Source organism: Garra rufa, chromosome 1 (genome assembly GCF_049309525.1).
Source record: "Garra rufa chromosome 1, GarRuf1.0, whole genome shotgun sequence".
NCBI classification, from domain to species: Eukaryota; Metazoa; Chordata; class Actinopteri; order Cypriniformes; family Cyprinidae; genus Garra; species Garra rufa.
In genome coordinates this window covers 11,131,388-11,203,476 of record NC_133361.1, presented here as the reverse complement: position 1 = coordinate 11,203,476, position 72,089 = coordinate 11,131,388, and the positions used below count along the sequence as shown (strand labels likewise).

The window sequence follows — 72,089 nt, the reverse complement described above, 5'->3', positions numbered from 1 at the left end:
AGTATAATATATAAGATATAAGTAAAGAAAATCCATGAAAGAATCCTGAAAAAGTATCACAGGTTATTAAAAATATTAAACAGCACAATTGCTTCTAACATTGATAATAAATCAGCATATACAATAATTTCTAAAGGATCATGTAACACTGTAGAATTTCGAATACTAGAGTATTGATGCTGAAAATTCTGAAATAAATTACATTTTTAAGTATATTAAAAAGGATAAACATTTTAATAATATTTCACAACATTATAGTTTTTTCTGTAGTTTTTATCAATTAAATGCATCCTTTATGAGCAGAAAATACTTATTTCAAAACATAAAACCTACTGATCACAAACTTTTGAACGCTAGTGTAGATAAAGGATAAAAGAACATACTAAAAGGAAAAAGATCTTGGTGTATTTGTACTTACATGTCAGTAATTCCGGTGAAAATCCTTCGCATTGCAAAGAAGACTGGTAAGTTAACTTGGGTTCACTTGAACTGGTTTCTTCTGTGCCCTGTCGTTTAGATGGGTCTTTGCCTTTTAACTTTGTTTCTCTCTCAGGATAAATATCTACAAAACAGTCAGGAAGCAGACAATATGTTATTCACATTAATTTTAGCTTTTGTACATCTGAATTATTCTCCCTAAAAAAAAATCTCTCTACTTGAGTTGAGAAACATATTCTATAACGTTACATGTAAAATGCAGGTACTCAGATTGTTAGAATGCAACCATTACCTCTGAGTGAACTCCAAAGCTCCAAGCTCCGTCCGTCTCCTCTTGATAACGTTAGTCAAGAATATGTAATATGCTGCAAACAGGCCAGACAGGAAGATAGGCTGGATTAACTCATTCTTCAAATCAAAGTTAGCAAAAAGCATTAACGTTACATTCAAACAATAAGCGAATAAGCAAGTTATCAAAGGGCCTAGTAGCCTACATCTCACTGCTTACGTTAACCACTTTAACAGCACCGTTCAGAGTTTACGTGACACACACATCCTCCGTGAGCGGCTGACCGCGAATCGCGAGCCCTAAATACGCGTTTTATTTCGGTGTCTGTGTTAACAGATGCCTGCCTGTGCAAATTTGTTGTACATCATAAAATAATCATGAGAAAGTGTGCTGATCAGCACGACGTCGCCGTGAATCACATCTTTTGCCAATGAATCACATCTTTTGCCAATGAATCTTGTAATTCTTAACGTAGTAACCCAGAGATGTTAAGCCTATAGCCGATATAAGGCCGGGGAATGTGCTGCCGGATCCCCGCACGAGTCTCTCTCGTGCTCCACGGACGGAGGATTCGTTAATCTGCGGTTACCGCCTGCGGTCACCGTGGCCTGTATGCTCGATCCCCGGTTCAAACATCTTCACTTCATCCCAGAGAGTCAAAGAGATGCCACCTACAGCCACCTGAATGGCCTGAACAGAAGGTAGGTTCGCTGAATGAAACTGTCCTCGCATTATAGAATGTTAACACTAGAAATTAATGCAAATGTTATTATTCTTATGTCAGCGTCAACGATTCTTTTGAAATTTTAGGGAACTTTGAATCGTCACGCAGGTCTCAATCGCGTTCACGCAATACTGGAAAAAGTAATGTGATTGGCGTGTTCTCTGCGAACATTGACGCATTTTGTAAATAAAACGTATCGCGCGAGTGCAAAGTTTATAACGTGTGTATATATCATCCTAGGTGAACTTGAAGATGTACGCAGTGAGGAAACCGCTGATAACCAAGATGTGCCAGTAACCGGGAAAAAGGCCCGGCTTGAGCTAGATTTTGAGCAACTTTTTGGGCCGCACTATCATAGCGGGAGGAGAACGGGATACAACACAGCAGCTGAGGAAATACGTGAATATTTGTCAACACCACATATTCCCACCATGGAGAACCCCTTGGAATGGTGGGCCAGCAACCAGGACAATTTCCCTCGTTTGGCAAATCTTAGCAAAAGCTACTTAGCTGTTCCAGCTACCAGCACCCCAAGCGAGAGAATCTTTTCACTCGCTGGGAATACAATTACCCGACAGCGTGCGAGTCTGCATCCAGCCCATGTCAACACCCTCATTTTCTTGCACGCAAACCAGGATAAAAAAGTAAATTATGTGACTGAGCAGGACTCTGACAGTGAGTAGGCTTATAGCCTTTCTCGTTCGAGAGTTATGAAATCACTTAATATGAATTAGTGTTCTGTTCTGACGACGGTATGCATTACTTTTGCATAAACTATTTGTCGTTTTTATATTTTTAGAAAGTGCAGTGTTCATTGTGTCAACTGTGCATTTGTTGGCACTAAAATTAGCCAGTGCTGTTGCATTGTTTTTGCAATGTGTTATGAGCTGTCTAACAGCATTTGCATATTTTGTTCCTGTCAATAAATTACAAATTGCGGCATGTTGCAAAACTTTTGCATCTTGTTTTAATGATGACGTCCCCAGTGACTAGTCGACGTCGACTGGACTTCAATCACATAAAAGTCGACTTTAAAAAATCTAAAGTCGTTCAATCACTACTTCACACTCTCATATTACGCTAACACTTTACAAAATTAGGACAATTAGAAATTTATTTTAACATTTCCTAATTTTTTTGGGTCAATTATCATTTCGTGTTAATTCTTGTATGATGCCACAGAAAAACCTTTTTTTGTCTAAATATTCCATAAAGAACCTTTAACATCTGAAGAACCTTTTTGTTTCCCAAAAGGTTCTTTGTGGTGAAAGAAGGTTCTTCAGATTATAAAAAGATAAGAAAGAGATGGTTCTTTGTGCAAACAAAAATGGTTCTTCTATGGCATCGGTGTGAAGAACCTTTTGAAGCACCTTTATTCTTAAGAGTGTAGTGTAGGAGAGTTTACAGTTAAAACTCAAGGACCAGATATGATGAACAAAGACCAGAGATGCAGAGATGCAATCAATAGAAAAATTTAATGAAGAAAATAGTTCCATCAGCAGAAGTCAGCTTCAACACTACACACAATACAACAGTACTCATACTCGAACAGAGGTCACCAACCATGGCAATACTTGGGTAAAAAAGTTTCTGGTTGGTCGAAGCATAGATAAAGTTAGGAAATCTCCAGACATGGACATATATCTTCAGTGATTTTTTTTAGGTGGCAAGCAATCAGAGGTCAGCCGAAATGGCTCTGGGATTCCATTCCTTCACTAGTTTGTTGTGCTGTAATTCTGCCACTAAAATGGAGATAATGACTTTGAGTATGTGCATAAACCTTGAGCTCTGTATACAAACCCAACTCAACAAGAAAAGCTAGTAAATTTAGCAACGTTTATGGGTTCAGTAGCTTCTGCTGCACGAACACAAGTCTGTAGTCCACCATTGTTGTTGTTGCTGTTACGTAACAAAGCGGTATCTGACTAGGGATTGAGATGCAGGCTAATGACATTGTCATTTCACCAAATATATGGATTGGCAATACACATTTCAGATTTATCCGCTCTAGAACCTAGGTTATTATCCAGTGTGGATCCTCTCATGTCTTTTCAGATTTGATAAATTACTTAATCTCTTGTCACAGTGTGAACACTTATAAGGTTTCTCTCCAGTGTGTATCATCTCATGTGTTTTCAAATCTGCTAACCGACTGCATCTCTTATCACAGTGTGAACACTTATAAGGAGGATCTCTATTGTGGATCAGATTGTGACTGTTCAGATGTACTGACTGACTGAATCTCTTGTCACAGTGTGAACACTCAAAAGGTTTTATTCCAGTGTGGATCATTTCATGTCTTTGCAGATTTGATGAATTACTTAATATCTTGTCACAATGTGAACATTTATAAGGCTTTCCTGTGTGGATCCTCTCATGTGTTTTCACACCAGTTGTCTTGTCACAGTGTGAATGCTTAGAAGTTTTCAGACTGGTGTGGATCCTGTTGTGACTTTTCAGATGTGCTGACTGACTGAATCTCTTTTCACAGTGTAAACACTTATAAGGTTTCACTCCAGTGTGGATCCTCTCATGTCTAGTAAGGTCTACTAAATCAAAGAATCTCTTGTTGCAGTGTGAACACATATACGGTTTCTCTCCGGTGTGGATCCTATTGTGTCTTTTCAGATTCGTTGACAGAGTGAATCTCTTGTTACAGTGTGAACACTTATATGGTTTCACTCCAGTGTGGATCATCTTATGTCTATTTAGGTCTTCTAAATTACTGAATCTATTGCTGCAGTGTGAACAAGGATAAGGTTTCTCTCCATTGTGGATCATATTGTGAATGTTCAGATGTACTGACTGACTGAATCTCTTGTCACAGTGTGAACACTTAAAAGGTTTTATTCCAGTGTGGATCATTTCATGTCTTTTCAGATTTGATGAATTACTTAATATCTTGTCACAGTGTGAACATTTATAAGGCCTTCCTGTGTGGATCCTCTCATGTGTTTTCACACCATTTCTTTTGTCAGAGTGTGAATGCTTAGAAGGTTTCACTCTGGTGTGGATCCTATTGTGACTTTTCAGATGTACTGACTTACTAGGGCTGGGCAATTTGGCTTAGAATCAAAATCTCGATTAATTGAACATTTTAACCCGATTACGATTAATGAACGATTATTTTATTTATTAATAAAATTATATTTAATTATATTTATATAATAATTATTTTTTTGCCCTCATAGTTCACTGACAAGTTTTGTACAGTAAATATGCTCACATATTACAAGCGAGAGATTTTTGGATGAAGGGTGCATTACTTGATTTTAAAATAATTGAAGGAAACACACTATCTACGATCTATGATTATTAATTGAACATCAGTGTTGAACAACTGAAATTAAAGCAAGCATTGCTTAAAACGAAAAGTCACATTTTTCTTAAATTAGTGAAAATAAATAACTTGCACTATTGGAAACAAAATAAATAATTTCAATGTTTTTCATATTAAAAGTAGAAAATAAGCAGTATCTCCTCTAAATAAAATTACCCTTGTATATCCTGTAAAAATACTTTTTACTGTATAAATACTGTTTAAGCTCTCCATCGACATGTCGGTGGAATAACGGAACGGAGCGCTTGTGTTTTTTAAAGGGAAAGTAATTGAAATAATCTTCCTGGAAAAATTTTAACGATTATAGGTTCTGAATGTCGATTTCGATTATTTTTCGATTAATCGCCCAGCCCTACTTACTGAAACTCTTTTCACAGTGTGAACACTTATAAGGTTTCACTCCAGTGTGGATCATCTCATGTCTATTTAGGTCTTCTAAATCACTGAATCTATTGCTGCAGTGTGAACAAGGATAAGGTTTCACTCCAGTGTGGATTATCTCATGTCTATTTAGGTCTTCTAAATTACTGAATCTATTGCTGCAGTGTGAACAAGGATAAGGTTTCTCTCCAGTGTGGATTCTCTCATGCTGGTTTGTACAGGTTGCTGATGTAAAAGTCTTTTCACACTCAAAGCACATCACCACACCAGTAAGTATTTGCTGACGCATTTGTAGACGCAAAAAATGGTTACCACACAAATGGCATGATTGTGTCTTCTCCTTTGAATGAACTTTTAGGTGTTTCTTCAGATCTGAAGCCCATAAAAACATTTTGCCACATTGATCGCATGTGTGTATATTCTCTCCAGTATGAATTCTCATGTGATTCTTTAGATTGGTTTTGCATGTGAAACTCTTTCCACATTGAGTGCAGGTGAAAGATCTCCTGGCTCTTCTTTTGTTTAAAATTTTCTGTTTGGTTTGAGAGCCACTTAAAGGTTTTTCTCCTGTGTTGACAAGTTTTTTCTCCTCAGCTTCACTTGATTCTTCATTCTTCTCTTTTTCTCCAATCAACACTGAAATAAAAGTAAAAATAGTGAAATGTGAACACAAAAGTGAACATTGGTGTAAAAGTGCTGGGCTCCAGCCTAACATTTGAGAGCAGCACCACTAACTTGAACGCGATAAAGCGTAGCTTGTCAGTGATCTACAGCGCTGTGTACTAAATGCTGATAAATCTGAAAGCTGATGCTGGATATTTATGACTAACCACAGAACCTTTTCACTGACAAAATGTGCATGATAATCGCCTTCGATTAATCGTATAGCACTACTCTGATCATATAGAATATTTTCTAGAACCAAATGTGAGGACAACCATTCAACAGCTTAAGTTGGGCCAAAACTGTGTCATGCAACAGGACAATGATCCCAAGCACACCAATAAATCTACAACAGAATGGCTGAAAGTAAAGGAATCAAGTGGTTGCAACAACCGAGTCAAAGTCCAGAACTCATCCTAAATTAAATGCTGTGGTAAGAGCTGTGTATAAACAAATGCACACAAACCTCAATAAACTAAAGCAAAACAGTAAAAAGGAATGGCCAAAATTCCTTCATAACAACATGACACTAATAAAGTTTAAAATAAATTCAATAGGGTGTCCTAACTTTTTCCAAATGACTGTATAAATATATAATAGATCAGTGGTTAGTTAACACCATGTTGAACTTACTGTTTGAATGCGTTTGCTTACTTGATCTTTCCACACTTTCTAGGAGTTTACTGGTTTAAAATTATGTGATTGCAAAGCCTTACTTCTTTTAATTTTTAGGTATCATTTTTATTATAATGTAGTAAACCGAGGGCCCGGTTTCTTGACAATTAGTCATCAGTAGCAAGATTTTATGTTTGTATTTAGTGTGCTATTCACACACTGAAATTGACTTAGCATGTTTGACAAAATATAAAGCAAAAATTCTGCTGCCATCTACTGGTTATAATCGTAATTTAATATATGTTTTAATTTGACATTAGTGTTAATTTACCACAAATCCATATTTTCGATATACATGTTTTGTCCCTTAAAAATAATATTTAAACTGGATATTTTTTACAGCTTTGAAGTGCTGGAAACAGTTGTGTGTAATACTCGAAAATCATTGAAATTCTCTCTCAAAAGGTTGTTCAAACCCTTAAATTAATGATGTAATAATAAAAGTCTATTTCTACCACAACACCATGGTTATTGTTAGCATTACTGTTGCTGGTTTTCTGTATTAGCATTGTTTGAACTGTTCATAATAGAATTCTGTGTGGAATTTGAATGCTTGGTAAGGCTAACATTCCATAAACAGTCATTAAATATTAATGAAGTATAAACACCAACCTCCTTGTTCCTCCTGTTTTATTCTCAAAGATTCCAGTTCCTCGTGTTTTGTTCTCCAGTGTTCTATTTTTAAGGGTTCTGGTTGCTCTTGTTTTATTCTCCAGGGTTCTTGTTCACTCGTGTCCTCCTCACTCTCCTCTTTAACAAACACCATCTTCACAGCAGCAGATCTTAGTTCAGCTGAAACTCCTCCAGATATTCCTGCTTACTTCAAAACTGAGTCACGACTGTGAGGATGAGAATATTACATGTATTTATTGGCCTGATTCAAAAACTGTATTTACTAAAACTAAATTTCTAACAGTTTGTATCAAAACAGCATCGCGAAAAAACAACAGATAGCGCTATTAAACTAAACTTCTTTTTCTTCTTGGTTTTTAACGGCGGCTGCCAACCAAAAGTAAACTTCTTCCTCTGAGGTTTAATGGTGTTTTGTCAAACAAACGTATGTGTTTCAGCGCCATCCGCTGGACTGGAGTGTGAAGTAGAGGCTGACACGGGAGGGAATTTTCACGGATGTTGATCACAGTATAACTTTCTTAAACTGTGCCCTTAATATTTATCTTGTGGCCCCAATAGTAAAAACATTAGAAGAATATGAGAAGAATTTTGCGTAAAACAAGTTGTTTCTGAAAATGCATGATATGCAGGTTATTTTTAGGTTTTATTTTTATAACCTACAGATAACGTTTCCAGAGCATTCCCTGCAGGTTTATATATATATATATATATATATATATATATATATATATATATATATATATTTTTTTTAACCGATAGAGAACGTTACCTAGGTTAGGTTATTTTTAGTAGGCACAACCCAGCCAACATTTGTATGTGGGGCCCATGTGGGTTTGAAATGGGCTGAAAAATGGGCCCCATGTAGGATTGTCCGCGGGTTCCATAATGGCCCTATGTTAATTGCCCACATGGATATCATATAGGATTGCACTCGCCACTAGGTGGGACCTAACTGGGCAACATGCACAAGACCCACATGGGTCCCAGCTTTAACCCAGCTAAGTTTTATATGTGGGGCCAATGTGGGTCTTAAATGGGCTGAAAAATGGGCTCTATATGGGATTGTCCGCGGGTTCCATAATGGCCCCATGTTAACTGCCCACATGGATTTCATATAGGACTACAATTGCCGCTAGGTGGGACCTAACTGGGCAACATGCTTAAGACCCACATGGGTCCCAGCTTTAAACCAGCTAAGTTTTATATGTGGGGCCAATGTGGGTTTTAAATGGGCTGAAAAATGGGCTCTATATGGGATTGTCCGCGGGTTCCATAATGGCCCCATGTTAACTGCCCACATGGATTTCATATAGGACTACACTTGCCGCTAGGTGGGACCTAACTGGGCAACATGCTTAAGACCCACATGGGTCCCAGCTTTAAACCAGCTAAGTTTTATATGTGGGGCCAATGTGGGTTTTAAATGGGCTGAAAAATGGGCTCTATATGGGATTGTCCGCGGGTTCCATAATGGCCCCATGTTAACTGCCCACATGGATTTCATATAGGACTACACTTGCCGCTAGGTGGGACCTAACTGGGCAACATGCTTAAGACCCACATGGGTCCCAGCTTTAAACCAGCTAAGTTTTATATGTGGGGCCAATGTGGGTTTTAAATGGGCTGAAAAATGGGCTCTATATGGGATTGTCCGCGGGTTCCATAATGGCCCCATGTTAACTGCCCACATGGATTTCATATAGGACTACACTTGCCACTAGGTGGGACCTAACTGGGCAACATGCACAAGACCCACATCGGTCCCAGCTTTAACCCAGCTAAGTTTTGTATGTAGGGCCAATGTGGGTCTTAAATGGGCTGAAAAATGGGCTCTATATGGGATTGTCCGCGGGTTCCATAATGGCCCCATGTTAACTGCCCACATGGATTTCATATAGGACTACACTTGCCACTAGGTGGGACCTAACTGGGCAACATGCACAAGACCCACATCGGTCCCAGCTTTAACCCAGCTAAGTTTTGTATGTAGGGCCAATGTGGGTCTTAAATGGGCTGAAAAATGGGCTCTATATGGGATTGTCCGCGGGTTCCATAATGGCCCCATGTTAACTGCCCACATGGATTTCATATAGGACTACACTTGCCACTAGGTGGGACCTAACTGGGCAACATGCACAAGACCCACATCGGTCCCAGCTTTAACCCAGCTAAGTTTTGTATGTGGGGCCAATGTGGGTTTTAAATGGGCTGAAAAATGGGCTCTATATGGGATTGTCCGCGGGTTCCATAACGGCCCCATGTTAACGGCCCACATGGATTTCAAATTAGATTGCACTTGCCACTAGGTGGGACCCAACTGGGCAACATGCGCAAGACCCATCTTGTTCCCAGATTTGGGTACTACAAGGTTACGACATGGGCTGAAATACGGGCTGTAACTGGGATTGTCCATGGGTTCCATGCTGGCCCCAGCAATTTATGCATGGGGCCAAGCTAGCAATCATCTGGGTTCCATCTAAAATAATATCAACACCACACAAATAAATTTTTAAGGATTAAAGCACACAGTGAGATTAAAATATTTTCAAATTTAAATTTTATTGAAGACACACAAGGACAGCATTTAAATAAGCAGATTAATGTCAGATTAAAGGAATAGTTCACTAAAAAAAAATGAAAATTTGATGTTCATTTGCTTACTCTGAGGGGATCCAAGATGTAGGTGACTTTGTTTCTTAGTAAAACACAAACAAAGATTTTTAACTGAAACCATTGCAGTCTGTCAGTCATATAATGGCAGTCAATAGTTACCAAATCATTAAGAGTCAAAAAAAAAACATGCACAGACAAAACCAAATTAAACACTGTGGCTTGAGACGATGCATTGAGGTCTTGAGACACATAACGATGGGTCTGTACATGTAACTGAACAGCATTTATATCATTATTAAACTCTGATCCACCGGAACATTCAGGTGTATGGAGCATAGGGGTGGGCGATATGACCTAAAATTAATATCACGGTATTTTTCATCTTTTGAACGGTGACGGTATAATATCACGGTATTACTTTTTTTGGTACATTTTGGGAGGAGTAGCCTGTCCTGTCCCTTTAGTATGTGAATACAGTTAATATTTTTTATAATATAATAAGTAAATGGTATGTATCCTTATCAAAAAGAGACATGGGAGAGTATTATCCATTCTCAACATATTTATTTTGCAAAAAACCTAAAGATCTTACTTAGTGTACAACAAAACACAAATTATTTTTTATTGAAATTTAATTTCTGCAATATATAAAACCTTTAAATAACTGGGGGAAATCAACCCATAGCAACAGTTTAAAAGTAGACCAATTCTGTGGGGAAAAACGCGGACTTGGCAACCCTGCATCCAACACCAGCTGCTGGAGTTAATGTCATTGTACACATGAGTACGAAATTTTCGTCCGAGATTTTTGCACGTTAAAAAAAATACAGGTTATGTTAATCGAGTTTACACACTGCCTCTGAAACTTTCGTCCGTCATAAAAAAATTCGGATCGTGTTTGATTTTCTGCATGTTCGCATCCATAATAAGCATTTTGATAAGGATGGCGAATATGAGAAAACAAAAAAAAAAAAAAAAAAACGCATACGAAAATCGGACTCAGTGTACAATGACCTTTAGATTTGAATGATCACGGGTCGAAAGTAAAGAGAGATGACAAAAACAGACTGGAGAATTTGCTGTAATCTTGTACTCACTGACAAATATCTATTATAAGATGTGCTGCCCCCTTTACACAGAGTGTGCGTTATCGCAAAATCGTAAGTAAAAGTAAAAACAGCGCGAGCACTCAGTTAAAAGCGATTTCTATACCCTGCATATTGAAAGTGCGAAAATTATATACAATATTAGTTCGCCTCGCGCCCGCTCAATTTGTGATCCGCTGTGTAAATCCTTCGGCTGGCCGACCTGGAAAAGTCCGCCTCTGGTATAGGCTACAGGCCCGACCTTTCTCTTCCACGATGTTTCACCAGTCGTTTAATGGCCACTCCCCTTTTACCTACCACCTGCAAAGCTGATACGAATATGTTTTACTTTTTTATTTACAACAAGATATATAGTATAAGGTCAGGTATTCAGACCACAACTGAACGTTTGAAGAAAATGTAATGCCTTATTATTTAGAATTAGCTATTATTGATGTAAATGCAGCCGTTCGAGGCACATAATTGATTTATTACGGTATTGACGGTATTAGAAAATCCATGTCGTTGCGCAATGTCACACCAGTGCTGACTATGACACCGGTGTACCGCCCACCCCTAATGGAGCATGTTCACAGTAGCTGACGTGTGGTGCATCAACATGCTCTGGCAATGTAGTCAAAAGTTTGTCTTTGTAGGTGAAAAGTCAATACTCCCAGATGAGTTCACACAAGGAAATGTAATCTTTTAGTTTTTAATCGGTTACCAGAATTTGTATAAGCACAAGTAATTACCATTTTGATAAGCCAATATGCTCATGTAAACAATGAGTGACGTATACGCGTGATAGATCACACACGGACTGGGTGAACATTCTCAGGACAGTAGAACGTTCCGGTGGATCAGAGGTAAATAATAATATAAATACTGTTCAGTTTTTTGCACAGACCGATCGTTTTATGTCTTAAAGGGATAGTTCACCCAAAAATGAAAATGTGATGTTTATCAGCTTACCCCCAGGGCATCCAAGATGTAGGTGACTTTGTTTGTAGTCTGTCAGCCATATGATGGCAGTGGATGGGCACGAACCTTTAAAAGTGAAAAAAAAAAAAAAAAACATGCACAGACAAATCCAAATTACACCCTGCGGCTCGTGACGATACATTGATGTCCTAAGACACGAAACGATCGTTTTTTTATGAGAAACTGAACAGTATTTATATAATTTTTTACCTTTGATACACAGCCACGTCTAACTGTCCTGAGCACGAACTCATCATCCGGCTCGTTACATGTGTACGCGTTCTGGCGTAGTATACGTAAATGCCGGAAGTCATCTATCCCATGTGTACGACACTCATTGTTTACACAGTGCACAGAGATTTTGTGTATAGCGGCTATTCAAAATGGTAATTACTTGCACTTATCCTGATTGTTCAAACCGATTGAAAGCTAAAAATTACGTTTGCGCAAACTCATCCAGGACTGCTGACTGTTCACCGATTTCCCCTTACGACGTTTGCGTATACTACGCCAGTGAGCGTACACATGAAATGAGCCGGAGGTTGAGCTCACACTCAGGACAGATGGACGTGGCTGTGTATCAAAGGTAAAAAATTATATAAATACTGTTCAGTTTCTCACAAAAAAAAACACTATTGTTTTGTGTCTTAGGACATCAATGTATCGTCATGAGACGCAGGGTGTAATTTGGATTTGTCTGTGCATGTTTTTTTTTTTTACTTTTAAAGGTAAAACCAAGCACTAAGCCCATCCACTGTTATTATGTGGCTGACAGACTGCAAGGGTTTGAGTTAAATATCTGAAGAAACAAAGTCACCTACATCTTGGATGCCCTGTGTGTTTAGTTTTTTTTTGTTTTTGGTAAAAAGATTTGGTAACCACTGACTGTCCTTTAAAGAGCATTTCTTCAAAGTTATAAACCTACTTGTTCAAAATAATGTAAAAGTTAATACTTTTTTTAACCTGTATTTGACCTAATATTTACTGAAACCTTCAAACATTTGAACAGGAAATAAATGGGAAACAATTAGAAGCATCAGCAACGATACATTTGTGCTTACAGTGCAGACAGTCACTTGTGCATTCTAGACATCCTCTGTACTCCTCCGTCTCTTGTTCCAATTTTGAGAGATCCCCATCAGCTTCTTGCCAATCATTTCAGCTTTCTTAAGAACCTCTGCAAAACAAATTTGTTTAAATATACTGAATATGCAAGATCAAATTACAAATAGCATTTTTGTGCTTGACTGAATTAGGCTAATGCTTAAAATGAAAATAATTTTGTCAAAAAGATGACATAAAATAAGGAAACTGCCCTCACCTACAGAAAGGAAAACAACAGAGTAAAAAACAAGCTGTACAGATTCTATTCCAATAGACAGGTATGTGTTTAGTAAATTGTTAAAAAAAAATGTAACTTACATGTTAAAACAACATATTAAAGAAAAACAACTATTACTCAGGATAATACTAAAAATAATAATAATTATAAAAATAATTCTAAATTGTCATAGAATTGGAGTGTCATTGGAGGGGCATTAGGGAAATCAATAGAGAATTACTGTTCATTCATTCAAACTAATCTAATTAAATTTTTTATTGATAAAATCAGTTTATGAAGCATAAATATGCAATGTGTTTTAAAGGACCACTTCAATTATTGTTATGAGTTAACCATTTAGAAAATAATAATAATAATAACAACAAAAATGATAATACATTTTTTTATCAAGACTTTGTCATTTTACTATTAGGCAGATTCTCGCATTTATATTCTATGTCCATGGATGGAATCGACCAACAAAATAATGCTTAAAGGGATAGTTCACCCAAAAATGAAAATTTGTTTATCTGCTTACCCCCAATGCATCCAAGATGTAGGTGACTTTGTTTCCTAAGAAAAACACAAACAGAGATTTTTAACGAAAACCAGTGCAGTCTGCCAGCCTTATCATGGACGTGGATGGGCACCAAACCTTTAAAAGTAAACAAAAACATGCACAGACAAATCCAAATTACACCCTGCGGCTCGTGACGATACATTGATGTCTTAAGACACGAAAAGATCGTTTTTTGCGAGAAACTGAACAGTATTTATATCATTTTTTACCTTTGATACACAGCCACGTCCATCTGTCCTGAGCACGAGTTTGGCATCAGTTACGTTACATGTGCTTGCGCTCAGGCGAAGAATACGCAAACGCCGTAAGGGGAAATCAGTACAAGTCCCGGATGAGTTTTAAATCGGTTTGAACAATCAGGATACGCGCAAGTAATTACCATTTTGAATAGCCGCTATAGCCACAATCTCTGAGCACTGTGGAAACAATGAGTGTTGTATTCATGCGACAGATCGCTTCCGGTGTTTGTGTATACTATGCCAGAGCGCTACACGAATAACGATCCGGATGATGAGCCCGTGCTCAGGACAGATGGACGTGGCTGTGTATCAAAGGTAAAAAATGATATAAAAACTGTTCAGTTTCTAACAAAAACCGATCGTTTCGTGTCTTAGGACATCAATGTATCCTCACGAGTCGCAGGGTATAATTTGGATTTGTCTGTGCATGTTTTTGTTTACTTTTAAAGGTTTGGTGCCCATCCACATCCATGATAAGGCTGGCAGACCGCACCAGTTTTCGTTAAAAATCTTCGTTTGTGTTTTTCTGAGGAAACAAAGTCACCTACATCTTGGATGCATTTGGGGTAAGCAGATAAACATCAAATTTTCATTTTTGGGTGAACTATCCCTTTTAAGTATTTTTTATTATTATTAATATTATTAATGCTGATGATTTATGAGTGATTTAAAATAGAAATTTTAAAATATTCTTCTTTGTGCCATTGGAAAACAACTGAGTTGATCACAAATTTGGACCATTCTTAAATTTCCAGGATGGATCGACTTAAGGGTTACAGTTTTAATAACATAAGTTAGAGCTCTTAGATAAACTAAATTACTAAAACTTTTTTTTTTTTTTTACTACCTGAAGATTTAACAAAAAAATATATAATAATAAAATAAAAAATAAAATAACACGTAATTGTAGGTTCTGGCAAATTAATTTTTAGAGTCAATTTAGAATTTAAATCATTACACATAATTCAGAATCCTAACTGCACACTGTATTAAGTAAATTATGTAAAAACAAATTTAAATAGGACATAAAAGTAAATTAAAAAGTACATTTTATTAAATTACATCAAATCAAAACTTTGCAAATAGTTAATAAATCCATACCAGAAGTTCTAGTGGAGTGTAGCAGATAAAGAAGAGCCCTCCACTATATTGCCAGTAATCAGCTGAATCCTCAGTCGGTCTGGGGTGGGCTGATAAGTCCTTAAAAATAAAGATTTCACTTTTAAAATTCTTTTGAACTCTTATACAAAATGTTTTTCAATCGTACCAACATTTGCCACTATAAATCATTCAGAAAACATGAACAGTCAGCTTTGAGACTGTTAGTTATTATATAATTAAAAATGTAAGAATATGCCTAACTCATGGCAATCCAAAAAGAAAAAATGTGAATCCCCAAAAAGACACTGGATTCACAACAATAGACTCTTTTTATAAATGTATCAAAACAAGGTAAACACAATTGTAGCTTAAAAATTTGTGCACCCAAATCAAACCAAAACTTAACATAATTTTACCTGCAGCTGCATTTATCCAGACCCATTTAAGGCTCATGAAGGACTCATAATATTTTTTGTAGTGAAACAACTAAAGGACTGATGATGGTAGCATGTTCTCCGTATTTGTTATCTCAGATGAAGAAAGACAAAAGAATAAAAAAGTTAGTCATATTGATAATCAGTGGGGCAAATGTCTTACAAATGTATTTTTGATTATGAGAAGAACCATACTTTTATATTTTAATCCCATGAAAGATTTAGAATCAAAGATTAAAAATAATGTTATTGGTAGCAGTTTGTGTTTTATAGTTAGATTCCTGTGTTTCCGAGCTTTAATAGCACTTTCATCACTGTACTCATTGCTCCTTCTCATGCATTGCGTTTAAATTAGCTGACAACATTCGTAGCCTATCTATAACACATAGCAATATCAGGGGCTACAAATACGTGCTAATATGCTAATCGCGATTAGCATCTGGTGTAACATCTTTGATGAAGCACAGATGCAAGTCATAGTGCGTCTGTTACCTCATGTGGAATTTACACAGAAAGAACATAAAGCTAGAAAGACTGAAATATGTTCCCTTACCTGATATCAGCAATCTGCTTGCAGGACCTCACAGATCCAGTCCGGTCTTCCTCTGTGTTCACATTCCAGCTTTTGTTCTCCACATGTCACAACGCGAGTTAATTTAAAATAAAAATGTAACAAACTAACGTATTTTCAAACTTGACCAGTAAAGGCGCGCACAGTTGTCATTGGCCAGTTACTTGTCAGATGGCAGTCAGCTTAACCAATCATGATCCCTCCAGCAAGGTTATACAACCAGCGTGGTAATGGCAAGATAAAGATTTTTTTAAAGAAATATGTGTGTTTAGTGTTATTTGTAGGCTGTATTATTTTAATAGTTGTTCAAAAATTGTTTTCAGTGTATGAAATAAAAATGCAGTTGTAGCCATTCACAAAATTGTAGGTCCACAAAATCAAAACAAAGATATTGATTCAAAATACATACACTATATAGCCAAAAGTACCCTTCTAATGAACAGGTTTGACTACTTTAGTAATTTCCATGAGTACAAATCTTAATGTTTAAGCATAAAATTATATTCTAGGGAATTAATTTTAATAGCAACAGTTTTAACATAACAATGCCTTTGACTGAATCAATCATTTCAATTTGAACCTTGCCTTATACACAGTGTGGAAGAACTTGACTGGTCTGCATAAAGCCAAGTCTTAATCCCAGTTGAACACCTCGGTGTGACTTTAAATGCAGACATTGAGCCAAAAAGTTATCACCAAACACCAATGACTTGTACATATCGGTACAGTCATTTTGGACAAATCCAAAACTTTTTCAACAGAGATGGAAATACAATTTTTAAATAGGCTACATTAATTATGTTCCCATTTTTGTTGCCACAGTTTTAGAAGTGCCTATTTCTGTTTTAAAGAAGGGGTGTCCTAATACTTTTGTCCATGTGGTGTTTGTACAAGTCATTGGTGTTTGGCGATGAGTTTTTGGCTCAAGGTCATTTAAAAATCAGTCCAGAGGTGTTCAACTGGGATTAGGACTTGGCTTTATGCAGACCAGTCAAGTTCTTCCACACTGACTGAATCAGTCATTTCGGTTTGAACCTTGCCTTATACACAAAGGCATTGTCATCTTACAATTGAAGAGGCTCCTGTCCAAACTGTTGCTATAAAATTAGAAGCACACAATTCCCTATAATATCATTTTATGCTTAAACATTAAGTTTGTTCTAATGGAAATTACTAAAGTAGTCAAACCTGTTCATTAGAAGGGAGAAAATACTGGCAATAGTGTATCATGTAAAAAAAAAATCAACTTTGATTTACAAGTATTTTTGTTAACCCTTTTCAATCATTTAGCAAACCATTTTATAACTTTGATGGTTTGTCATGTGCTGGGACATAAAATAAAAAAAAGCTAATGATACATTTCAGAAACATAAAATTCCATAATATCTTTCTTTACTTGGGCTATTTTATTATATGAACTGATGACCTTACAAAATTTAAAAGAATATCTCTAGAAATGCATTTGTCACTCCGACTGACCATAAAACTGGGGGAGTTTCACTAAATCAGGGCACATGACAAGCTGCTAGAGGGTTTGATTTCTTCTACCCGTCTCAAAGCGATTACAATCCAAATATGTTATCCCATTATTTAGAGATAATTAGTAATCTCTAACCTTTTCATTAAAGTGCACAGTTTTCCTTATTTTTTTCTTATATAAAAACATCTATTGTGATAAGCATTGTGCTGTAACTCACAAAATCAGACCACTAAAAACTGACACTTTGAATATGTAATGTCCTATGAGTGTACAGGTCATTTGCCCAATTTCAGATATCAAAAGACATGTGCTATGCAGGACATTTTTGACCACACCCAGGTTTGACCTGGTTTGCCTGTACCAGCTGGGTTCTTCAGCTCCAAAATTCTGCTATCATTACCTCACCTTAAGTTGTACTAAACCTGTATTAATTTTTTCTGTGTAATAAAAACAATATACACAAATATTTTGGGAAATTATCTTAACAAAAAGTTTCTGGCCCCCAATGACTTCCATAGCCTTTTTATTTATTAATTTTTATTTCCCAAGATGTGTCCAGCAACTGGCTTCCAACATTCTTTAAAATAACTATTTCAAAAATAATTTAGATAATGTTCAACAGAAGAAAGACTTCATGCAGGTTTTGAACAGAGAATGAGCAAATGACGACAGAATTGTGACGATTGTCTTGCTGAGTTTAGTTCTAACTCTAACCAAACACGGCTCTAACCAAAAGCTAATCATAATGCTCCAAACTATTTGTAAATTAGACACAGTCATGTTTGATTAGGGTTAGAATCATATTTGGTTTGGCCAAGAGGACCCCATGTCCCTTATGAAAATTTATAATGGTTTTACAATGAAAAAAAAATATAAGTATTGTAGTTATTTTTTGGTAACTATCAATTAACTATGTGGGTACCAATTTGGCCCCATGTGGGCTCCCTATATGGGACTGATTGTGTTTGCCCATGCCAAACCCATATGGTTTATGAAACCGGGCCCCATATGTGTTTCCCAGTTTTGAACCCATATAGACGTTAACTATGTGGGTACTACCTTGGCCCCATGTAGGCAGACTGTATGGGATTGATTGAGTTTGCCCATGCCAAACCCTTTTGGTTTATCAAACCGGGCCCCATATGTGTTTCCCCATTCTGAACCCATATAGACATTAACTATCTGGGTACTACATTGGCCCCATGTAGGCAGACTGTATGGAATTGATTGAGTTTGCCCATGCCAAACCCATATGGTTTATCAAAGTGGGACCCATATGTGTTTCCCCATTCTGAACCCATATAGACGTTAACTATCTGAGTACTACATTGGCCCCATGTAGGCAGCCTGTATGGGATTGATTGAGTTTGCCCATGCCAAACCCATATGGTTTATCAAACCGGGCCCCATATGTGTTTCCCCATTCTGAACCTATATAGACGTTAACTCTCTGGGTACTACATTGGCCCCATGTAGGCAGACTGTATGGGATTGATTGAGTTTGCCCATTCCAAACCCATATGGTTTATCAAAGTGGGCCCCATATGTGTTTCCCCATTCTGAACCCATATAGACGTTAACTATCTGGGTACTACATTGGCCCCATGTAGGCAGACTGTATGGGATTGATTGAGTTTGCCCATGCCAAACCCATATGGTTTATCAAAGTGGGCCCCATATGTGTTTCCCCATTCTGAACCCATATAGACGTTAACTATCTGAGTACTACCTTGGCCCCATGTAGGCAGCCTGTATGGGATTGATTGAGTTTGCCCATGCCAAACCCATATGGTTTATCAAACCGGGCCCCATATGTGTTTCCCCATTCTGAACCCATGTAGACGTTAACTATCTGGGTACTACCTTGGCCCCATGTAGGCAGCCTATATGGGATTGATTGAGTTTACCCATGCCAAACCCATATGGTTTATCAACGTGGGCCCCATATGTGTTCCCCGTTTTGAACCCATATAGATGGTAACTGTCTGGGTACTACATTGGCCCCATGTAGGCAGACTGTATGGGATTAATTTGAGTTTACCCATGCCAAACCCAGATGGTTTATCAACGTGGGCCCCATATGTGTTTCCCCTTTCTGAACCCATATAGACGTTAACTATCTGAGTACTACCTTGGCCCCATGTAGGCAGCCTGTATGGGATTGATTGAGTTTGCCCATGCCAAACCCATATGGTTTATCAAACCGGGCCCCATATGTTTTTCCCCATTCTGAACCTATATAGACGTTAACTATCTGGGTACTACATTGGCCCCATGTAGGCAGACTGTATGGGATTGATTGAGTTTGCCCATGCCAAACCCATATGGTTTATCAAAGTGGGCCCCATATGTGTTTCCCCATTCTGAACCCATATAGACGTTAACTATCTGGGTACTACATTGGCCCCATGTAGGCAGACTGTATGGGATTGATTGAGTTTGCCCATGCCAAACCCATATGGTTTATCAAAGTGGGCCCCATATGTGTTTCCCCATTCTGAACCCATATAGACGTTAACCCTCTGAGTACTACCTTGGCCCCATGTAGGCAGCCTGTATGGGATTGATTGAGTTTGCCCATGCCAAACCCATATGGTTTATCAAACCGGGCCCCATATGTGTTTCCCCATTCTGAACCCATGTAGACGTTAACTATCTGGGTACTACCTTGGCCCCATGTAGGCAGCCTATATGGGATTGATTGAGTTTACCCATGCCAAACCCATATGGTTTATCAACGTGGGCCCCATATGCGTTTCCCCCGTTTTGAACCCATATAGATGGTAACTGTCTGGGTACTACATTGGCCCCATGTAGGCAGACTGTATGGGATTAATTTGAGTTTGCCCATGCCAAACCCAGATGGTTTATCAACGTGGGCCCCATATGTGTTTCCCCTTTCTGAACCCATATAGACGTTAACTATCTGAGTACTACCTTGGCCCCATGTAGGCAGCCTGTATGGGATTGATTGAGTTTGCCCATGCCAAACCCATATGGTTTATCAAACCGGGCCCCATATGTTTTTCCCCATTCTGAACCCATATAGACGTTAACTATCTGGGTACTACATTGGCCCCATGTAGGCAGACTGTATGGGACTGATTGTGTTTGCCCATGCCAAACCCTTTTGGTTTATCAAACCGGGCCCCATGTGTGTTTCCCCATTCTGAACCCATATAGACGTTAACTATCTGGGTACTACATTGGCCCCATGTAGGAAGACTGTATGGGATTGATTGAGTTTGCCCATGCCAAACCCATATGGTTTATCAAAGTGGGCCCCATATGTGTTTCCCCATTCTGAACCCATATAGACGTTAACTATCTGGGTACTACATTGGCCCCATGTAGGCAGACTGTATGGGATTGATTGAGTTTGCCCATTCCAAACCCATATGGTTTATCGAAGTGGGCCCCATATGTGTTTCCCCATTCTGAACCCATATAGACGTTAACTATCTGAGTACTACCTTGGCCCCATGTAGGCAGCCTGTATGGGATTGATTGAGTTTGCCCATGCCAAACCCATATGGTTTATCAAACCGGGCCCCATGTGTGTTTCCCCATTCTGAACCCATATAGACGTTAACTATCTGGGTACTACCTTGGCCCCATGTAGGCAGCCTATATGGGACTGATTGTGTTTGCCCATGCCAAACCCATATGGGTTATCAAAGTGGGCCCCATATGTGTTTCCCCGTTTTGAACCCATATAGATGGTAACTATCTGGGTACTACATTGGCCCCATGTAGGCAGACTGTATGGGATTGATTGAGTTTGCCCATGCCAAACCCATATGGTTTATCAAAGTGGGCCCCATATGTGTTTCCCCTTTCTGAACCCATATAGACGTTAACTATCTGAGTACTACCTTGGCCCCATGTAGGCAGCCTGTATGGGATTGATTGAGTTTGCCCATGCCAAACCCATATGGTTTATCAAACCGGGCCCCATATGTTTTTCCCCATTCTGAACCCATATAGACGTTAACTATCTGGGTACTACCTTGGCCCCATGTAGGCAGCCTATATGGGATTGATTGAGTTTACCCATGCCAAACCCATATGGTTTATCAACGTGGGCCCCATATGTGTTTCCCCGTTTTGAACCCATATAGATGGTAACTATGTGGGTACTACATTGGCCCCATCTAGGCAGCCTGTATGGGATTGATTGAGTTTGCCCATGCCAAACCCATGTGGGTTATCAAAGTGGGCCCCATATGTGTTTCCCCGTTTTGAACCCATATAGATGGTAACTGTCTGGGTACTACATTGGCCCCATCTAGGCAGCCTGTATGGGATTGATTGAGTTTGCCCATGCCAAACCCATATGGGTTATCAAAGTGCGCCCCATATGTGTTTCCCCGTTTTGAACCCATATAGATGGTAACTATGTGGGTACTACATTGGCCCCATCTAGGCAGCCTGTATGGGATTGATTGAGTTTGCCCATGCCAAACCCATATGGGTTATCAAAGTGGGCCCCATATGTGTTTCCCCGTCTTGAACCCATATAGATGGTAACTATCTGGGTACTACATTGGCCCCATCTAGGCAGCCTGTACGGGATTGATTGAGTTTGCCCATGCCAAACCCATATGGGTTATCAAAGTGCGCCCCATATGTGTTTCCCCGTTTTGAACCCATATAGATGGTAACTATCTGGGTACTACATTGGCCCCATCTAGGCAGCATGTATGGGATTGATTGAGTTTGCCCATGCCAAACCCATTTGGTTTATCAAACCGGGCCCCATATGTGTTTCCCCATTCTGAACCCATATAGAAGTTAACTATCTGGGTACTACCTTGGCCCCATGTAGGCAGCCTATATGGGATTGTTTGAGGTTACCCATGCCAAACCAATATGGTTTATCAAAGTGGGCCCAATATGTGTTTCCCCATTTTGAACCCATATAGATGGTAACTATCTGGGTACTACATTGGCCCCATCCAGGCAGCCTGTATGGGATTGATTGAGTTTGCCCATGCCAAACCCATATGGTTCATCAAAGCGGGCCCCGTATGTGTTTCCCCATTCTTAAACCATATAGACGGTAACTATATGGGTACTACCTTGGCCCCATGTAGGCAGCCTGTATGGGATTGATTGAGTTTGCCCATGACTGACCCATATGTTAAACCCATATGGGCCCCACTTGTATAGACCATTTTGAGCCCATATGCTCATTGCTCATTAGTGACCCAGCTGGGACCCACATGGGGAGCCCACCTCTTTTGACCCATGTGGGACCTACTTAGCTACCTCAAGTGGGCCCCAGATAAGATGCCCATTTTGGGACCATGCCCACTTGGTACCCATATAGCCCAAGCATAAACCATGTGGGCCCCACATATGCATGTTGGCTGGGAACCATGTAAACTAATTAAAACTTTGCAGATGACTCTGACTAGGCTACTCTAATACTGATATTTATTTTTATCATAAAGCTTTCAATAAAGTATAAATGGTCAAATCGCATTATAATAATATTCTTTTAATTTTATAGCTAAAAGAAGCAATGTTGAGCATATGAAAATAACATCATAAACACTGGGTTTATTTCTTTACTGGACGCCTTTGATCTGCACGCGCTTCACCAGCACGGGCGCTTTCTCAAGTTTTCAAAATAAAGCCACGCGCTCGCGTAATAAAAAATTAAATTAAATAAAATAAAAAAAATAACGGTTATTTTGTTTTACCTACTGACTGACATTCGTTGATTGATTTCTTTAATGGACAATTACTTATAATAAATATACATCTGACACGAGAGTAAATGTTATTACAGGTCTAACTGAAGAGAACATGATGTTAACCGAGACGTTTTCCTTTTACTGACAAAACGAGGTAAGCACATCATTATTTTAGTGGTAAGAAACGAATGTTATGTTGAAGTCAAATAAATGTTGTTCATTTTTAATGTCTGTAAAAATAAAATACACATTTTTTAAAATCGAATATTTTGTTAAAAGTCATGTTATTTAACCAATGAAAATGGGTAATTATATGGGATTTGTGGAGCGGCACGTCCGTTATACACTGTAAAAAATGGCTTTATTTAACAAAAAAAAAAAAAACTGCAAAAATGTTATGGTAAAAACCTGTCAAGTCAAGTCAAGTCACCTTTATTTATATAGCGCCTTTTACAATACAGATTGTGTCAAAGCAACTGCACAGTATTTAAACAGCACAATAGTGTGTAAGTAACGCATTATTGTAAACAATCAATTTTCAGTTAAAGGCAGTTCATCAATGAATTCAGTGATATCATCGTCAGTTCAGTTCAAATAGTATACGATATCGCTGGAAAGCGTCCCCAACTAAGCAAGCCAGAGGCGAGAGCGGCAAGGAACCAAAACTCCACAGGTGACAGAGATGGAGAAAAAAACCTTGGGAGGAACCAGGCTCAGTCGGGGGACCAGTTCTCCTCTGGCCAGACCAAACAACAGTTTGTACCAATGTCTGATTGTAGAGAACTCATCAGGATCCTGTGGTGTAGCGCCGATGGCCGTCAAGGTTGGCGAGGTCTTTATTGATGATCCGCCTTGGAGCTCATCTGTTTGACATCCACGGCTATTGAAGTCATCTCTAGGTGGTGATCCATGATCTAAGCTGGGTACGGACTGGATCCGGGGGACTGGAGTGACCATCTGATCTGGATACAGGCTGGGTCTGGTGGCTACGGTGACCTCGGAATAAGAATGAAACAGACTAATATTAGCGTAGATGCCATTCTTTTTACGATGCAACGAGTGCATCAGATGTTATGGGAGGTGTTTTCGGTTCCGGTTGACCTAATTAATGCAGCCTAACAATCCTTTAACGGATTTGAATTATAGAAATGTGTTAATGATTTTATGTGTAAGCCAGGTTAAAGAGATGTGTCTTTAATCTAGATTTAAACTGACAGAGTGTGTCTGCCTCCCGAACAGTGTTAGGTAGATTGTTCCAGAGTTTAGGCGCTAGATAAGAAAATGATCTGCCGCCCGCAGTTGATTTTGATATTCTAGGTATTATCAAATTGCCAGAATTTTGAGAACGCAGCGGACGTGAAGGACTATAATACGATAGGAGCTCGTTCAAGTACTGAGGAGCTAAACCATTGAGGGCTTTATAAGTAATTAGCAAGATTTTAAAATCTATACGATGTTTTATAGGGAGCCAATGCAGTGCTGACAGAACCGGGCTAATATGGTCATACTTTCTGGTTCTAGTAAGAACTCTAGCTGCTGCATTTTGGACCAGCTGGAGTTTGTTTATTAAGCTTGCAGAACAACCACCCAATAAAGCATTACAATAATCTATCCTTGAGGTCATGAACGCATGAATTAATGTTTCAGCATTTGACATTGATAGCATAGGTCGTAATTTCGATATATTTTTAAGATGGAAAAATGCGTCTTGCAAAAAAAACCTGTGAAATGGTAAACGGTAAGTTCCCCTTCTAAGGTGAAAAACTATGTTGAAAAAGAATGTAAAATGTACAATGAAGAACCACAAATTGACATTCCCAGTTTCATTTTTTTTATTTGATGTTTTTTTTTTTTTTTTTTATAACTTTCTTCTTTTTTTGGCAGCTATATACATCAGGGCTGTATGTTAGATCTAATGTTGTTGATTTAATGTGTTTTGCACTATTTCAGTTTCATGTGTGTTACCATGATGGTATTTATTTAGTGTTTGTGTGAATGACACTGTGCACCTTCTGTATATGTTATTGTTTAAAACCTCCTTGTGATGGGCTTTGGTTCATCATGTGGTGTTGTCATTACCACCTGCTTTTGGTGGTTATCAGTGTATTGCTAAGGTACAAAACAGATTTCAGTACTTCCAAATGTTGGTACGTTACCATGATACCAGTTGAAATACAGTATTTACCTCTAAATGTAAGTGAAAAACGTAAAATGTAAAACATTGCTACCATACCTTTTAGCAGAAAAATTCAAGCAACTACAGCTGCCATTTTTTTTACTGTAAATATTATGGCTTTTTTTCTTAAAGTGTAAAACTCCTGAGATGGTCTTTTGACTTGTTTTCTGAAAGCTGCAACTCAATGATTTTTCTCCATTGACACCATGATCTTTCTGATCCTGTTGTTTCCCCTTCACCCCATTCAGATCTTCTCTTTCTTCAGGTCTAAAATGAAATCTTTGTAAAGATGAAAATTAATTGGGACCTTTGAGAAATAAAAAGGATAATATATTCGTGTACAGATGAAATTGTCAAAAATGTCCCATTCCACGAAGATCTATGAAAATGACTGAAAACCATAGACTTTAAAAAAATATGGAAGTAGTGTCCGTGACGTCAACAGTAGTTTTCTGAAGAGGGATTTTGAAGCTCATAGTGGGTGGGCGATTCAAATGGCAAATTACCTTTTTCCCTCTAGGCTCTCCCTACTTCTTGTTGCAAAAACAGACATACACACCCATATTACTTATCTGTACTTCAAGGTTGCCTGGCACTGCCCTGGATTTGATCAAATAGGTTAACACACACAAGGAGAGTAGCTTCTAAGAGAGTTAAAAGGCAGACTAAATCCATATTCAAATTTGTTTCTAACATGCATAAATGTTAACTCATTGGACATGTAGATGAAAGACCCTATAAAAGATAGAACTCAGAATGTAAGATTTATCCGCTCGAGAACACAGGTACACAAAAATAACGATTTCATACGGCGGAACTGTCTGGACGAAACGCCAACATGATACAACATTTTTACACATATATAGCTCAATGCCTCTCCATGTGTACGGGGCCTTACTGTGATAGTTTTTTTGTATGTCTGTGTTGAGCAAATGAATGATTGAAACGCTTCCCACATGCAGTGCAGTGATATGGTTATTATCCAGTGTGGATCCTCTCATGTCTTTTCAGATTCGATAAATTACTTAATCTCTTGTCACAGTGTGAACACTTATAAGGTTTCTCTCCAGTGTGGATCATCTCATGTGTTTTCAAATCTGCTAACCGACTGCATCTCTTATCACAGTGTGAACACTTGTAAGGTTTCTCTCCATTGTGGATCATATTATGATTGTTCAGGTGTACTGACTGACTGAATCTCTTGTCACAGTGTGAACACTTAAAAGGTTTTATTCCAGTGTGGATCATTTCATGTCTTTTCAGATTTGATGAATTACTTAATCTCGTGCCGCAGTGTGAACAAGTATATGGTTTCTCTCCAGTGTGGATCCTATTGTGTCTTTTCAGATTCGCTGACAGACTGAATCTCTTGTTACAGTGTAAACACATAAAAGGTTTCACTCCAGTTTGGATCCTCTCAAGCTGGTTTGTACAGGTCGCTGAGGTAAAAGTCTTTTCACACTCAAAGCACATGTACCGTCCGGCACCATTATGTATTTTCTGACACATTTGCTGATGCGAAAAACTGTTCCCACACAAATAGCATGAATGTGTCTTCTCCTGTGAATGAATTTTTAGGTGTTTCTTCAGATCTGAAGCCCATAAAAATATTGTACCGCATTGATCGCATGTGTGTAGATTCTCTCCAGTATGAATTCTCATGTGATGCTTTAGACTGGTTTTGCGTATGAAACTCTTTCCACAGTGAGTGCAGGTGAAAGATTTCCCGGCTCTTCTTTTCTTAAAATCTTTCTGTTTGGTTTGAGAGCAACTCAAATGTTTTTCTCCTGTGTTGACATGTTTTTGCTCCTCAGCTTCACTTGATTCTTCATTCTTCTCTTTTTCTTCAATCAACTCTGAAATAAAAGTAAAAATAGTGAAATGTGAACACAAAAGTGAACATTAATGTAAAAGTGCAGGGCTCCAGCCTAACATTTGAGAGCGGAACCACTAACTTGAACGTGATATATGTAATGTAGTAATTTGAGAGCCTGGTTTCATGGAAATTCAGTAGCACGATTTTCTGTTTTTATTTGGTGTGCTATTCATACACTGAAATTGACTTAGGTGCGTGCACATATGATATACATGCTTGACAAAATATAAAGCAAAAATAATACCACAAAAATTACCACAAAACCATATTTTGATATAGATTGTGTTTTGTCCCATAAAATATAATATTTAAACTGGATATTTTTAGAGCTTTGAAGTGCTGGAAAATAGTTAAAACGTCATTGAAATGTGCTTGAAATTCTGTCTTAAAAGGTTGTTCAAACCCTTAAATTAATGATGTAATAACATTGGACTATTTCTGCCACAACACCATGGCTAAAGTTAATGTTACTGTTTCTGGGTTTCTGCATCAGCGTTGTTAGATCTGTTCATAACAGAATTCTGTGCAGAAGTCGAATGCTTTGTAAGCCAAACATTCCATAAAAAGTCATTAAAGATAAATTAAGTATAAACACCAACCTCCTTGTTCCTCCGGTTTTATTATCCATGTAACTTGCTCCTCATGTTTTAATCTCGAAGATTCCAATTCCTCTTGTTTTATTCTCCAGAGTTCTGGTTCCTCTTGTTTTATTCTGCAGGGTTCTGGTTCCTTTTGTTTTATTCTCCAGGGTTCTGGTTCACTCATGTCCTCTTCACTCTCCTCTTTAACAAACACCATCTTCACAGCGTCAGATCTTAGTTCAGCTGAAAGATATTCCTGCTTGCTTCAAAATTTAGTCAGGACTGTGAGAATGAGAATATTACAGGTGTAATACCTGATTCAAATACTGTATTTTTCTATTTACAGAAGCAACATTTCTAACAGGTTGTATTAAAACAGCATCGCGATAAAACAACAGAGAACGCGGTGAAACTAAACTTCTTTCTCTGAGGTTTAAATGGTGTTTGTCAAACAAACGTTTGTGTTTTAGCGCCACCCGCTGGACTGGAGTGTGAAGTAGAGCCTGACATGGGAGTGGATTTTCAAACCTAGCTCGCCCGTATTTTCACTGAAATATTTGACTTCTCTCGTTCATGTTCATCGAATGCCAGTCGGGTCTTTTTATTCCTCTTTGTTTATTTTATTTTAATTGTGCAGATTCACTTATTTTAAAGTAAAACAAATCTGTGTACATTATTCACACACTGATTTTGATGTATAAAGTTCATCTTCAAAACCAGCAATTTCAACTGAGATTCAGATCAACTCAAAGAAGTTTTGTTTTTACATTTAATTTTGCTTCATGATGTAAATTATATCATTATGCTTTCTTATGAGTTTCATATAATGTTCAAATGTCTTACATTTGTAGATTGCTTACTCGTTCATTAAGAAAAGTAGAAGCTTTTTTCAAACCGTTCTTGTTCGGGAAGCTGAAGATGCTGTGACACTTTAAGAGAGCTGAGATTTATTTTTAACCTTTTTATTTACTGGTGTTTTTAAAATGACCATTCTTCCACTTATGATGTATTTAGGAACGCAGAAGCAAGGTACTGCCATGTAGCTTTGTAATTGATGCGTTTTACTTCTCTTTTAAATTGTCTTTACTTTTTATGTTTTATCAACAACTTATATTGTCTGCTAAGTGTATTTGCATTTAGAAAATGTTTGCTTATTGCGCTTTCTGGTTTAAAATATCTCAATAAAGAATTTGAATTGACTTGCATTGATGCATTTCTTGCATCTAGTCAAACCAAGAGCTTTGCTTCTTACTGGTGTTAGAAAACAAACATACAGTGTAACCACAGATAATAAATAAGGATATAGACTGTACAGTACAATTGAAGAGCTCTTTTCCAAACCTCCATAAAAGCCAAATTAAAAAAAAAAAAAATTAAAACAAAAGAAAACATCCCAACAAACAGAACGTTCCCATATGGTTCTCATTTGGTTATACCAAATGAGAACATTCTCAGTTTTCTTCACGTAAAAAGTAGGTTCCAAGAACGTTCCCCTAACCTAAAGGGAACGTTCTTATTTCATTCTAATATTGAATATAACTTTCGCACATTACGGAGTCGCTTTAAAAATGCCGAGTATTTAAATCGCTCTGGATGCAGCTCTTGTGGGATGTAGGGTTGCCAAATCCACATTTTTTAATGGATGATTTTAAACTGTTGCGACGTTTGATTTTCTCCCATGGGTTAAAAGTTTGAAATATTGAATGCACTGATTTTGAGCTATGCAGTAAATTTATTGCTAACAAGTTCTGTTATTAAACATCTTTCGGTAATAAAAATCATTTCCTCACTATCATGTCGTTTCAATTCTGTGAAACACAAAAGATATTTTGTAGAATGTAACCAAACATATTTTGTAACCCTTGATTTCTATGCTATAGACCTCAATTTACTGAATTTGTCAAAGTATCCTTTTTTATGTTCCACAGGATAAAGAAGTAATAAATGAGGACAATTTTCATTTTGGGGTGAAATATCCCTATCAGAACTTTACTATTTGTAAACGGTAAAAAAAATAAACACCTTATTTAAGACACTGATATTGATCTTAAATCAGGCTCTTATTGAATTTACATTTTACTTAAATGAAAATGAATTAGAACAAAGCACTTATTGCTTAGAATTCAGATATTAGCTGACTAGTATTAAGATGGTAGTCACAAGAAAACATCATGGCTATATGGTTTTTGAAATAAAGCAATAAACTATAAAACTAAACATAAAGCTGCTACACATTTGTTCATAAAATTCAAAAGACCATAGGCTATTGTAAAGTGCAATATGGTGCTGAATTTACAGTATTATGCATTGTTTTTCTCCTCTAATCCTCTTTAGGAAGACTGTTGATGGTGATCGAATACCATGCGAGTATATAATTTTAAGTCCTTTTCATTTATTTGTGCTGATCTGTTTTTTTTTCTAAAGGGGAAAAACAGCGCACCTCCCATGTGAAAATAAAGTGTACTTGAGTGCACTAAAAATACTTAAATACAAGAAAGAACATTAGTAGTATAATGTTATATTTTGTGCTAAATGGAATTGTATAAATGATACACTATAAATACACTAGTTAATATATACTTTTACTTTAGTAGTACTTTAGTGCAATTGTGAAAGTATACTAAACACAACTGATATTTAAATATATTTTTAGTACATAGCAACAAGTGTACTACTGCGAAAATATACATAAAGACTTTTTTGTGTGTATTTCTTAAAAGTATGTTTTGAATGCGTCAAAAATTTGTTCAATGTTAGTACACTTGTAGATAGTTACTTTTATTTAAAATATATTAGTAATGTAATAGTTAAAACTATATTTTCCCAAATGTGCAACTTAAGTAGACTTAACATAAATATACTAATTAGCACTAACACTTAAATAGATTTTAAGTGTAGTCAGATTAATCAGAATTAAATTGATTTTACTTAAACTATATTAGTAATGTAATAGTTAAAACTATATTTTCCCAAATGTGCAACTTAAGTAGACTTAACATAAATATACTAATTAGCACTAACACTTAAATAGATTTTAAGTGTAGTCAGATTAATCAGAATTAAATTGATTTTACTTAAACTATATTAGTAATGTAATAGTTAAAACTATATTTTCCCAAATGTGCAACTTAAGTAGACTTAATATAAATATACTAATTAGCACTTACACTTAAATAGATTTTAAGTGTAGTCAGATTAATCAGAATTAAATTGATTTTACTTAAAATATATTAGTAATGTAATAGTTACAATTACATTTTCCAAAATGTGCTAGACTTAGTACTACACTAAAATACAATTTATTCAAGTACACTTAGTGCACTTTATAGTGTACTTAAAGTGCTGTATTTTCACGCACTAATTTTGTACTTAATGTACTAAAAGTTATTCTTTAGTACTTCTTAAGATAAATTTAAGATCCTCTAAGTGTACTCAGCTGTGCTATTTTGAGACACCATGAAGATGAACTAAAATGTGCTATCTCAGCATTTCCAAAAATATATTTTGTTAGCATATTTAATACAATTTAAACATTTTATAAACCTTTGAATAAACTAATTATGCATAAAATAAACTTATTATTTAAAATATATAAATAATATTTAATACATGTATTAAATCTTACAAGCAGTAAAATATAACTTTTAGTATATTAACAGAAGCATTAAATAATTAGGATACTTTTCCCCTCCTCTCTCCGCTTCATACTCCAGTTCAGCGAGTGGCGCTAAAATACACACGTTTGTTTGCCAAACACCATTAAACCTCAGAGGAAGAAGGCTAGTTTCACAGCTCTCTCTTAGAAATGTACTTTCTGTGAATAGAAAAATACAGTTTTTCAATCTGGTTAGTAAATACCTGTAATATAGCTCATATATTGGTCGTGACTAAGTTTTGAAGTAAGCAGGTATATCTGGAGGAGTATCATCTGAACTGAGATCTGCTGCTGTGAAGATGGTGTTTGTTAAAGAGGAGAGTGAGAAGGACACGAGTGAACCAGAACCCTGGAGAATAAAACAAGAGGAACCAGAAACCTGCGTAATAAAAGACGAGGAAAGAGGAGGTTGGTGTTTATTCTTGATTCATCTTTAATGACTGTTTGTAGCACATTAGACTTACAACGCTGTAATCCTTTGGGGTCTATTTTTTATTTTTCATTCTGAAACACAGATTAAGTACATAATACTAATTTATGGTCTATAGAGTCCTGAAATAAAACAAACTAGATTAATTTAAAACCAGCGGTGCTATTTTGAGTTAGCATTACAGAGGTTGCCTATAAAACATGGAATAAAAAAGCTTAAAATTAAATGGAACTGAGAAGGAAATCCTGAGAAAACAAAGAAGTGGAAAATAAGACTGCAATTAAAAAAAAAGACAAACTTGTTTAATAAAATGTGATTAAAAAAGAGAATTCTGCAAATGGAACAGCAGCGTATTTAATAATGTCCGTAAGCTCGCTTAAAACAAAATATATTAAACACCACTACCTCTCGTTGTTTTCTTGCATGCAAAACAAAACAAATTATGAATTGATGTTAAAAAAAATATTAGTGTGGTTTAGGCAATTTGTCCAAATATAATAATATGAAATATTACATAAAACACAACTTTAAGCCTTTTTTGTTAAATCAGTTTGAAAGAACAATAATAGCTATTATAAACATAAATACGAAATACTTATGTAACAAAAGCAAATAATTCAGTCAAACATATGCTACAAAGTCATCTCCGCTCTACGATTAAATTACATAAATATATAAAAATTAAACAACTTTGTGATCAGCCAAAACATTATGACCTGGAACAAAAAATGTATTCATTAGACAAAGATTACCTGTTCAATAGAGCCAAAATTAATTTTATTTAATGTTTAAGCACTACCGAGGCAAATGTCTGAAGGACTAGCCAAGGTGAGGCTGCTCTTAGCGGATACATGAGCACGGATCGCCTGGAGCTTTCGTCTCAGAAATCGGCAAAGCACATTTTAAAATAGGCCCTAACTTTATATAGAAACCGCATATTTGAGTTTTAAACAACCTGAAGTACTCAATTTCATTGCACAGTAACTTTAATATTCCTCCTCCATTAATGCTCGCTTGATTTTACAGTGAGACAATGCCGGGGAATAGGGTAAAAGCAAACAAACAAAAATGAATAGTTTCTGTGTACTTACTTAGTTGATTGATTAGATTGCAACATTTTTTTGTATTACAAGTTTTCTACAATGTAAGGTTTAATTACGCAAATGAGGCATTATTAAATGAAATATGTGCTAATGTGCATACATCTAAACACTGGATGAAGTCAGTTTCAAAATTCTTGTTAATTAATTATTATTATTTTTATTTTTTATTTTTATTTTTTTACATATTAGGAATTTTAGGCATAACATTTTGTCACTTCAGAGAATTCAGAAAATACTTAGACCAGCATAAAACAAATTTTTTTTTTTTACATTTTTGGGGGAATATAATGTATAAAATCAAGCAAATTATTATTACCTTCAGAATACAGACAGGAATATTTATGTAAAGTTTGGTGTATTTAAGTGTTACTGAAGTGGAGATTAATGGCTCAGTGTAGGATAAAAAATAATTTTGAGAAAACGGCATTTTAAAATGTGTATTGTAATTTAAATCTATTGACACAAATAGATAAAGTGCTATAAAAGAAACACTTATCAGTGTCTTTTGGATTTTATTTTCCACTAGTCTGAAAAAAAGAAGAAGAAAAAAACATAATGAAAAACCAAAAAGCCCAAAATCTCAAACTGGACAGGTGCATGAAAAAACCCCTGTAGTGTGAGCCCGGCTTTAGAGCTGTTGAATAATATAGATGGAGCCTTTTTTGAGAGCTTCAGTCTTGAAGAAACACTTGAGAGTTCATACAAAGGAGAAGTACTTTTTCATGTATTTTTTGTGGAAAGAGTTTTTCAATTTTGACAAAAAAAAAAAAAAAAAAAAAAAAAAGTCAGATATCAATGTCCAAACATTTTATTATTAGGCTTTCTTATTTTTCTTTACCGTTGTGTTTGAAAACAGCTGCGTTTTCATTAGCCTTTAAATTACACAGATTGAAATTGCGAATTGAAAATACGCCTAATTTTGCGTCAATTGCACAAAAACATCCATATATCACAAAGTTTTTACGCTCACATGACGTGGTCACATTCGATTAAATTTAGCCAAAATCCCACCTAAATCTGTTGCCCTGACTTATTGCGAGAGGAAAAAAAAATACGGTTTAGTCGCATAACATCGGTTAATAGAAACACCGTTATTTCGCAATACTTTTTAATCAACTTTTTATAAAATAGCACCAAAGTTTTACACATTCTTCCACTTTTTGAAAATGCAGATGCAAGAAACACTGTCATGTAGCTTTGCAACTGATCCTTATTTGCTTTTTTTGTAAGAATGGTTGAATGAGATATTTAATGGGCCCTTTTTTCCTGGCTGCAGCCTAGGGGCCTCACAATGACCAGACTACTTTTTTTTATTATTATTATTTTTAATTTACTTAAGCACAAACATAAAAAAGCTCCTTGCAGTCCCATAAACAGTGCTTGAAGTGGGCTGGTGCGCGCTTTTGTATTGTAGCCTTTTGCGTACTGCCAAAGTGTCAGTAGCTGCGTTTCCATTACCCTTTAAATTGCGCAAATTGAAACTGTGAATTGCAAATTTGCCAAATGGAAATGCTTCAATTGCATGAAAACATCCATATGTCGCAAAAAAAGTTTTTGCGCTCGCATGAGGTGTTTCTTTTTAGTTGCATAACATCGGCTTATGGAATCTCTGTCATTTCGCAATACTTTTTAATCTACAGGGTGGGCCATTTATATGGATACACCTTAATAAAGTGGGATATTAACGTCCTGTTTGTGGCACATTAGTATATGTGAGGGGGCAAACTTTTCAAGATGGGTGCAGTCAGTTGAGTTTGTTGCAAAACCTTTTACAGTGCTTGAGTGTTGTTGTATTTTACTGCATGACAGTTCACACTCAGAAAGTAGAACTGAAATTACATTTTTACAAGATTAAAGTTAAAACAATTTTAAAAAAATATGCATTTTTTAATTGTTTTAATTGCATTATTATGATCTCATTTCAGGCCTGGTAAAAGTAAAGGAAGAAAAACAAGATCTGAATGAGGTGGAGGAGAAACGTCAGGATCAGAAAGATCATGGTGTCAATGGAGAAAAGTCAGTGAGTTGCAGCAATCAGAAAACCGAAGTCAAAAAGCCTTTTATCTGCTCTCAGTGTGGAAACACTTTCACATGTAACAGAAGCCTCCGGGATCACATGTTAATTCATGCTGGGATCAAGCCTTTCAGCTGCTCTCAGTGCGCAAAATCTTTCACACGTAAAGCAAGTCTTCAGGATCACATGCGGATTCATTCTGGAACAAAGCCTTTCAGCTGCTCTCGGTGTGGAAAGAGGTTCACACAGAAAGGACATCTTAGGGTACATCTGCTGACTCACTCTTCAGAAAAGCCTTTCAACTGCACTCAGTGCCAAAAGTCTTTCACGCTTAAAGTAAACCTTGAGGATCACATGCGGATTCATTCTGGAAAAAAGCCTTTCAGCTGCTCTGAGTGTGGAAAGAGTTTTACACAGAAAGGACAGCTTAAGAGTCATTTGCTAACTCACACTTCAGAAAAACCTTTCCTCTGCTGTCAGTGTGGAAAGAGTTTCGCACGTAAAGGAGACCTAAAGGCTCACATGGCAATTCATTCTGAAATTAAGCCTTTTACCTGCTCTCAGTGTGGGAGGACTTTTAAATATAAAACAACCCTTAAGAGGCACATGCAAATTCATATTGGATGAAAGACTTTTCCTGCTCTCAGATAAATCAAACCTTAGGATTCGCTTGTTAATTCAGACTGGGGAAAAGTCTTTCTGCTACTTTGTGTTTTTGGGATTTGTAAGGTTCATTTAGTAACACACGCTTCATAAATCCCTTTCACCTGCTCTCAGTGTGGAAAGTTTTTTGTGCGTAAAGGATGCCTTGAGACTCGCACGTTAAAGGGGTCATCGGATGCCCTTTTTCTGCAATTTGATATAATTCTTTGGGGTCTTAATGCAAAGTCTATAACATACTTTGGTTGCATTTTCTCAATGGTAATGTAAAACATCACTATTTACCATGTCAAAAAATGATAATGAGCTTGCTAACTAGCAAATTATTAGGAAAGGCGATTTGCAAAGATTCATCTTATTATTCATCTCACCAACATGGATGCTTTAAGCAAATGTACGTTTATTATTAGAGCACTGTAAAAAGTTAAAAACAACTTAAAAACTGAAGTTTAGCAGCTTAAACTCACAAGTTAAATCAACTAATATTTATTGTGATAAGTCAAAATGAATGGCGGAAGAATGTTGTATCGGGGATGTAAACTAAACAGTTTTTATTAAATAATAAAAATTAAACAAATGACAACAGGGTTACCAGGTCTATATGACATAACTAGCCCAATCGCCAGTCAAAAACAACCCAAAATAGCGCACTGACCATATACCAAATATCAAAACGTATATACGTCATTTCCATTTGTAAAATTTAAAGTCGTGCACATTGATCATAAACACAGCTTAAAGGCTTCCTACTTGTAGCATCCACAAAACCTAACATCCAGCACCGTTTTATCATAAGTAGAATGCAAATTATTTAAATACAGGCATTTTATTGAAATGTAATTTCTACAGTATTTCAAAACTTTAAACCACTGGGGAAAATCAACCCATGGCAACAGTTTAAAAGTAGACCAGTTCCGTGGGGAAAAAACGAGGACTTGGCAACCCTGCATCCAACACGAGCTGCTGGAGTTAATGTCATTGCATAGATGAGTACGAAATTTTCGCATGTTAAAATATAAATACAGTTTATGTTAATCGAGTTTCAACACTGCCTCCGAAACTTTCGTCCGTCATAAAAAAACGTTCTGCGTTTTCGCATCCATAATAAGCATTTTTTGATAAAGGATGGCGAATATGAGAAAACTGAAAAAAAAAAAAAAAAAACGCATACGAAAATTGAATCAGTGTGCAATGATCTTTAGATTTGACTGATCATGGGTCGAAAGTAAAGAGAGATGACTTAAAAAAAGACCATGCTGGAGGATTTGCTGCTCAATCTTGTGCTCACTGACAAATATATTTTATAAGACGTGCTGCTCCCTTTACACAGAGTGCGTGTTATCGCAAAATCGAAAGTAAAAGTAAACAGCGCGAGAACTCATTTAAAAGCTATTTCTATACCCTACATATTGAAAGTGCGAACATTATATGCAATATTAGAATGTTTGCGAGTGCGGTCGGTAAGAGAAAAAATATGGAGCTCAACTAGTTGGATGCAGTTTTTTGCCGATGAAATTGGTCTACTTTTAAATTGTTGCCATGGGTTGATTTTCCCCCGTGGTTTAAAGGTTTGAGATATTGCGGAGATTAAATCTCAATGAAATGCCTGTATTTAAATATTTTGCATTCTACCTGTGATAAAACGGTGCTGGATGTTAGGTTTTGTGAAGGCTATGGTAGGAACCCTTTTTTGTAAGTGAAATACAACGTCAAATTAAATCATTTTAAGGGAGCGTATATAAAACAAACCTTGCTTTTAAACTGACAGATGTTAGCTAACAGCTTGGTCCTCCAATGTCGCTGTAAAACATTAAGGCACATTAAAAATATCATTAATGGATTTTTATAAAAAAAAAAAAAATAATAATAATAATAATAATTTAATGTGTTGCAGTCTGGGCTCATCTGCTTGAATCATTGAAAAAATGTATCCTCCAACATTAAGGTCTAACGAATTAAAATGTGTTAAGAGCTTTTGCACTGAGCATCTATCGCTAAATAAAATAAAATGATAAAATAAAATAATTAAATTTAAATAATTTCCAGAGCCTCACACAAATAAAAAATGATCTGTTGGGTTTTAATAAACGTTAAATAACAAATAAATGTAAATGTAAATCAGTCAAAACTGAGGAAATCCGTGTTCCAAACAGCAACTGAGTTTTTCTTCTGGATATACAGGTCCTTTTCAAAAATTTTGCATATTGTGATAAAGTTCATTATTTTCTGTAATGTACTGATAAACATTAGACTTTCCTATATTTTAGATTCATTACACACAACTGAAGTAGTTCAAGCCTTTTATTGTTTTAATATTGATGATTTTGGCATACAGCTCATGAAAACGAAAGGAGGAGATCTTCGGAATGGATACACATGTTCCGTTTGCTGGCAGCTGACAGAATTACAGCACACACACACACCGCTGGCTGGGATCGGATAGACTGAACAGACTGGAATGAAACAGAGATGCAGGTAAGTAGAATCAGGTAGGTAGAATGTTGTGAACTCTAAAGCCCCATTCACACTACACGCGACATGCAGCGACTAAGTGACGCGATCCCATTCATTTCAATGGAGAACCGGCGATTTCCGGCGACGAGAGCGACAGCGGCCGTCAGCGACCGTTGGCGACCGGATGTGGGCGTGTCCAGCAACGCGACAAAGTTCAGAATCTCTTAACTTTATGCAAATGAAGAGCGACTTTCGGGAGCGACAGCCAATAGGAAAGAAGACGATAGTGCTCGTGATCATTCTCCTTTCAGCTCCAGCAGTGATTGTCCTGTTTTATATGACATGTCCATGCCCACATACAAAAATAATGTCAACATCATTAAAATGAATTGTAACCTGCTTGTCTTTGTTTCTAAAGTTGCTTTGGATAAAAACATCTGTTAAATGACGTTACTAAGCAACCAGTAATGAGAACGCCCACTAGCGACCTCATCGCCAGCCTCTGGCGACATGCAGCGACAGAAGTCGCGTCTAGTGTGAACGGGGCTTAATGGGGCGTTCACACCAGACGCGACTTGCGCGAATAAATCGCGCGTAGTTGGGCGCTTGAAAATTTTGAGTTTACTTGCTTCACTCGCGCGTGAAATTTACTTCACAACAGACGCGAATTCGCGTCATGGGAGGGGCATCTGCCACTAGTCAGCGGGAAAGTAGTTGTAAAATAGGTGAATGAGCTCAATTTGCCAGCTTTAGCTTGCTTGTAGTCTCAATATGTAGGTCAAATTGAGTAAAGAGGGTTTTTTTTTTTTACTTACCAGATTGTCCGACCTCTTCACTCACTTTCTTCCAAACAAGATCCTTTTTTTTTCCGTTTCTATAAAAGTACAAACATGTATGGATCAGCTCCGAGTAACCACAGACAGCAGCGGTGATTTTGTCCTCCATTGTTGTTTCGGATTTCTGCCTCCGTCACTACTCGAGCAAGCTCCTGATTGGTTAACGCGGCGCGAATTTTCGTCAAAGTTCAGATTTTTAACTACAGCGTTAAATATGCGCTCAGTGCCGCTGGCAACGCTACAACGCCACTGCTTTGGGGTGTGTCAAATTTAGGGCAGAGCACGCCTCTGAAAAACAATGTTCACACCCTATTTACGTTCAATTGTCTTCTTTTAACGGCGGTTCGCAAACTAAACTGTAGCGTATACTAACAACATGCAAAGTACATTTACTTTTGCGTGACTTTTTCAATAATATGTGATTTCAGCTCAGTAATCCACCAGTTTCAGAAACACGCGTCATAATCTTGCCTTGCCTACTCTTCACAGCGATTGGTTGTCGCACGGCGTTTTGCGCTCGAAATTTGCATAAAGTTGAGGAATGCCCAACCTTTTGACGCTCTCAGCCGCTCTCAACGCTTTCTCCGCAACGCTTCCAATCCCAAAATGCACCACGCGACCGTTTACGCTCAACTTCCACATGGATGAATTGAAAACGCTCGCTTCGCCCCGCTCGCTACGTGACAGTGTGAACGCACCGTTAGAGAGAATCACAATGAGTCCGCTTCGTAGGAACGAGCCCGGACACTGAGAGGTGAGTGGTGTGTGCTTGTATGTGAGACTGGCCAATCTGTGACAACTATTGTTTTTTGTTGTTTTATTGACATCTGCTGTCACTCTGAGTTGTGGTGTTGAACATGAAGAGTGATGTACACCTCTCTGTTCACCTCTTCTCTTTATAAATTAATAAATCCATTAACCTATGCTTGTCCTTGTAACGCCATGCGGGGAATGAGGATCCAGAGCGAAACAGAGAAGCAGGAATGCTAAATAACATTGATTTATTAAATAAAAACGGAACAAACACGACAAAACTTTAACAACGGACAATAAAACTGTGGGTACAAACGACTTAAATATGTGTGGCAGGGGGTGTGACAAATTAACAAGTCAGGTGTAACAAACTAACAGGGGGAAGTCCAAATTAGGGCAAGAACAAACCAATACACACAGAACAACAGGGGGAGACAAAGGGAGAAACAAACATAAGTCCATGTGAGGGGGAGAACACTCTAGGAAAACAGTTCAAATCCAGACAGTCCTGTATATTCAAGATTAAAAATGAAAATGTGAACAAAAATAAAAGCACTTAAATGTCATTATAATTAAAGTGTAAAACATTTACATGATGACTAATAGTAGATTGTGAAGGAATTTTTATGACGGACAATGTTGAAATCTAATGCAACCTCTAAACGCCATTATACTTCACTGATTATTGCAACTGCAGTCAGTTCTAACATTTACCTGTATTCCTTGTGTATACTGCATATGTGCAAAATGTGTTATATATTGTTGTATGTGTTGTATATTGTTATACCAATATGGCGGACACATCTACGTGCTTGGAGCGGTCCAATGAGGCATCTACGTATATATTTATATATATATATGTATTACAATCTGTCCCGTGTTATGATTTAAAAAAACGAATAAGGGCTACAACAGGTTTACCAACAGCTTTACCAACAGCTACAACAGCTTCACCAGTAGCTTCAACAGCTTTACCAACAGCTTTACCAGTAGCTACAACAGCTTCACCAACAGCTTTACCAACAGCTTTACTAGCAGCTACAACAACTTCACCAGTAGCTTTAACAGCTTTACCAACAGCTTCAACCGCTTCAGTAAATGCTCCCAAAGCAAAACCTAAAAAACCAAACCTACCCATGTACTGTTCATAAAATTGCTGAAAATGAGGGTCACTTTTTTCCTCCTCCTGTTGTATTATCTGTTCTTTCTTTTCCAGTTGCCTCTTTTCGTTCTCTTGTCTGAAACGGTAAGCATCTTCAAACATCTGATTACTGTAGTAACCTCCATTCTGCTCTATCATTTTGTCAATCATCTGCAGTAGATTGTCCACCTGCTCTCTGCTTTTTTCATTTTTGTTGTTGAAGATGTGATATCTGCCTTCACATTTTTGAAAAAGATGTCTTAATCTACTGTTCCCTTGAACAACTTTCTTTATATCTTTTTCCAACAGATCTCCATGAGTGAAGAGAATGATGGAGTATTTTAGAACCTCCTCTCCAAACATTATTTCAATGAGTTCAGGGATCTCCTCCTCCTGCTCAGTGAATCTCCCAATCACAGGAAACACAATGAGAAAAGCATGAGGTCCAGGACTGGATAAATAAACACTTCTTGCGATCTCTTCCTTTAAGTCTTTACGTTTCATCTGGGTGTCAAAGAATCCAGGAGTGTCAACTACAGACACAGATCTGCCAGAGACAGTGGCCTGCTCTATTGAACATTTACTGGTTACGGAAATCATTGTCTGCTCAGACTTAAACATCTTCTGCCCCAGTATTGTGTTTCCAGCTGCACTTTTCCCAACACCACTTTTGCCCAGAAGAACAATCCTTCTGGATGAAGGATTGGTCACAAGAGTCTGCTGTTCATCATCAGTGTTTGTTCTGCTTTTAGGAATCAGTCTGGTCAGCACCCCTCCATCTGATGCTAAATAAAAGAGAAAAAAAAAAGGCAGAGGTGTAAGTCTTAAATAATCCATAAATTCATACCCATGAACACAGCCATTGCCATCAACAATGAAGAAGGCAATTGGTTTCTATTAAAATGCACGTCGTCAATACTTTCAAATAAAATGACTGACCACTTCTTGTATACAGGACCCAAATTAAACACATCAATATCCACAATAAATCAAACCACATTGAGTGCATCAAGCACATTTGAGCTGCCATTTACCACTATATTTGCATTGATAAATGTTTATATGTGAATAAACAACTAAATGAAATGTGTTCATCATAAAAAGCCATTGTGCCCCTTCAGTAGACATGGTTTAAATCGTTCTATTTATTTGGACTAATATGTTCATTACATAGATTTCTATGGATGATTAAATATTATGACGGCAAAGTTGAGAAACTATTTAAAATTAACTCATGTATGCACTGAGATGAACAAAAGTCATGCACATTTTGAATAACATGGGGTTGAGTAATTGATGACAGAATGATCATTTTTGATTTAAAAATGCCTTAAAGTCATATTCCCGTACTGTATCTTTAGGAATAGCTTTCAAAAATCTGTTTTCTTACAATCTGTATCAAACAACTGTAATACCCTTATTAAATATATTTGGGAAGTGTACTACTTTACAAATTTGTTCGCCTGCATCTGTGCATGTAGATGTGAAATTCAAAAGAATGCGACAAATCTGAGACCTTTACCAACAAAAATCTGAGAAGTTTACAAACAATATGATCCACAAACATGAAAACACATTTAATTCTAAAACAACTTACCATTTAAGCCCAATGACCTCTGGAAAAATTTCGTAAGCAGCATTCTAACTTGGCTGGTACATTCTGTCTTGTTGTTGAACACATGATATCTCTGATTATATTTTGCTACAAGCTCCTTGAAGGGTTCAGACTCGTCCAAAAATTCTTTTATTGTCATGTTTTCTTCCTGCAGTTCGTCTCCTTTGGTGAAGAGAATCCAGGTTTTATCCAAGCGACTTTTTCCCAGGAGCGTCTCAATCTTTTTCACAGTTTTTCTGTCTTCTTCAGCGAAACTGTCAGCTTTGACGACCAGCAGAAACACACAGAGATCTGATTCACATTTCTGAAGAATCTTTTCATTGATCATCTGGTCAAATTCTCCTTCACTCAGCTCTGCATCACAGAATCCTGGTGTGTCGTAAACATTGACTAGCATGTCAAAGAGAGTTTTAGATTTGACAACAACATCTCGTGTGACTAATTTCGAGCTCTTCTTTGATACGAACGCTTCTGGTCCTAGTATTGTGTTTCCTGCTGCACTTTTCCCAGCTCCCTTTTTCCCAAGTAACACAATGTTTACAGTTGGTTTCATTTTTGATGTGTGACCTGAAACTAAAGAATAAAAATATGGTAACAACAGTAGTAATGAAAAACACCACAACACATGTGATTATGCCATCTGTATGCTCAAAATTGAATGGTAGAATGGAATTATTGTACAGGCAATGCAGAGTTCACACTGCACGATTTTCAAAGTGTCAGATCACTGTTGTTTTCCTACTGCATGGCTATCTGGGGTAGCATTCAGTTGCTGCTGTGTTCACATTGCATGTGGATCTGTGACAGGAGATTACACATTGCATGACTTTACAATAGGAGGAATTTCACAGAGCAGGTTTTTCATTCTCTCAGATCTCCCAGGAGTTTATTTAAAGGAGAACTCCGGTGTGATTTTGACCTAAAGTGTATTGAATCATGATACCGAGTGTAAACGTACCTTGCATATCTCATCTCGTCTTGTCCACTGCTGTCCGAAATCTGGGGTCAGTTAGCCGATGCTCACAACAGCTTGTCAATGAAAGTCAATCGGGCATCGAAGGAGCCATGTAAATAAATCACTGTTTTACGCCATTTACGAGGCACAAAGTAGCTCCACACTTCATTGGTAGACTTCCAAGGGCCCTGACATTTAAAACGAGACATTGAGAACTTAGAAAAAGCACCGGTAGTTTATTTACAAGTAGATTTATACAGACAGTAACTGCAAGAAGTTTAGCGCCCGCCGCCATCTTAAATGTAGTCACGATAAGTCGAGTGTCGAGCACCAAGGAATTTATCAGCTTATCAACGTATCAGGTTGTAGTTTCCTTGGTGCTCGACACTCGACTTATCGTGACTACATTTAAGATGGCGGCGGCCGCTAAACTTCTTGCGGTTACTGTCTGTATAAATCTACTTGTAAATAAACTACCGGTGCTTTTTCTAAGTTCTCAATGTCTCGTTTTAAATGTCAGGGCCCTTGGAAGTCTACCAATGAAGTGTGGAGCTACTTTGTGCCTCGTAAATGGCGTAAAACAGTGATTTATTTACATGGCTCCTTCGATGCCCGATTGACTTTCATTGACAAGCTGTTGTGAGCATCGGCTAACTGACCCCAGATTTCGGACAGCAGTGGACAAGACGAGATGAGATATGCAAGGTACGTTTACACTCGGTATCATGATTCAATACACTTTAGGTCAAAATCACACCGGAGTTCTCCTTTAAGTCTACACTACAGACAAGGCTTAAGCCTAGTCCCAGACTAAAATGTAAGTCTGAGCTTTTTCAGGTAAAAATAAAAACTTGCACTGACTAATCTTAAAATGTATCAGTGTCTTTGTTTTGTTTCTAGATGCATGCCAGTAATGTTTTTTTTTTTTTTTCAAAGGCATGTTTATAAAAATGACTTAAATGTCCCGTTTGAACTATGGCCTAATCCTGGTTTAGTCTAAGGCCTGTATGTGAAACCAGGCCCAAAAGTGTTAAAATAAGAGTGTTAAAATTAACACTGAAGCAGAGTTAAAGTTAATGACATAATTAGTGATTAATTAAGTGATGATTGATCATTCTTGAAGACACTTGATGTTACCAACACAATCGCCAAAGGAGAAAAATCACAATTTCTGAGCAACCATCAATGTTTGCATTAGTTGGTCTTTTGACCCTTATATGTGACCCTGGAGCACAAAACCAGTCTTAAGTCGCTGGGGTATATTTGTAGCAATAGCCAAAAATACATTGTATGGGTCAAAATTCTAGATTTTTCTTTTATGCCAAAAATCATTAGGAAATTAAGTAAAGATCATGTCTATGAAGATTTTTTGTAAAATTCATACTATAAATATATCAAAATGTAATTTTTGATTGGTAATATGCATTGTTATGAACTTAATTTGGAGAACTTCAAAGGTGATTTTCTCAGTATTTTGATTTTTTTGCACCCTTAGATTCCAGATTTTCAAATAGATGTATCTCGGCCAAATATTGTCCTATCCTAACAAACCATATATCAATAGAAAGCTTATTTATTGAGCTTTCACGTGATGTATATATCTCAGTTTTGGAAAATTTAACCTTATGACTGGTTTTGTGGTCCATGGTCACATATATGTTTAACATTTAACATTAATGTTTGGTTTTGTTTGGCTACTGTAACAGAGTTATAACAGCCAGAAAACCCAGAGGAAAGCTGAGCATGTGGCCTTGATTATGTTTTGACATTTTGACATTCACCTTTATGTAGTGACCTATTTAACAGAGTTAGGTTTTCTTTACTGGTTATGTCAACATCATACACTCTAAAAAGTGCTGGGTTAAAAAATAACCCAACCATAACCCAGCTGCTGGGTAACTATGGGACAGAACACGCGTTGGGTTGTTTTGACCCAAGTGCTGGGTTAAATCATTTGACCCAAAATGCTGGGTTGTTTATTTGACCCAACCAGTGGGTCAGATTAACTGTGTTGCTGGGTTAAAAACTACCTAAATATTGGGTTATTTGTTGTCTAATTGCCTTGCTACCTTTATATTTACCAATAATAATATATAAATCACAAAAGAATGTAAAATTATTATTGTTTTTCTGTAATACAGTTACACAACACAAAAAAATTAATCTGTAAATGTCAATTTAATGAGTTTTCATATTTCTTTTTAATACAGTTTTCAAATAGGTGCAGCTGTCTCACATTTTGTCCAACCCTTACAGACACAAATAACGGTTTTAGTAGATCAGTTTCTTTTAAACACAAAACTGTAAAGAAGGCACAATATATTCCTATTCTTTATGTCAACATTGCAGCAGCAGAACACTCAAAAATTAATTATTACCACATTAGAATCATTCCAAACATTGTGCCATTAAAACTAAGCCAAACAAAGAGTCCACCAGACAATACTTACAATTTAAAACATGTTACAAGTGGCCAAAAAAAAAAAAAAACTTTTGCCCTCAAAAACTTCACACATGAAGACTTATGCCCATCAATATGATATACTGCAAGCTGGAGAAATTCCCAGGCAACAAGTCGGCTTCAATGGCATGGCCTGGAACAATGGCGAAGGTCTAGAAATGTTGTTGTCTCATCCCAAGGCTCAAATCCACCATGTTGGTCCCCACCTATTAATTATACGGCATTTAGTCTTGCAACATAACTAACATTTTAAGTTAAGTGTATTTTATGAACATAAACACAGAGGCATGAAATAAATGCTCATTTTGCTTCTCAACTTTTCATACAGTTGTGGTCAAAATTATTAGAACACTAGTATTTTCACCAGCTAAATAAGGTTTTAAGTCAGTGATTTCTCTTTTGCTGTAGTGTGTCAGTAGGAAATATCGGTTTACATTTCCATTCATTTTGCCATTAATTGTGATAATCCAGTGACATTTTTGTTTGCAAAACAGCCAGTGATCCACACAGCATCTGTTCTCATCATCATCCAGAAGAACTGTGACAGCATCTCCAAGATGCTTCAAGAGACCTAACTGCAAAGCTACAGTACTGTTAAAAGTTTTAAGCACTTGTCTAAAAATGTCATAAAATGATGCTGTCAAAAATAATGTCATAAATAAATGTTCTTAATCAATTAACCTTGATTAACTAAATTAAATCAACATTTGGTTTGACCATCCTTTTGCGTTTAAAGCAGCTTTTGCCCTACACTAGGTGCACTTGCACAAAATTTTTCAGGTAGCTTTGCAGGTAGGTCTCTTGAAGCATCTTGGAGACGTTGTCACAGTTCTTCTGGATTTAGTCTGTCTCAGTTTATTCTGTTTCTTCATGTCATTCCAGACAGACTGGATGATGATGAGATCAGATCTCTGTGTGGAGGATTGGCTGTTGTGCAAACAAAAACCTCACTGGATTATCACAATTAAAGGCAAAATGAATGTTTGGAAATGTAAACTGATATTTCTTACTGACACACTACAGCAAAAGATAACAAACACTGACTTAAAATCATTTTTTAGCTGGTGAAAATACAACTGTTATAATAATTTTGGCCACCACTGTGTTTATATATATATATATATATATATATATATATATATATATATATATATACCCTTATTAGAGCAGAAAACGTAAAACAAAACTTACAGGTTGTACGTCAATGAATGGCCTCCGTGATTCCGTGGTTGTGGGTCTGAAGACCTTTTATCCAGAGTGGGCAGGACTTTGAAAGCACTTTCCCCTTTAGCATCTAAACCATAGGAATAATATGCAAACTGTGAAACATATTTTATAATCAAAACAACAAACTGAAACACTTTCATATGAAGATTTCTTCATTCCTTTAAATAATGCAAATTAATTCCCACCCTCATTCAACTACTGCAGGTTAAGTTTAGGTAGGGGGTCAGATTCAGGGATGTAGAATATGCTCATGCAGAATAAGGCATCAGTTTGTGCTTCATAAGTACTAATTAACAGCCAATATACAAGCTAATAAGCAACTAGTTAAGTGTTACTGTACCATTGTATTTACCAGTTGATGTGTGTCAAATACAGTTGCATATTGTTTTTATAGATTGACATATTATAAGAAAAAGCTTACCTTAAGTCATGTCACCCAGGAATGTCCCAGTCTTCAAAAAGTCTGCCTCTGGATATAGCTTCCTAAAGTCTTGTGAAATCTGATAAAATCTGAAAAAGAAATGTGTTATGTTCTCACTATTATAACATTTAGTATAGACTCTTGAATGTCCTATGAAAGATGACACAGCCACAACGGGGTACTTAACTTCTTCACTTGATTTATTTTAAGGAACACAACTACTAATAATTAATAACGTGGTGGTGCCACCTACAGGCACTGGGAGGAATGACAATATCACATACATAACATCTCCTCCCCTCTTAATCAGAAACAACTCCAAAACATTTTCAAAAACACAACTATAATGCTTTTACCTATTCTACTCTAGAGGTAGAGGGTAGACTGCCTCTTGCCTCGAGCCAGTTCGGGGATTATTCTGCCCCATATCGGAACAGGCTCACTAACATAACTAATTATTGTTCATTCCAGCAATTTCCATCATCCTATAATGTCAGACGGTTGGGTGGTTTAATCACTCTTGCCGGATAACGTCTGACCTGTGTTGGTGTACTGTCATACTTTGTCTGACACTCTTCTGATACGTCACGGTTAACATCTTGTTCCCTTGATAGTGGTACAGAAACAGTGGCATCGGCAGTGGTCTGCACAGGAACAGACACATTCTTGTTATCAGGTAATTCTGTTGGCAGAGTTTCAGCTGTTTGTTTTGGAATGGACAAAAGTTGATCAGCATGACGCCTCCATTCCTCAGAAGTACCTACATCCACAGTATAAGATACTGGACCACTTTGAGCCGTCACCACTCCTGATGTCCATCTCTCTCTCCCCCTGTAATCACGCGCCAGCACAGCATCACCTACTCCGAACTGTCTAGGCCTCGAACGACCAGCTCGGCGGAGAACCTGAGAGACCTGGGAGTGCCGTACGGCAGCTTTCACACTGGGTTTTAAGGCATCAAGACGTGTGCGCAACAGGCGTCCCAAAAACAATAAGGAAGGGGACTCTTTTGTCGTTGGATGTGGTGTGTTGCGGTATGTCAGCAAGAATGTTTCCAGCCTTTTTTTAAGAGTAGAAGAGCCCCTAGAAACCTTCAGTGCTTGTTTTAGCGACTGAACAAACCTCTCTGCCTGCCCGTTCGTTGACGGATGATATGGAGCAGAACGAATATGTTTCACATGGTTGGCCTTCAGGAAATTTGCAAACTCCTGAGAGACAAATTGTGGTCCATTGTCACTCACCAGGATTTCGGGCAGACCATAATGACTGAAAAGGCTCCTCAAAACTTCAATCGTTTTTTCTGCTGTCGTTGATGTCATCATTTGTACCTCAGGCCACTTTGAATGCGCATCGACCACAACTAGGTACATGTGACCCTCACATGGCCCAGCAAAATCTACATGTATGCGCTCCCATGGTTTGCTTGGCCACTCCCATGGATGGAGGGGTGCTTGGGATGGCATTTTCTGTATTTGTTGACATGACTGACACATTTTCACTTGCAGTTCAATGTCAGCATCAAGACCCGGCCACCACACATAGCTACGAGCAATAGCTTTCATTCTGACAATTCCTGGGTGGCCAGTGTGCAGTTCCTCCAACACTTTTTTCCGTAGTTTGTGGGGAACAACAACTCTCATACCCCTCATTAAGCACCCATGTTGGACAGACAGTTCACTTCGCTTGGAGATGAACGGTAAGAGTTCATTATTATCAGTCAGGCTGATAGCTTGAGTCCCTTTCAGAACCATTTCGACAACCGTAGACAGAATAGAGTCGCTCATAGTCTCTCGTCGAATATCTGTGGCACTGACAGGGAGCTTCCCCACTTGTTCGAGGTAGAACAGCTCTACAGCATCCTGCTTCTCTCGATGTTCCACTTGCAATGGCAGACGGGAAAGACCATCAGCATTTGCGTGATGTTCAGCTCTTTTGTACTCGATGGTGTAGTTGTGCGCAGACAAAAGCAATGCCCACCTTTGCATACGTGCCGCCGCCATAGATGGAATTCCATTTTGTGGTCCAAAAATCGTAGTAAGGGGGCGGTGATCTGTGAAGAGCGTGAATTTCCGTCCGTAGAGATACTGATGGAATTTCCTGACTCCGAACACAATTGCTAAAGCCTCGCGCTCAATCTGCGCATAATTCTGTTCTGCCTTGCTAAGTGTGCGCGATGCAAAAGCTATTGGCTTTTCTTCACCGCTGGGTAACATGTGTGAAATGACGGCACCAATGCCATAAGGTGATGCGTCACATGCAAGCCGAATTGGGTTCTGTGGGTCGTAGTGTGTCAAGACGTTTTGCGACACTAGTTGTTCCTTTGCCTTCTTAAATGCAGCATTGCACTCTGCAGACCACTGCCAGCGCTTCCCTTTGCACAGCAGGGTATTCAAAGGATTCACTATAGTCGCCAAATTAGGTATGAATCTCCCATAATAGTTTAACAGGCCAAGGAATGATCTCAGCTGTGTGATGTTTGATGGGGTTGGAGCATTGACAATTGCACTTACTTTTTCAGGCGACTTGTGCAAACCTTCGGCGTCAATTATGTGACCCAGATATTCCAGTGAGTCCTTGAAGAAGTCACATTTCCCTCTTTCAACATGCAAGCCAAACTCCTCTAGGCGTCCAAGGACTGCATCCAGGTTTTCCAAGTGTTCAGCTTCAGTCCGCCCGATAACAAGAATATCATCCAGATAGCAATGGACATTAGGAAGACCTAGCAATATTTGGTCCATAGCTCTCTGAAATATAGCTGGGGCGGAGGCGATCCCAAATGGAAGACGAGTATACTGGAATAGCCCTTTTTGTGTGGAAATTGTGAGGAACTTTGTGGAGTTCTCCTCAACCCTCATTTGGAGGTAAGCATGCGACAAGTCCAGTTTACTGAAACATTGTCCTCCCGCTAACGAAGCGAAGAGGTCCTCAATACGTGGTAACGGATAGTGTTCAGTGTGAAGGACGGGGTTTATTGTCACCTTAAAGTCCCCACAGATGCGTACTGCTCCATTTTTCTTTATAACAGGGACTATTGGGGTAGCCCATTCGCTGTACTGCACCGGTGTCAAAACTCCCATTTCAGTGAGACGGTTCAGCTCCGCTTCAACTTTTGGACGCAGAGCATAAGGGACTACTCTGGGCTGACAAAACTTGGGCTTATGTTCAGGTTTCAGCGTTATTTTAGCTTTTATACTCTTCATTTCCCCTAATTGTTTAGAGAAAACAGCAGTATGTTTTTGCAGAACAGCTTCTAGCGTTTTCAGTTGGACTATTCTTATTTCTTTCCAGTTGAGCTTAATCTGACGCAGCCATTCCCTGCCATAGAGTGGTGGATAATCTCCATGCACAACATACAATGGAAGAACAGCCGTCTGTTTACCCATTTTTACATGAACATCAATTACACCTTCAGGGCGTAATGCTTGTCCTGTATATGTTCGAAGAACAATGTCAGTTGAGCATAAGGGCAGATGTTTCAGTATTCTATCATAAGTCTCTGTTGAAATCAAAGAGACTGCTGCCCCCGTGTCCAGTTCCATTTCAAGTGGTAGTCCTTCAACTTCTGGTTTCACCATGATACTGGACTTTTCTCCTGGCTGTGACAGTTTATACAGAGCTAAATCAGAGTCAGTTTCATCACCACTGGATACTGCATCAGCATGAAGGTGGTGTACACTTCCTTTTTTTACATAGCCTTTCTGCTTAGTTTCTTTTGTTGGCCGTGCGGCTTTTGCTCTGTTTCCACTCTTTGTTTTTCTATAATCGCTACTCTTCCTGCAAACGCGACTGATATGGCCTTTTTTCCCACAATTATTACAATTTTTGTCCTTAAACCAACAGTCTTCATCATTATGGTTATCCTTTCCACATCGTTTACATTTGTTTGCAGTCTTAATCTTTGATAAAGACAGTGCATTTACCGTCAGTGATCCGCTGAGTTGATGCGCTTCGCGTGACGCTGTTTCCATGGACACCGCCAATTCCACCGCTCTCTGAAATGTCAGTGTAGTTTCAGTCAACAAGCGCTTTTGTGTAGCCTCACTCTTCAAACCACACACGAATCTATCGCGAAGTGCATCATCCAAATGACCCCCGAATTCACAGTGCTCTGACAATCCTCTAAGCACTGCAACATACTGTGTCACCGACTCGCTTTCCTCCTGACTCCGCCGGTGGAAACGAAAACGCTCCGCGATGATCAGGGGCTTCGGAGAAAAATGCTGCTGTAGCGTGTCTGTGATCTGTTTGAAACTCTTCTCTCTCGGCTTGTCCGGCGCGATCAGACTTCGGAGCAATCCGTATGTTTTCCCTCCGATCACGCTGAGTAGCACAGGCACTTTCTTGTCAGAATCAATACTGTTAGCTTCTACAAAGTGCTCGAATCGTTCAATATAGGTGGTCCATGGTTCAACGCTTTCATCAAAAGCTTCCATATGGCCTATAGTAGCAGCCATTCTAGCTAACCTAGCTCACTTTAGCTACGCAGGGAAGTAAAGTTCAGGTGCGCCTAACTACTCACGATTCACTGTGGTAGGTCCATGGAAAATTAATCCACCTCGTCGCCAAATATGTTATGTTCTCACTATTATAACATTTAGTATAGACTCTTGAATGTCCTATGAAAGATGACACAGCCACAACGGGGTACTTAACTTCTTCACTTGATTTATTTTAAGGAACACAACTACTAATAATTAATAACGTAGTGGTGCCACCTACAGGCACTGGGAGGAATGACACTATCACATACATAACAAAATGTGGTTCAATAAGTTTAAGGTTTATACTGGTCTCCTAGTTTGTAATGCAACACAGGCATTCACTAAAATAGAGGAAGAGTAAGGGTTTGACCGCATGCCGCGCCTAAAAACGCGTGAAAACGCAAGACGCGTCGCTTTCTCATTCTTAACAAAACGCAGCTTGCTCTCCCATGGCGTCTGCCGTTACTAAGCAACCATGTCCCGCGCCTGGAAAAAACGAGCTTCCATTATGAGCGTATATGCGCAAAAAACGCGACATGTGAACGGCCACATACACCACGAGAGATTAAGTCTAACATAACATACTGTAGCTAAGACAACATTACATTTAAGTAATAAACAATAGTACATACCTGTCATATTGTGGTTTAACATTATTAAAGTAAGGGACATAGCGTTTTAGCTAATGCAGATAAGTTACCTCAAGGAAAAAAAGCGCGAAAATGCTCAACATAAAACATATGGATCTATTGTTGGATTCGGCACGTCGCAGACATTTACTTGAGAAAATATGCCCTTAAAAGATCAATTTTTGTATGAAATTATCTAATTTTGACAAAACATTACAAAGCCATACAGTATGCAGACAGTAAAGGAACTTACCCCCGTATTTCTGACCTACTCTTTCCATAAGGCGTTAAAATAAAGGCCATATGTATACTGTAAGTTATACAAATAACACTACACACACACACACACACACACACACACACTTTATATAACAATAAAGCGATTGTTGAGGCAAAAAAGTACATCGCTAGGCTGCTTAAGTTACAATGTTCGTCATTCACGGAATAAAACGGCAACCCCGCACAGCGACATATCAAATATTGCATTAAACAGTGAAACCATGTGCTCTAAAACACAACTTATTAAAAATAAAGGTAAATAATTATATAATCATATTATTAATTTACCTTAATCCTGCTTGCTGCGAGGTGCGTGACCGCCTGGCGAGGAGACGAGTGTAGAATCCAGAATGTTCGATGAAGTGAAAAAAATAAACAAACCGGTTGGGTCAAAATAACCCAACCCAGGTGTTCATAGTGAAAGACCCAGCATGATCAACCCAACTGTGTGTTTACAGTGCCTCAAACAACCCAGAATTTTGACCCAGCACAATTAACCCAGCAATGTGTTTACAAAAATAACCCAGCACTTTTTAGAGTGTAATATCTATAATCAGGCAGATGTCTTTAAAATGTGTTTTGATAAAAGAAAAAGAAAAAAGATTCTTTAATTAAGACACACAGACATGAAGAATATTTTTGCCCGTTCATCTTTAGAGATGAGCTCTAACTCTTTCAGTTTGGAGGGTCTCCTTGCCATCACCCTGATCTTTAGCTCCCTCCACAGATTCTCAATTGGATTTAAGTCAGGACTCTGGCTGGGCCACTGCAAAACGTTAATGTTTTGTCCGATAACCATTTCTTCACCACTTTTGCTGTGTGTTCTGGGTCGTTGTCATGTTGAAATGTCCACTGGTGCCCAAGGCCAAGTTTCTCTGCAGACTGCCTGATGTTGTTGTTAAGAATTTTTATGTATTTCTCCTTTTTCATGGTGCCGTTTACTGTGATAAGGTTCCCTGGTCCACCGGCTGAAAAACAACCCCAAAACATTAGGTTCCCACCACCATGTTTGACAATTGGGATGGTGTTCTTAGGATTGAAGGCTTCTCCATTTTTACACCAAATGAAGGCTACATCATTGTGGCCAAACAATTACATTTTTGTTTCATCTGACCAAAAAGCAAAAGACCAGAAGACTTCTCCTTTGTCCAGATGAGCATTTGCAAAGGCCAAGCGGGCTTTTTGTGTGCCTTATTTGGAGAAGTGGTGTCCTCCTTGGTCTGCGTTCGTGGAACCCAGCGGTTTGAAGTTTCTGTTGGACTGTCTGCCATGAGATGTTGCCACCAGCAGAGTCCAGATTCATTAGGATGGCCTTGGTGGTGATCCTTGGATATATATATATTTTTATCTCTCTCACTATCCTCCTGGCCAGCACAGGTGTCACGTTTGGCTTCTGACTTCGTCCTCTTAGATTTTTCACAGTGCGGAATGTCTTGGATTTTTTTAATAATACTTTGCACTGTAGCCACTGGAACTATTAATTTTTTATTTTTTTTTCTTCCCACAATGATGCCCCTTGTGCATCGTCTTATTATCTTTTAGGAGACGCCTGTGTCATTTCTGGCCAAAAAAATAATAGTTTAATGATTCAGGTCAAATAATGATCATGTTAAAACATAATCATGACCTGATGGCTTGTGCTCTTGGCTAGTCTGGCTGTTTTAACTCAAATAGAGCGACCAAACAAAATGTAATGTCAAAAATGTAAGGGTCAAGAGACCAACTAATACAAACACTGACCACTAATGGTTGCTTAAAAATTATGATTTTCTTCTTTGGTGATTCTGCTTGTTAATGTGGAAGAGTTTTTTTTTTTTTTTCAAAGTTTCACTTTCACTGTTTATTTTCTTTCTTTAATTTTAATGTTTTGCTCTATGGTACATTCAATCTGCTCAATTGCAGCGGCTCAGTGCTGGAATGCAGCAAAAAAATCATTATAAATCTACTGTGATATTTTCAGAAATAGAAGTCGCGTTTTGTTTCAACTGAAACGTGCTTGTATTCCCAGACAACAGAAATAATGTAAAACACACAGTCATGAAGCAAGCAAAACTTGTGTATGTATTGGAAGTATTGATGTTATGTAAGATGAAGTCGTGTATGCTTAAGATTGACAATGATTGATTATTTTTTGTTTACGATTTAGTTCGAAATTATGCAGCGCTAAGTGAGCGAACATAATTAAAAAAAAAATGCAACAGAAGATCAAGCAACTCCCTCTCTCCTGCTCTATCTCTCCCTACCATTTAGTGACTCATGCACTGTTTTACTTACTCGCTTTTGATAAATCCGAACGACCTACAAGCTTTCCTGTGATGTCTCTGAGAAAGTGATATTTGACGTAGCAAGCTCGCACATCTGTGCCGCCGCGCACTCAATCCACTTTACGTGCTTTGCTGCGCACATCAGCTATAAAGGCCTTAATACTGAATGTTTAACATTATATTGATTGCGTACACACTTTGTAGACATTCCTTAATCTCTAATAACTTAATTCTGCTCTCTGTTGTTCTGTTGGCTGTGTTTCTTTGCCTAAATAGGGACTTGTCACATGCTGCGGTATCAGCGTTTGGTATCGGGGCATTTTAACGCGCAGGAGCTCAGATATCGGGGCATCCCTATTTTCAGACAAAGAGAAAGATTACTGTTACGTGCGCTGCTACGTAAGAGTTTTCTGTATGTTCTTGTATATTTTTAGCTGTGTGTTTGTGTGTACTGTTTGTTTTAGGTGTGCAATCTGATTGGAGGAACTGCCTGTCAATCCGGTGACGTAAGACAGCGACGCACGGGATCGCGCCACCAATCATGGTGCATAAAGGAAAGTTACACACCTGTTCGAATCAGCCAGCTGACGATGGGTTTTGCTCGGTGAAGGCTGTTTTTCTCTTTTGAGAAGCCAGTCTGAGAGACTGTGTGTTGTTTGGTAAATGCTGCACTTTTAGCTTGTGGACTGCTCATTGTTGGAAGCTCATGTCGGTCACTTTGGTGACGCTTCCTTTTTGTCTTGGTGTGTTCGCTATACTTAACATCAAGCGCCGTTTTTGGCAAACAATTGTGTAAAACATCATGTACTGGCGGGAGGGGTTGTGAGCCAGGTAAGCAGGTCGCGACCTACATGTTACACCACGTAGATTTTAATTGTATAGACACACTAGGCTTAGAGAGATGGTGCCTGTTATGTATCTTTTTCGGTTGATAGTCAGTATAGTTTAGTTATGGCGTCCTGTGCGCTGAAGATGTTTTGTTTCGTATCTTTGGTTGATAGCTAGCTTATGTTGGTTTAATACTATAGTTAGTTGGGGGTTTTTTTTGTTGGGCTTTTAAGTTTTTTCCTTTGGCACCTCTCTTTCGCTCCTTCCTCTCTGCCTGAGGTTCCGCGGAAACCAAAACGTTGTGTCTTGTCACTGATGTTAAACCAAAACGTTGTGTCTTGTCACTGATGTTAAACCAAAACGTATCTTGTCACTGTTTTTAAAACACTTAATTTCACTTTATTGCATAAGTAAAAACAATTGTGACTAAACGTGGTTGTCGGTGGCTTTGTTTGTTTGTTCTTTTTTTTTTCTCTCTGTTGTAAAGACTTTTTTTTCACCGTTTATAAAACATACACGCAACTATGGTGTGGTGCGTCCAAATAATCTCCTAGATAATAACGAGGGACGTAACAATTACTTTAAGAGGAAAATTCTACTGGAGCTCCTTTATAACAAACAAATTGGAGAAAGCCCTGTCTTTTGCAAAAGTAAATTTTGTATTTCTATCTAACAAGGTTAAGGAGATTCATTATAAAATCCTTCATAAAATTGATCCCGTTGATTTGTCAATTTTTTTTTTGCTTGTTTTGATTCTCTTGTTTTATTTCATAGACTTACAAATAACTAGTACAAATTATATTTTAGACATCCATTAAATCCATAAATATTCCTGTCACATGCGTTGACGGATTAGAGACTTAGTCTGATCATATTTTAATTATACTTATCATATATTATTAAACGGTATCTTTAGCTGAATAAGCTGCACGATACGAAATATCTAGCTTCATTTTCGTTTGTCCACTTTTCAAATAAAACGAAATAACAAATGTCGTTTTAACAAGAAAACATTTTATTACGTGAAAATATGTTGTTTTGACGTAACATAACATCATGACATCTCGTTATTAGACAGAATTAAGTCGAAAATGTGCGCCAGCAATGCGTCACCGGACTACACACAGCAACGATTATATAGAGAGCTAAACAGCCATCTAGTGTTTACACAATGGTATTACAGATAATAAATGGCGAATAAGTTAGATAAACATTTAATAAATATTTTATTGATATTTTGCAAAATCCCCTTAAATTACAACATGTTAAAGTGAAAAAAATATATATATTACTGTTAATCCAATTATTGTATTGAACCAAATTTTAGTATAAAAAATGTAAAGGTGCCATAAAACTGTATTTACCGTAGCATAGTTAAATAACAGTTCAGTACATGGACATGCGCAACATGAGTCTCAAACACCATTGTTTCCTTCTTCTTATGTAAATCTAGTGTTTGCAAAAGACCACCGAAAAATAGGTCAATTCCAGCATAACACCGACTGTTACGAAACTTTCCCGAGATCGTTAATAGTTACGCCTCCAACATTTGCATCGCCCAGTCATCAGTAACGTCAGTACATCAGTTAAACAAGGCACGTCACTGAAGGGACACGGTTAGCTTAATGCTAGCGCTAGCCTGTTACATTGCAGGACATAAGATTTCACTTACCACATAAACAGAGAGATTACTGCGCTGATGATGGTGAATGATGGAGAAAAACTGCCTGATGATGGCGAATGATTTAAAGATCTTGAGTATCACTGACAAGCAGCTGAACTTGTGTGGTAAGGAAGCACTTCCTCTGCATTATAATGTTACACAGAGCACATGCATCACAGTAATGAGACTAAAGAAGTAAAGATGTCCACGATTCAAAACGGCAGATTCAACAAACCGCATATTAAAAGCGACTAGAGCTCCTAATTAAATATATATTTTTATCCATGTGCGAGCTAAAGAGATGAGCAGCTATGTGAAACAGCCAATCAGAGCAGAGCTCATTAATATTCATGAAGCTTCCAAATAAGGCAATAACAGAGCATTTCATTCTAGGGACAAATCCTAGGGTTGTAAATGGACCTGTAAAACCATTTCTGGAGATTTTTTGCCCTTTCCTATGCCATATACCTTCTACGTAGATATCGGAGAACAATTTAAAATATATTCTCAATGCATTCTATGGCACCTTTAATCGTCCCTGATCAGTAGACAGGTGAAATTATGCATGTGCATAGTGCAAATACTAGGTCATCTGAAATTTTCATCAAAATTACAATATTACAATTGCCTAAAAAGTATACCGTACAGCCCGAAATTCATTATGAATACACAGCTTAATGACACAACTTAAAGTATCGTGTTTTATTTTTTTATTTACTTTTTTGTATGTATTGTGTACATTAAAATACCATTTCAACATCCTGAACTAAATACATAACAGTTTGGTGTGTTCTGTGTTTACTGAACCAATCAGATAAGAGTAAATGAAGAGTCTGCGAGAGCCTCATTTGATTGGCTACAAGAAGGTGGTGTTCCTGCCCTCCCTCTCTCACGCTTGCAAAACCGAGTAAGTGAGAGAATTGTGCCAAAAGTGCAAGCACAGATAAAAGCAAGACGGAGCTGTACATAACCGGATTATTACGGCAACGTTTTGCCCCACATACACATTTAGACATTTCCAACAGTTTGTTTTTACACATTCAGATTTGTTCTACGCAGTCAATACGTTTTGCAGTTCTTTAAACTGTTGTTTTCGCGTGCATATTTTGGCGAAAACAACGTGCCAAAAGTGTGAGAACTGAGAAATGGAAGTCAGAATAATACAGATCATATTTATTTTCCCTCGTGGTTTAAAGGTTTAAATATTGAAGGAATTTAATTTCAGTGAAATGCCTGTATAAATATTTTGCATTCTACCTATGATAAAACAGTGCTGGATGTTAGGTTTTGTGAAGGCTATGGTAGGAATCCTTTTTTTAAGTGAAATTAAATATTTTTAAGGGAACGTATATAAAATAAACCTACCTTTTGAACTGACAGGTGTTAGCTAATAGTCTGGTCCTTCAATGTCACTATAAAACATTAAGGCATATTAAAAATATCATTAATGGATTTCTATGGAAAAAAAAACATTGAACATGTAATTTAACGTGTTGTAATCTGGGCTCATCTTCTTGCATCATTGAAAAAAGATGTATACTCCAATTTTAAGGTCTAATGAATTAAAATGCGTTAAGTGCTTTTGCACTGAGCATCTATCACAAAATATAATAAAATAATTAAATTTAAATAATTTCACCATGAATAAAAAATGATCAGTTGGGTTTAAACAGAAGTTAATGTAAATGTAAATAAGTCAAACCTGAGGAAATCCGTGTTCCAAACAGCAACTGAGTTTTTCTTCTGGATATAATATACAAGACGTGTCTTGTCTTCTTAAATGTTTTTGCTATGTTCTTTTGCCACTACATTGTGGGCTTAAATAAGTGCACTGATCTTATGTAAGATACATGTCAGCCAATCAGAAAGGATCTGTATTTAATGGAGATATCAGACATCTGATTTTCAGTAAATCACATGACTTTCAGAAAAAAAGTGGAGGGTCTAGAGTGGGAGGCATGACTTGTAACTGGAAATGCATGTGAATGCATTCCTTATTTTATAATGGGTTTTTGTAGGTTGCAATTAAGGAGTCAATAGTAAATTCTATAATATAGTTTAGACTGGAGTGAGTTGAAACCAGCACAACGCAATTTGTTAGCTAGATGTAAATTTTATTTAGATGTTAGTCTGAAAGATATGTTGTGCCCCTGCCCCTTTAAAGCAGAGCATGCTTGGGAGAAAGAAGAGAGAAGTTGAAGCCAGCTGTTGTACAAGTTCGGCTGTTCATGCTGCATACCTATGCTTCTGATTTAAGAAAAGAAAAGAAAAGAAAAGAAAAGAAAAGAAAAGAAAAAGAAAACAAATATGCAGTAAAAACACAGTTACTATGGTAAAAGCAAAAGCATAACCATACTTCAGTGCCCTCGTTTGACCTGGAATCATTGCGGAGGGCGCGAGGACTGGAGTTGGAAATGACAAACAAAACGGAATTTCCTGTTTTTCCTCAAACAACTGCACCCCACCTTTCCGGAGTGAGGCTTCAATGTTCATTAGAGATACACAGGAAATAGAGAAGGCTCTGTCTGCAGACACAATGCACTCTCAACCGTGAATGCGCATTTAGATAAATTAATTTTGTGTGTGTAGTAATCAACAATTGAAGTGGATCAAAAGTTGTCCTCAAACCAAAACAATACCCATTTATGTCCTAGGACAACTTTGATTAACTTTTTTATTATCCACTTTAAATGTCTAGTAGGCTACGTTACATTTAAAAAATTTTTTTTTAAATAAAAACAGTCCAATCTACTCAGTCACCGCCTTCAGTCACCACCTCTGGCACCAAGCACTGTCCCACCCTTCTTTTGCCAAACCCCAGACAACATCACATGCATGCCATTGTTGAGCTACAACAACACGGAAACAAGTCGAGATGTCAAAACTACATTATTGCACAGGCTTCCGAAAAACAATAATATAAAAGACCAGTGGCACGTCAACTTCAGCCTCTTTCACACATTCCGGAAAATACAAAGAAAGTGTGTCCCATGATTTGTTCCATAATTGTTTGATTGGGTTAATTTACACAAATTTTTTTCAAGAATCTGTGCATGCTTTACACACAATCCGTAAAGATATTTGGATGTGGGATGTAATGCAACACGTATGTTTCAATAAACTTAAACTGACCTGACGAACAATCTGTGCTTCAGCGCTGATAGTGAGGAGCTTACAGTGGCCAAGAGAGCTCAACGCTCTGCAAACTTTAGAAAACACAGGCAAAAAAAAAAAAAAAAAAAAAAAAAAAACAGCAAATTAAGAAAACATCTTCATCAGTTTGACAACTTAGGCGCTGCAAAACATCGCAAACACATATACGGGAACGCGCTGCAAATTCTCACAACACAACCAAACTCAGAAACGCGCTGCAAATAGCACGGTCCACAACGGAAATGTTTCAGGGGGACCTCCAAAAGTGACAAACCCATCAGGGACTTGATTATTTGTTCATTGGCTGTTGGTCAGAGCATCGGTGAACTATCACCTTTTAGTGATATAGTATAGTATCACTAAAAGGTGGTAGTGATATAAATAATCAGGTGATATAGTGATATAAATAATCAGGTCCCAGATGGGTTCGTCACTTTTTGAGGTCCCCCTGAAACATTTCCGTCGTGGACCGTGCTATTTGCAGTGTAGGAAATAAGCACAATTTCAAACATAGATAAATTAGATTGAAAGGATTGATTCAGTGGCCTGAAAGCGAAGTCCAGCGATCTGGTTGAAGGTTTCTTGCATGTCCGGTCTTTTTACAGCGCTTCAAGATTTAGTTTTAATTTTAATCTGGCTCCGTATTAATCTGACTCCAATTTCAAATGATCATTAAATTTAGACTGTATTTCCAATCAAAAGGTGATCACAAATATCGATTATGAATTAATTTAAATATTTGATCATTCCAGACATTCAGTATTTTCAATTATCCGTTCATCAGCCCTATTTAGAGTTCCCCTTTTATAGTGATAAAAATATGACTAATTCTATTGTTTGAGTCCTGAACTAAACATTAATGCAATTAAAACTTTGAATAATGCATTATTTGTCTTATTAATGACATTGTTACTTATTACGTAAGTAACTGGATGCCTACAATGAGGTGATGGACCCGAGGGGCTCTTAAATGCCTTGTTCCAGGTGCCCTTTTTATACTTTGAGCACCTGCCCCTTTAAAGGTCTCTGCACGGCCCTGTGGATGAGTCATCGCTGCACTCTTGGGGTAATTTTTGTCAGCCGTCCACTCCTGGTAAGGTTCACCACTGTTCCATGTTTTCGCTGTTTGTGGATAATGGCTCTCACTGTGGTTCGCTGGAGTCCCAAAGCTTTATAAATGGCTTTATAACCTTTTTTTAACTTTCTTTCTCATTTGTTCCTGAATTTCTTTGGATCTCAACATGATGTATAGCTTTTGAGGATCTTTTGGTCTACTTCACTTTGTGAACACTTTTTCACACAGGGAGGGTTTGGATGTGTGTGTGTTTTGTGAAGAGTTTTGGAAGCAAATAGCAACCATTCATTAGGGAACCTTGTGTGTTGATATATTTGACTTCGCTCGTTTTTCTCTTCTAATCCTCAATCACACAGACTGTTGCTGTTGATTGAATATAATTGGAGTCTATTTATATCTCTTTTTATGTAGTTTAGTTTAATTTCATTTATTTGTACAGATCGGGAAAAATTCAGTGCACCTTGTAGAAGCATTATTTCCATCCTCCGTATGTTTTAGCGCCACTCCAGTTCAGCGGGGGGCGCTAAAACACATACGTTTTCTGCCAAACACCATCAAACCTCAGAGGAAGAAGATTAGTTTAATCGTTCACTATTCGTTTAAAAACAAACGGTTAGAAATGTTTCTGTAATTAGAATTAGATTGCAAATTTATTGGAATCAGGTTAATAAATGCCTGTAATGTTCTCATCCTCGTAGTCGTAACTAAGTTTTGAAGCAAGCAGGAATATCTTGAGGAGTACTGAAGCATCTGAACTGAGATCTGCTGCTGTCAAGATGGTGTTTGTTAAAGAAGAGAGTGAGGAGGACACGAGTGAACCAGAACCATGGAGAATAAAACAAGAGGAACCAGAATCTTTGAGAATAAAACACGAGGAACACAGAGGTTGGTATTCAAACTTCATTCATCTGTGCTTACTGTTAGGGACTGGGGTGCAATTTCAGGCCAGGAAACACTCATCCAGGTCACACACACACACACACACAAAAAAAGGCCAAAATTTGGGGTACAACAGCTTGAGCAGTAGCCTACTATTAAAAATACATTGTTAAACCGTTTTCAAATTATTTAAACAGTTGAGTACGTTACATCAGGATTCTTTGACTAATAGTAAGATCCAAAGATAAGCATTTATCTGAAATAGAAATAACAGAAATTGTAACTTTAAATAGGTCAAAAGTGATGATAAAGACACGTATACTGTTGCAAAAGACGTATATTTGAGATCAATGCTGTTTTCTGAACTTTCGTTTCACCAAACCTTGAAAACCAATTTTCAACATAATAATAAAAATCAGCACGTTAAAATTGAATTAAAATTAAATTACATATCCAAATAGAAATTGGCTGTTTGACGATATTATTGTTGCTGTCTAGCTTGGATCGGAAAAATGCAAAAATAGATGCAATAAATAAAACAATCTCACGGATCAAAATCTTTTGACTGGTAGTGTATTAAAACACATTTTCTAAAGTGCCTAAATGTCAAAATTATTACAGTATATATTTTTTAAATTTCTAATACTGATATTTCTAATACACACCATTGAATTATTAGGCTGTGACTGTGATTATTTTTGTTTTGCTGTTTGCTCTAGTTCCCTCCCTCCCTGTACAATAAACCCATGTGAATATCTGTCTCTGCTAATTTTTTTTAATGTAACTTTACAATCGATAATGATGTCCTTTAGCACAGTATTCTGAATAATGATAATAATGGTGTGCTATGGATCGCCTAACAGGTGCTAGCAGATTAATACTCAACTATGTTAAGACAAAACTCTTTAGAGTATTTACAGATAAATCTGACCTGCACCTGAAGCCATGAACAGTTCAGTGATGTTGCTATATTTCACTGCTTCTTCTGGTCGCTTCCACTTTTTCGTTGAGTCCCATGCATCGTTTCTGTTCAAAACATTTGATCATAGCGTGGAATAGACATTAATTTATTTTTTAAAATAGCACTTACCAGACTATGGCAAATCATGCACTAAAAAAAAGAAAATAAATGTTTTTTGAAAACTTTTAGAGACACCTCACATTATTTATTTACATTAGGTATTTGAACCACCACCTGTGCTAGCAGTATAGTAAAAACTTTTAGTAAAAACTTAATTTTTTCATGTTAAGGTTGACATTTGCATGAATTAAGAACAACAAAAGCGGGGCAGCGGGGCAAATCAGTCGCCAGGTCACCGATTTTGATTTTCATCATTTTAATGTTTTCATTTTCATCATTTTAATGTTTTCTAATGTTTAATAGGCCTGAAGAAAGTGAAAGAAGAAAGACAAGATCTGAATGAGGTGGAAGAGAAACATCAGGATCAGAAAGATTGTGATGTCGATGGAGAAAAATCAGTGAGTTGCAGCGATCAAAAAACAGACGTTAAAAGGCGTTTCAGCTGCTCTCAGTGCGGAAATGCTTTCACACAGAAAGGGAGCCTGAGGAGTCACATGAAAATTCATGCTGGAATAAAGCCTTTCAGCTGCTCTGAGTGTGGAAAGAGTTTTATACTGAAAGGACACCTCAGGGCTCATTTGATTACTCACAGTTCAAAAAAGCCTTTCAGCTGCTCTCAGTGTGGAAACGCGTTCAAACTGAAAATCCACCTTAAGAAACACATGAGAATGCATAGTGGGCAAAAGCCTTTTAGCTGCTCTCAATGCGGAAACACTTTCACGTGTAACGAAAACCTTAAGAACCACATGCTACTTCATGCTGGAATAAAGCCTTTTATCTGCTCTGAGTGTGGAAAGAGTTTCATAAAGAAAAGCCACCTGAAGGATCATTTGGCAACTCACACTTCAGAAAAGCCTTTCACCTGCTCTGAGTGTGGAAAAAAATTTACTCATAAAGCAAGCCTTAAGAATCACATGTTCATTCATGGTGGGGTAAAGCCTTTTACCTGCTCTCAGTGTGGAAAGAGTTTCACAAAGAAAAGTCAACTTAATGATCATTTGCTAACTCACGCTTCAGAAAAGCCATTTACCTGCTCTGAGTGTGGAGACACTTTCACTCGAAAAGCACAACTTGAGAGTCACATGTTATTTTATAACGGAGAAACACCTTTCGGCTGTTGTCAGTGTGGAAAGAGTTTAATATGTAAAGGGATCCTGAAGAATCACATGTTAACTCATGCTGAGGAGAAGCCTTTCAGCTGCTCTGAGTGTGGAAAGAGTTTTACACGTAAAACAAACCTTAAGAAGCACATGTCAAGTCATGCGGGGTAAAGGCCTTTCAGCTCGTTTTGTTTATTCGTTACTCAATGTAAATGTTATAAACGTGTTCTATAAAAAGCAGCAAGCATTGATTGAAAGACACATTCAATGTTCAAATATGTGGTACATATATGGTACTGATTATATTATTTCACCATCTGTACACAAACGTAATTTGTAATGTGGGTCAATTCTCAGGATGTGAACTTTTTTCCCTTTTAAATCTATAAAACTATGAAATATGTTCAAGCTCTCAGAACAAGAAACAAATTGTTCAGTGTACATGTAACACTCTGCTTCACAAATAAATGTACTGTTTAAATTCAAATGTGCACATTATTTTTTCTGTGTTCAATAACATTCTTTTACCTACCATTGAAATCAACTTAGATTCTTATTCGTTAATAAGATGTTGAGAAGTACCAGACTATATAATAATCCAGATTTTAAAGCAACAAATAGCATGACTTCAACAAAATACTGGATTTTAAAAATGTTCATTTTATTTTTACAGACATTAAAAACTAATAAAATGTATTTGACTTGAACTAGGATAACATTGCATTCGTTTCTTACTGAATAACGACGATATGCTTCCCTCTTTTGGTCAGTAGACGAAAGCGTTTCGGTTAACGTTCTCTTCAATTAGACGTGTCAAATCTCTCTGAAATAACAATATTTACTCTCGTATATATATATATATATATATATATATATATATATATATATATATTAATTGTAAGTAATTATCCATTAAAGAGATAAATCAACTAATGTTAGTCAGTCAGTGAAAAGAAATAACTGCTATTTTTTAAATTACGAGAGCGCGCGGCTTTATGTTGATGACAGGAGAAAGCGCGGGCTGGAGAAGAGCCTGCAGTAAAGCAATAACCCAGTGTTTATGGTATGATTTTTAGACGCTTAACCTTGGCTTAGTTTTAGCTATAAAATTAAAATTATGTTATCTTTATAATGCGAATTGACCGCTTTGATGTCTATACTTTATTTAAAGCTTATTTAGGACATGCAATTCTGCAAAAATAGTGTGTTTATGATATAAATGGGGGAACATTAAGGCCCAGTTTCGCAGACAGGGCTTAAGCCTAGTCCTAGACTAAAAGGTAAGTCTGAGTTGTTTCAACTGAAATAAAATTGCACTGATTGATTTTAAAATATATCAGTGCCTTTGTTTTGTCTCAAGATGCACACCAGTAATGTTTTTTTTCTAAGCATGTTTATAAAAATTACTTAAATGTCCTAATTGAACTATGGTCTAATCCTGGCTTAGTCTAAGCCCTGTCTGGGAAACCGGGCCTATGTGTTTGCTGCATATTACATATTAAATCTGGACTAATGTTACCAGGAGGAGACAGACGGAGCTTTTAAGTTCATTCAAAGGTAATAGTTGCATTCTAATTTATGGAAGCCCGTTTCCGCCAGGTCAGAAAAAAATCCATGCCTTAAATCGAAATTATGATATACTTAAATCATAATTACGAGATCGAAATTATGACTTTATAAGTCATAATAATGACTTAAATCGGAATTATGAGATAAAAATCCAAAATTATGACTTAAAAAAAAACCGAAATTATGACTTAACACATTGATCTCATGACTACTTGACGAATCAGATGAGTCGACATACGCCTTTGAAGTTCCGTTTCCAGGAGTGTTCTAATGATAAACGGGACATTTATCATTATCTCAGTTTGTATCTCATAATTATAACTTATAAAGTCATAATTTCGACATAGTAAGTCATAATTTCGACTTTTTAATTCATTTTTTTCTGACCTGGCGGAAACGGGCTTCTATACTATCTGAGTACCTGCATTTTACATGAAGATGATAAATGATGTTTCTCTTTTTTTTAGAGAGAGAAAATGATTCTGATGTCTCAAAAGCTAAAACTAATATCAGTTACATATTGCTTGCTTCCTGACTGCTTTGGAGGTATAGGTATTTGTTCTGAGAGATGAACAAGTTGAAAGGTAAAGTGCCATCTAAAACGATTGTTGAAGTGAACCCAAGTTGCACTCTTATTTGCAAAGTGAAGGAATTTCAGTGGAATTACTGAAATGTAAGAAGTACACACACACACACACACACACACACACACACACACACACACAAAGATGTCCTTATTTACTTTTATTATATACGCTGCCATTCAAAAGTCTGATATCAGTAAGATTTTTTTTATGTCTTGAAAGAATCATCCCTTTTCTAACTTTGTGTTTGGACTATGCAAATAAATTCCACAAAAGGAAAAAAATGCTGTACCCTTAAATGTACCTTTCTGGTGGAATGACCTGCCTTACTCAAACTGAACAACTCATCCTTTGCCATCTTCAAGAATCGGCTACAAACACATCTCTTCAATCTTGATTTGACCCTCTAACTCTCTCTATTCTAATTCTATTCTAATAAAACTAGACCTTTTAGACTCATTCTCTATTATTTTACTTTCTACTTGTTTTCTTTAAAAAAAAAAAAAAAACTAACACTAGCTTCTCTCTTCTTCTTGTATTCTATCTCTCATACTAGTATGTATTTGCTGATCTTTCAAAATTAATATATATATATATATATATATATGAAAAACACTTATCACCCAAATAACATGAATGTGGCTTCTACTTTGTATGAGCTCTCATGGGTTTCTTTAGGACTGAAGCCCTCAAAAATGTTTTATGATATTGATCACAAAAGTACAGCCTCTTTCTAGTTTGGATGTTCATGTTATCCTTAAGATGTCCTGATTGTGAGAAACTCTTCCCACATTGATAACAAGTGAACAGTTTCTGTACAGAATGAACTCTCATGTGAAGCTCAAGACTCAAGAGTATATTTGTATTTGAATTTGCATTTGTATTACACATGTACGGTTTCTCTCCTGTGTGGATCTTCTTGTGTGTTTTCAGATGTGTTGACCGTCTGAATCTCTTTTCACAGTGTGAACACTGAAAAGGTTTCTCTCTAGTGTGGATGTTCATGTGATCGTGTAGGCTTGCTGATAGTACTAAATAATTGTACATCAATGACTTAAGTATATATTCAAATAGAGAAAATTGTTTTAAATTCATTTTGTGCTTGGGGAAAAACAACTAATTTTCATTCGACACTCTTATATATATCAAATACTAATTTTTAACCTAGGTTTTAACTAGTGCTGAAAAGGCATTCAACAAAATATTTCCCCCCTCATATGTACAGTATATACACATTTAAACTATTGAATCGATATTGAAAAAAAATCCCTCTCCAAACTGAACCTAAAAGTCGGCAAACTTTTCCAGTGGTGTATAAAGTACACGAAAGCCATACTTATAAGTATACAGATGTCTTATCAAAAAATTGCTTAGAAGTAGAAGTCATTGTTTTGAATAATTCTTAATTAACAGTCTTAAAGTATATAAATTGCGTTTACATGTTGTGCAAAACCAGAGGCAGAAAAGTACCTGTGTCGACCTGTTTATGCTAACACCGTTTATGATCTTACTTAAAGAAAATGGGTTACTGCGTTTACATGACCACGTCCATTTTCAGCTGATTAAGCATAATCGTACATTTAAAGCGCTCATTGTTGTGTAAATGTGCGGGGAAAAAAACGAACTGCTCAATCACTTCAGAAGACTCGGCATATTTCATATTTGAATAAAGATTTAGCGCCACCTGCTGGTCACTCTGCGGATTTTTATTTGCTTGAAATAGTAACTTTTTTATTTTTGTTTACTTCTATTTTTCATTTATATGTCTTGCACACACAGAGGCGTAGCATCAAATCTCACGTTATTACTGAGTAAAGAATTGGAGTATTTTCAAATCCATTCATAAATGTGAATATAGATCAATATTCTGACAAAAGAAAACGTTAAATATTGCTGGTGCTCTTTGGTTTTCAAAGTTTTATGATCAGTGTCAGTTTCTAAACATGAAAAACTGTAAAATATTAATCGTATAATTACTTTATTGTAATTAATGTAGTTAATTACTGTAATGTAGTTATTCAAAAGTGGACATGTTAAGCTATATGGATTTGTAGGATAGTTATTGACAGTGTTTTTGTGTTATATGTTTCATCTATAGTGAGAAATAACAGTACAGTCTAATGCTTGGGCTTTTATCATATATCCTGGCTCAAATAATCTGTTTTCAACAGCAAACACTCAGAATAAAGTGAGATGATCTGCTGATGATCCTGAATGTCTTGTTGAATGAGTGTTGATAGCCTCAGCCCATTAATATGAACACATCTGCTGAAAAGACTCTTTATTTCATGCAAATAGCTCATGTTTTCACTTCATTTATTATGCTGATGTCTTCAGTGGAATGAGTTTTAAGTGGCAATTTACAGGAGATTTGGTGTCAACATACTGAGGCTATTTCTTGATTACAAATTTGTAGATGTATTTCTGTGTTTATGTTTTCTGTGTTTATTTTTCTTACCATTATTAATATTTGAATATATAGTATACAATTTATTGTGTGCTAGACGATCTCAGTACGTTTGAATTTATTCTGTCAGATTAGCTCCTCCTATGCTGCGCTTCACCTTTAATGAAGCCCCTCCCAAAAGAATCGCATCATCGGTGAAGCCCCGCCCACAGCAATTCACTAATAAATGCTGGAATATTCCCATCAGTTTACAAGTGCTGAAGAGCGTCAAATCATCAGGAAGAGCTGAAATCTGCCAAGACTGAGTTTATTAAAGAAAACAGAGAAGATGAGAGATCCAGAACACTGCATCAAACATCCCAAAGACACAGAAGAACAAACAGGTTGGTGTTTATGTGTCTTTTTTATTAATAGTGCTGAAGGTTAAAGAGCTTCAACCAGATTTAGATTTGCTGTAATACGAAAAAATCTTTAGAGCTCTGCAATAAATGAAGCATCAAATAATACAGCAGGGCTTTATTTACAGTGCTTTAAAACTCCAAACATTTTTCCAATTTTAAATGTTATTTTAATAAATACATGTTGTGGTAAACAAACAGTTATTTAAAATTAAATGCATACATAAAGTTACCACCATAACCAGTAGATGGCAGCAGAGAAGCACTTAATGGCTTTTTTTTACTTAAATTAATAAATACACAACTAATGGTTCATTTAATAAGAGTAGAATATATATATATATATATTATATATATATATATATATATATATATATATATATATATTTGCCACTGCTAACAAATGTTGGTACTATTTTCAATAGCATTGTTAAATAATTCTGTAGTGTGTTGAACATTCAATAGTTCATCCTATAGAAACAGATTTTTGCCTATGAAGGTTTCAAAATAATAATTTGAAGATCAATGCATCTCATTTATGAAAATATTTCAGGGATGCATCATTTAAAAAAATGCATCAAAATGACAAAACTATGGTATAACAATTATCTAATTTATATTGTTATATTAGGGTTTTAATGCCCACATTTTAATGTCCACATGTCTTTGCTTTTTACGAGTTACTGAAAATGAACAATTTTTACTTTTTTTAGAGATAATTGAAGAATTGAGTGAAGTTGAGGAGAAAAGTCATGTCAAACCTGGCGAAAAGAAAAGAAGAGCCAAGAAATTTATCACTTGCACTCAGTGTGGAAAGAGTTTATCAAGTAAATCAAGCATTGAGCGTCACATGAGAGTTCATACTGGTGAGAAACCTTTTACTTGTGATCAATGTGGGATGAGTTTCAGCCAGAAAGGACAACGTACAGCACATATGAGAGTTCATACTGGTGAGAAGCCATTCAATTGTGATCAATGTGGGATGAGTTTCAGCCTGAAAGGACAACTTACAGCGCATAAAAGAGTTCATACCGGAGAGAAGCCATTCACTTGTGATCAGTGCGGGAAGAGCTTCAGACTGAAAGAACAACTTACATCACATATGAGAGTTCATACTGGAGAGAAACCTTTTACTTGTGATCAATGTGGGATGAGTTTCAGACGTTTATCAAATCTTAATGCACACACAAATGTTCACACTAGAGTGAAACTGTACGCATGTGATCAATGCGACAAAGTGTTTTTGAGAGCTCCACACCTGAAGCGGCACCTGAGAGTTCATACAAAAGAGAAGCCATATCCATGTCATTTGTGTGGAAAGAGTTTCTCATGTCTACAACATTTGAAAGAACATCAGAAAATACACACTGGTGTGAAAGACTACATGTGCTTTGAGTGTGAAAAGACTTTTACTACAGCGAGCCATTTAAAACTGCATGAGAGGATTCACTCTGGAGAAAAACCTTACAAGTGTTCACACTGTGAGAAGAGATTTGTTAAGTCAGGAGACATGAAAATACATGAGAGGATCCACACTGGAGAAAAACCTTATAAGTGTTCACACTGTGAGAAGAGATTTGTTAAGTCAGGAGACATGAAAAAACATGAGAGGATCCACACTGGAGAGAAACCTTACAAGTGTTCACACTGTGACAAGAGATTCAATCAGTCAGGATATCTGAAAATACACGAGAGGATCCACACTAAGAAAAGTAGAAGCGTTTTACAAACCGTTCTTGTTCAGGAAGCTGAAGATGCTGTAACACTTTAAGAGAGCTGAGATTTATTATTAACCTTTTTATTAACTGTTGTTTTTTTCAATTCGTCCACGTATGATGTATTTAGGATCAGAGAAGCAAGGTAAACTGCCATGTAGTTTTGGAATCGAATTGTCTTTAATTTTTATATTCTATCAACAACGTTTATTGTCTGCTAAGTGTATTTGCCTATGGAAAATATTTGCTTATTGCACTTTCTGGTTTAAAAAATATCTCAATAAAGCTTTTGAATTGACTTGTCTTTTTTATTTTCTATAGCATCGAGTCAAACTAGGAGCTCTGCTTCTGGTATTAGAAAACAAACATACAGTGT

The 72,089-nt window shown here is 37.1% G+C and overlaps 3 protein-coding genes across 3 annotated transcripts; 2 read left to right on the top strand and 1 right to left on the bottom strand.

The window, feature by feature from the left end:
- Positions 1–31,672: 31,672 nt before the first annotated feature.
- On the top strand, positions 31,673–35,856 carry LOC141330491 (uncharacterized). The gene is made up of 2 exons (XM_073835528.1): positions 31,673–31,946; positions 34,997–35,856. Exons 1-2 carry the CDS (start codon positions 31,838–31,840, stop codon positions 35,710–35,712), a joined length of 825 nt encoding a protein of 274 aa, XP_073691629.1. The 5' UTR covers positions 31,673–31,837; the 3' UTR covers positions 35,713–35,856.
- Positions 35,857–40,022: 4,166 nt separating this feature from the next.
- On the bottom strand, positions 40,023–59,555 carry LOC141330287 (GTPase IMAP family member 8-like). The gene is made up of 4 exons (XM_073835514.1): positions 59,455–59,555; positions 59,118–59,164; positions 42,527–43,117; positions 40,023–41,714 (listed from the first exon to the last, which is right to left on the bottom strand). Exons 3-4 carry the CDS (start codon positions 43,095–43,097, stop codon positions 40,669–40,671), a joined length of 1,617 nt encoding a protein of 538 aa, XP_073691615.1. The 5' UTR covers positions 43,098–43,117; positions 59,118–59,164; positions 59,455–59,555; the 3' UTR covers positions 40,023–40,668.
- Positions 59,556–62,553: 2,998 nt separating this feature from the next.
- Positions 62,554–71,769, top strand: LOC141346936 (uncharacterized). The gene is made up of 3 exons (XM_073851937.1): positions 62,554–62,865; positions 64,244–65,197; positions 70,712–71,769. Exons 1-3 carry the CDS (start codon positions 62,757–62,759, stop codon positions 71,767–71,769), a joined length of 2,121 nt encoding a protein of 706 aa, XP_073708038.1. The 5' UTR covers positions 62,554–62,756.
- The last annotated feature ends 320 nt before the right edge of the window (positions 71,770–72,089 follow it).

Coding starts and splice junctions, on each gene's coding strand:
- LOC141330491 (XM_073835528.1), top strand. CDS start 31,838: ATGGTGTTTGTTAAAGAGGAGAGTGAGAAGGACACGAGTGAACCAGAA. Junction 31,947..34,996: donor AAAAGACGAGGAAAGAGGAG/GTTGGTGTTTAT, acceptor ATCTCATTTCAG/GCCTGGTAAAAGTAAAGGAA.
- LOC141330287 (XM_073835514.1), bottom strand. CDS start 43,097: ATGAAACCAACTGTAAACATTGTGTTACTTGGGAAAAAGGGAGCTGGG. Junction 41,715..42,526: donor GAGGTCATTGGGCTTAAATG/GTAAGTTGTTTT, acceptor TCTTTTATTTAG/CATCAGATGGAGGGGTGCTG.
- LOC141346936 (XM_073851937.1), top strand. CDS start 62,757: ATGGTGTTTGTTAAAGAAGAGAGTGAGGAGGACACGAGTGAACCAGAA. Junction 62,866..64,243: donor AAAACACGAGGAACACAGAG/GTTGGTATTCAA, acceptor AATGTTTAATAG/GCCTGAAGAAAGTGAAAGAA. Junction 65,198..70,711: donor CCTTAAGAAGCACATGTCAA/GTCATGCGGGGT, acceptor TACTTTTTTTAG/AGATAATTGAAGAATTGAGT.